At 41.8% G+C, this 72,089-nt stretch overlaps 1 protein-coding gene across 1 annotated transcript; it reads right to left on the bottom strand.

Annotated features, from left to right (window-relative positions):
* Nucleotides 1-12,350: 12,350 nt before the first annotated feature.
* LOC308117965 (tenascin-like) lies at nucleotides 12,351-66,951 on the bottom strand. Its single transcript, XM_080477098.1, has 30 exons — nucleotides 66,635-66,951; nucleotides 50,985-51,164; nucleotides 42,024-42,575; nucleotides 38,364-39,677; nucleotides 36,390-36,653; nucleotides 36,198-36,313; nucleotides 34,839-34,992; nucleotides 32,874-33,143; nucleotides 32,312-32,497; nucleotides 32,145-32,234; nucleotides 30,149-30,412; nucleotides 28,891-29,289; nucleotides 26,836-27,285; nucleotides 25,662-25,937; nucleotides 23,229-23,501; nucleotides 22,789-23,064; nucleotides 22,434-22,706; nucleotides 20,212-20,538; nucleotides 18,679-18,951; nucleotides 18,326-18,448; nucleotides 17,085-17,228; nucleotides 16,868-16,987; nucleotides 16,605-16,748; nucleotides 15,734-15,864; nucleotides 14,997-15,129; nucleotides 14,564-14,715; nucleotides 14,364-14,460; nucleotides 14,114-14,275; nucleotides 13,257-13,420; nucleotides 12,351-13,053 (listed from the first exon to the last, which is right to left on the bottom strand). Exons 3-30 carry the CDS (start codon nucleotides 42,502-42,504, stop codon nucleotides 12,943-12,945), a joined length of 7,167 nt encoding a protein of 2,388 aa, XP_080333224.1. The 5' UTR covers nucleotides 42,505-42,575; nucleotides 50,985-51,164; nucleotides 66,635-66,951; the 3' UTR covers nucleotides 12,351-12,942.
* Nucleotides 66,952-72,089: the final 5,138 nt, after the last annotated feature.

The following is a 72,089-nucleotide window of genomic DNA, read 5'->3' as shown; positions in this document are numbered from 1 at the left end:
GTTGTTGTTTTTTTATAAATACTAAAAACAGCTTAAACAGTAAAATGTCACCAGCATTTGTTTCTGTCACTTGTGATGTGACGTGAAACAGCACCAATCCTTTTTAACATGACTATAAAAAAAAACAAAAATCATCCCATATAAGACTGATGAGGAAATATTTTATGAATAAAACATTAAAGAGATCATTTACAGCTTTACATTTAACAGAACATCATTTAAGAAATAATGCCAACATAGTCAACAGGATAATGAAAAAGAGAAAAAAATGAAGTTTTAGACCTTTATTTATACAGTAATCTTGAAAACTTACTGTTTACAGAAGCCTATTATTTAATATTTTACAAATCATCCATAAAGAAGTTAAACTCAACAAATCCAAGCAGTTTTCCTAATTTTCATCCTGGATCAACCATTAACTTTAAGCAAAAGCACGTTGGAAAACATCACTGAACATTGCAATAGATTTACATGAAATAATAAGATGTGTTGTTCTCAAACTACATACATATATACATACATTATAGTTATTACTGTTTGTATGCAGTATTTTCGAAAATGACCAATCCTGACAGCTCAATTTGTTTATCAGCTACAGTATCAGATTATTCTGTCAAAACTAAAAAAAAATTTAAAAAAATCATTTAGAACTCTGTCCCTTACAAATATGTCAATAACTCAGAGGACCTTTGTGATTATAAGTATACATATCAGTAGAATATATGTAGGAAGAGGGGTCCAGAACTGAATACTAACTCATTTTATTTCTGTTAAGAAATTCATGAATGTGTGTATTTTAATGGATACTCTTGATAATGAAGATTGTGGAAAGTTAAAAGTGTTCATTTGTTGAAATACTAACAACAACAACAACAAAAAAATCCTTTATAGGCCTTAAATGTCCTGTTTTCTCTGGGAAAACCCTGAAATGTACAAATGATTATTACAAAAAACTAAAACAGATTTTTTTTCATTGCTTATTTCCTGCTTCTGAGAAAAGGGTTCTTCAGAAGCACATCAGTCCAATTTCTTCTAATGTCTCGACCAGTCTATTCTTTTTGACGTTCACGGAATTTCGTTAAACTCCAGACCGAGTGGAATGTAAATCTATAACACTGTCTCCAGACTACACTTACAGATAATGCTCTGGGCGATTACCTAATTGCTAATAAATGTGCAATGTGGGTCTCTTAATAATTAACAAGGCAGAGTTCAGGCGGCTGCGATGACATCAGCTGTGATTAGTAAAAAGTGTGCGATCGAAGGCGAAGTGCTGCCGCCCCGGAGCGGGCCACGCCATAAATTATGTTTCCATTACGGCTTCATTCATTCATTTTATGGCAACCCTGTCAGGCCAAAGTACAAAAAAACAGCAAGAGCAACAGAAAGTGTGCTGCAAGGAAACAAAGAGCTCAGACTCGACTTTGCAGTGAGGTATTAACAAATCTTCAAACACATTTTCTTTTTTTTTTTTTACTCAATCTCTTGTGTTCAGAGCTGTACACGAGACTCTCGGGATAAACTTCTTTGCTCATTTGTCAAAAGATTGTTCAGCCTTCATTATATACCATGAGTTCTAAGATCACCAGACATTATGTTTAACGAACCATGAAGAGTTGGTGAGTATGAGCGCTTCATCTAATAACAAGAACCACAAATATCAACCCAACAGCAGCAAGAAAAGAAAAAGGGAAAACAGGTTATAGATAAAGACATGAAACTCTAAAGATAAATCCTGTGATCCAAAAGGCCAATTACCTCCCGAACTGTGTTATTTAGTTCAGACCTTCCAACATACTTCGGAATGTAAACTCAACTCAAGATATTTAGCAAGATTTAAAATCACATTCTTTGACACGACAGTTAATTTGACTTGTTTTAAAAGTTATTTACTTGTTTTTAGTCCTTTATCTATATAGCATTTCTAACAAATCTCTTCAGTTTCTCCTCCTTCTGCAGAGATATTAAAGAGGAGAGGTTCAGAAACACAATAATAGGGGGTGACATGTTTTAACAGGTTTTGACTTGTTGCTGGAGAAAAAGTTTGAGGTTCACAAAAAGAATTCCTCTTCATATATATATATATATATATATATATATATATATATACATATCTCACAAATGTGAATATATCTATCATCTGGAAAACAATTCATTTTTCACAGAAGCTCTTTTTTATTAATCCAACAGCTGCTGACAGGAATTAAGTTGAAGCCACATGGGGAAAACTAAGTCAGATTTTTAATGAAGTTATTATGACACATCCTATGGGAAATATAAATGTTGACATGTAATTATGTGCAAATACTGCTGGTACATTAGATGTTGGAGTATTTGCTGTATAAATGAAAATTTCACATGCTAATGATGTAAAAAAAAAAAAAAGAAAAGCCAAATGGTTACCAAAGCACCAATGAGATTCATCCTGTGGAATTGAAATGAAAATATAATACCTCAATACCTGTAGTGCTCATTGGTCTGTGTTATTGTACAGTTGTTGGATTCAATCCATTTTTGTCACATGAGAAACACATCTTTTTAACCAAAATACACCGTTTGTCCACCAAATCACCAAATCTCAGCGCATAACGGGAAGCTTTGTTTGTGTGTCGAGGACGTTTTGTTTTAGGAGTTTGGTAAAGCTGGAATGACGTTCACAGAAGTGGACTTCCAGCTTCGATAACTACAAAACATTTGGGCCTGGACTGTGATAGAAACGTCTTGAGGAACCCGGTGATCATCCTTTATCAGTGAATCAGGCCACATCTGCCCAGTTGTTCCTGGAGAAACAGATCCGAGCAGCGTTTACGTCCAAACAGCCGCAGAGGGGCCTGCACCTCACACAACAATACCAAATACTACTTAAACACAAGAGTATTTCCCAATGTCTCAAACTTAAATGGAAATAAAAGTGGATTCAACTTGAGAGTCGGGGTATGCCTGTTTCCTACAAAGAAAAGCAAAATCTCATTAACTCAGAAAAACAGTTGAAGACCCCCCCCCAAAGGAGAAAGACCCCGGGCGGTGCGCAGAGCCCCCGGGCCGAGCAGAGCCCCCGGGCCGAGCAGAGCCCCCGGGCCGAGCAGAGCCCCCGGGCCGAGCAGAGCCCCCGGGCCGAGCAGACTCAAGTTGAACACCAGCACGCCCCCATATCAGATAAATAATAGCTCACGGTCCAGGAGCCGGTGCACAGCGAAGCTTTGCGATGGAGAAAATGCAGCGATAAATAAAACCTGTCACCGCACGACATCGAGCGACGAAAAAAGCCGAGCACTTATCAGAAGTGGGCACCTCGCTGTCACGACAGCTGATCAGATCTATGTTTAGCTATCACAACACAGATGGGGATTTGCAAACATTTCAAATGTCAAAGGCCATGGAGGAGCTGACCTCCGGGTTTAAATGCCCATGGATTCATTGTGATGCTAATCCCGTTTTATCCAGGCGGGCCCTAAAATAAACCCAGCGCGCTGAAGAATGAGCCGTAATCCCCATCACCGAGCCTGTGCACTCCTGTCCTGAGCCGGCGAGGTTATGTCACCAAGCCGCCGAGTTAAAACCATCATCAGGGAGAACACGAGCAGGTAGCGCAGCTAACCGCGACGAGATTTACCGAGCTGATTCGAAACATTTATCAGAATGTATAGAAACAAAAACTAAAAGAAATGGCGGAAGGTGAAACTAATAATCGGCACATACGAGCGGAGAATGGCAAAGCAGAGGATTGACCTGGTTCAGTCCAGCGTCACAACACAAACTGACTTCAGTGGGATAGTCACATTGGTCGTGAGCTACAGAACAAGAAACCCTACATAGTATCTTTTCAGTAGGCAAGGCGAGGCGAGGCAAGGCAAGGCGAGGCGAGGCGAGGCGAGGCGAGGCGAGGCGAGGCGAGGCAAGGCAAGGCAAGGCAAGGCAAGGCAAGGCAAAGCAAGGCGAGGCGAGGCGAGGCGAGGCGAGGCAAACGTACAGCGCATTTCATACACAAAGGCAACCCAATGTGCTTTACATGATGGAAAACAGCTTAAAAATCAATAAGAACATTAAAATCAACAGCAAAAACATTTAAAATCATCAACAAACACATTATTACACCAACAACAGCGTGACCATAAATCTCCCTCTCAATCACACGCAGTAGAGAATAAAACTGCTTTTAACTTCGAAGTACATGTAGTGAATTCTATACGTCTTCTATTCCATCCATCTCATAGATCTCGCCATCGCCTCCTAATTGGCTTAAAAATCAGTTATGAGTGACATGTATGAACGTATAACACATAACAACACAATGTCGCTGCAGTTAAGCGTCACAAACTGGAACAGTTTGATTATGACTTGTTGCCATCATGTGGTCAATCGGCTGTTTGGTTTGGCTCTGGCCTCCGAATCATTTGGTGAGTCTCGGTAAACAAACATCGTAATTCCACTCAAATAAATATAAATAAACACCGGCGTCTTCATTGTCATCGCTTCAACTCGAACCTGCCACAAACACAAACTCTGTTCCCTCTTTTATCGGTTTATGGTGCTCTGGTCAGAATTATTCTCATTAATGTAAACGTGCAGCGCAGAATCGGCTGGAAACTCATCGGTCGGGTGTTTGCTTCTCCGGGCGGTGTGTCGTCCACTTGGGCTGTGATTGAAACTTTTGCGAATTGATCTAAATGTGATTTATTTATTTTTTCTGAATAAATAAACTGCTTCCAAACAAACCAAGTTTTATTTGGTGTGTATACGGAACATAAGTGGAGTACTGGAAATGATGGAGTCGAGCGGATCAACCGCAGCCTCCGCGGACTCAAATTTCTATGGAAAGATATACCGACCAGCCATAACATTATGACCACCCACCTAATGTTAAATCTTCAGTTTTGCCGTCAACACAGCCCACCGCCTGAGACATCTCGCCCAAGAGACGTCTGGAGGTGTGATGGATCAAGTAGTCAGAGACAGATTCTTTATGTTTAGGTAGTTGTGAGGTAGGGTCTTCATGAATCACGGTGTTACGCTCCACGAGGTTATAGAAGCAAGCTTCTGTTTGGAGGTTTGCGGGTTCAATTCCCACTACCGCTCTCTATGCAAAGTGCTGCAGAGATGGGAACATGGAATCTATTTTGCTGGACATTTGTTATATACAGTATGTGACATTTGTTATATAAGTCCGGGATACGTGGTGTCATGGCGGTTATCTGACCTCTCTGTGTGGAGTTTGCATGTTCTCCCTGTATAAACATAGGTATTTATAGGTCAACACATCAAACTGCCTGTTGTGTTCTTAAAACTATTCCTGAGCCATTTCTGGCTCAGCAGGGTGCATCATCCTTATAGGGAAGGCCACTGTCAGCAGGGAGGAGTGTTAAAAGCCTTATATAATCTTCAACAATGCTTAGATATGTGGTACGTGTCAAACATATAATCCACTTTGACGGCAGGACTCAACATTTCTCAGAAAGATATTACCAAAAGGATCACGCCGCTTCCTCGGGCTTGCCTGTTGAGTCACTGTCATACGCCGGCCGTTCACGCAACGTCAAAGGAACGTCGTATTTCATACGACCAGCCCGACGGTTTAAATTGATCCAGTTCTGATGGTTCCTGCAGCGGACGCCCTCCTCAGGGTCTGCAGCTATACGAGCCCCATCTGCCATCAAAGTGTGATTCACTGTGTAACCTGACACTTTCCCCGTCAGAAGGCGCATTGACTTCTGTCACTTTGAACCACACTACATACTTTCTACACATGCATCGCTGGGATTTGGTCCCGGTTCACAGATCCTGACCACCGCAGAAGAGCAGCAGAGATGTTTCATGTTTCAGGCCTCAAAGACACTGAAGCCATTCCAGTTGCTCATTCTTTTCCCACTTCTAATAATTCACCTTTTCAGGATGAAAAAGTTAAATTTATGCCAAATATATTGACTGACTGTCAGTAGTCACAGTGTTTTGGCTGATTAATGTTCATGCAGTGAAAATATTTGGCTTGACCAATAACATATCAACAAATGGAACATTTTATGCCTTTGAAGTTGAGGTCTATGTGATTTTGCCATAAATTACTCACTCTTCTTCCCGACTTGGTGTTGGACTTAATTAACATAAATGGATGAAACGGATGTTTTTATCCAGGACGAACTCAAACTGTTCCGTGAAGCATGTAAGTGCAATGCGAGCACATTTATTTATTTATTTGTTTTTGTTTTCATTCGGTGCCAATATATGCAATCCAGAAAAGTACATCGTGTCTTTTGGCAAACACGCTTTCAAATCAGGATTAGGACCATTTCAATTTGCTGCACATACATGTCCGCATTCTACCGATTCTATACATTCATGCAATTTGTTAGAATTTGTTATAAGGAGCTTTCAAACCCAAATGCTCTCATAAGCCCAGATGGCAACTTGACGAGGGTAAGAAGTTGGGGTTGTGATCTCTGCAGTATGCAGGACTGGAATGAAGCAGCTTGGACCCGTCATATGTGAGGTTCAACATGCTAAACATGGCTCCAATCCTCTTAGGCTCAGGTCCAACTTGACGCAGATCTGCAGCGACCTAATGAAATGTGTTTTTGCCTTTAATGCTCTCAATGTAAAGCGAAGGAGAGATGACCGCGCAAGGATTACAAGACGCCTTCATTTGGGCCAGGTCGGAGGAAAGGCGGCGGCGCGCGGAACAAAAGAGATTGAAAACGAGCGCAAGAGCAAAACCTCCTTTGAAATGATTCATTTTAATGTACCCGGCGGCCTTTGTTGTCTTGGCGTTTAATCGGAGGTCAGACAGCTGGCATGGAGGCTTTCCTGAAACGGACAATAGCGTCAAATCTATAAATTTGATCAAATCCTCGGTGATTAACTAAATGAGCTCTGTTGTTAATCTATGAAACAGAGATCCATTAGAGGAGATCACTCACCATGCTGATAGGTCATAACCCCCCCCGAGCGTGGTCATATGTGCGGACGTATCGAGAGGGGGGCTGACACATTACACGCTTTCTCTGATGACACCAGCCCACAAACATCAGGTGAGGATCAAAATGATTCATTATTATGGGATGGCTCTCCATACAGCACATAATGTATGTGCCTATATTATTAACTAACAACAGATAATCTCCTCCCAAGACAAAGCAATGTAGGTGAAAACACAATATTTATGACGGCAATTGCTGGATGTTATCCGTACCATAGGTATGGAGTAACGGGGGCTCCTTCACCCCCTCGTTCAGGTTTTACCATTAAAATAGTCATTTCTGCCCCCTCCCATCAAACAATTTCATTTGACCATCAAATCCTTACAAACCTGTATGTATTATGCAATTAACACAAAAATTTACATTTTAGTTGCAAATATGAAATCAAGGATATTTTTGGTTGTTATAGTGAAGGCAACAAATAATAACAAAAATAATAACAAAACGAAGGGATGTAAAAGCACCATTTGAAATGAATGAACCACAAGCTTGACCTTACTGAGTTTGCATGTTCTCCCTTTGCAGTGATGCCTAAAACAAGCGTTTGAGCTTCACTGTGGACTTTAAACTATCCGTAGGTGGTGATTGTATGATCTCTTTATGTTTGTCCGGGTGACCTTTCCAATGTGACCCTGGATTGTATTGAAGTTGTATAAAAGATAGATGAATGGTATACAGGTTTATGGGAGACATAAAGACATAAAAAAAATATATAAAATACTATGTTATGGGCTGGTGAATAAAAAGAAGCTCTCTTAGAATTGAAGGCCACGCATGAATTTTTATTTCTAAGATGACAAAACAGAAATAGTGTGCATGAGTTTGTCCATGTCGAATTAAACATGTTTTATATAATCTACACGGTGAGATACTTTAGGAGTTAAACATCCATTCCAGCCGGTGAGGTGAGCGTAGAAAATGAGAGAACGTAAAAATAAGCTGCAATCTTCCAACAACTGTAACTGCTATTCCTGAATTATACACAGTGGAGCGCACCTTTTTTTTTTAACTTACATCCAGGTGTGACTTCTCGTCCAGAAAATATGGTAGTCGTCTCAATTTGACAAAAATAGTCACTATTCTCCAGCCCATCACAAATTTCTCGCTATGAACTCTCTTTCTGTTGCTCCATTTAAGTTTTCCGCTGCATGTTTGATAGTTTTTATTTTAAACTCTATTTAGATTTCTTGTTTATCATTTTCCGTGTAATGAAAATAATGAACGTTGTTTGTACGATAGTCGTATTATGATGTTATGTAGCAACATCTGGTGATCCTGGAAGTTATTTACCGGTGAATAAGTCACTTCTAAAAATAAGTCACATGATCAGATTAAACAGCTAAAAAAAGGAGACTTATAGTCCAGATAATACAGCATTTGGGTTTGTTGTTTTCTTTTGTAAATTTAGAATTTTTTTATTTGAAGCACTAGATTCTATATACATAAAGTCACAACATGAATTTATGGCAATGAAAAAATTTGGGAACTCATTTAGGAACTTTTCGTGAGCCGAATCATGAGAACCAGCTCTCTTAAAGAAACAGACTTCCATCATTAGGAGGTCATAGACCCTTGATTTGGTTGGTTCAGTGGGGCTGGTATGAACATGTGAGACTACAAAATAAGATTAGAAAATAAAAACTAAAACGTAGGTTCAACAGTTATGTTTGTAATGTTACCACAGTCTGTCAAGGAATCGTTTTATATAGTTTCAGAACCAGATTAAAGACAAATGTAATGAGCTTCATTAAATAATTGGGTTAATTATTTATCCCCAACATCATCATCAAGATAAAACTAACACTTACACGAGTTTCCACTGCACTCTAAAATGAGAAAATAATCAAAAAAGATCCGAGTGAAATAGCTTTTTTGACTAATATCCACAGGCTCCAGAGTGAAATCTAAAGTTAAAGTATGTTTTCTTTACGCGGCCATCATCATCATCTCGCCGCGCGCGCATGAGGAAGGTCACCCAGCGAACAGAATGATCGCACGGAGCATGAAATTACCCATATTTCAATTACATATGTCCAACGGGGGAGTGGAAAGTAGTGTGGAGCGCAGTGACAGGGCCGTGGCAGATGATTTAGATGCATGTTCGCGCAGCGCCAGGGACTCTGTGCCGAGAGCCGGAGCCAATTCAAATATAGCACAGACTCTCGGGAAAAAGTTTCCTTGAAAAACATGATTAATGGCGGCCCGGCGTGTTTCACCGAGGCTGCATGGCGTGACTAATGCAAACAGGTTCTTCTTAGGCAACACAGTAACCTTTGCTCAACCGGAGCTTTTCAGCCATTTTCACTGCTGCTTGACCTCGGGAGGGGGGTGGGGGGGGGGGTGTGTGTGGGGGGGGGTCCTCGTCGTTCCGTTCAGCCACGATTCAAGACAAACATTTCACATTTCAGGTAAAACATCACCACATTAAACAGAGCATAGTAATAATAATGTCTTAATCTCATTTCGCCGAACTGGAAGCAGACTTGTCTTTAGGTCATTGCCTCGGCAGGGGAAAGAGAGTCGGCTGTGCAAATTTGAGGCAGCTCTTTGAGCAAACAGTGATATAACACTGTACAAATAGTGGGAGTATCACAATGTGTAGCAACTCCATGATAGTTCTCAGAACTGTTGGCTAATTTTGGGTCACATGTCTTGGAGGCGGATCCTGCTGGAGGGCACCGCTACAAGGGGGATGTATACATTACGCTGTGTAGGACATAGGTGAAGCTTATCGCCACACCAGTTCGACGTCTTTAATGCCCTCATGAGTTAGACTGAATCTGCACTTTGAAGCTGGTGTTAATGACTGTTTAACAAACTCATCCGTTTTGTCTTTTCTCTGCACTGATTGGACCACAGAACTGGGAAAGTCTGAACTTTTAGTGAAAATTTACTCACGAACTGCTTGTAAAGACTCAAAAACCAACTGGTCAGATTCGGCGAGAATCACCAGTTTTGTCGTTCTGATGAGCGAAATGCGGCAAAAAAAAAGTTCACGAGGGCTCAAAGATGAACTGATTGACGCCGCCTGTGAATCGTAGAACCTTTAAGTTGTGAATGAGACAAGTTACGACGTCATTAAGAAATTTATTTCCACATGGTGCAACTCCTCACATCGACTCAATGATGAACTGGTTATATCCGAGGTCACTTCAACGTCCACTTTGTTTGGTTTTTAAAGAGGTGTGTGATGAGCACCATTAAGGAATTTCTCCACTGCTGAAAAAGAAAAAGCTGAACTCGATTATTTGATGATGCAAAGTCATGGTGGTTTCTGTTTTGGTTAATGTCACGGCTCGTGAGCAATATTGAGCAATAACGCTCATGTTGACCGCAAAAGGAACCTCTTTATGGCGGTGGAAAGCTGCTGTTGGGTTGAAGTGTTTTGTGGAAGTTTTATGTCAGGCATGCTGTCAGGGGATTTCATATCTGGAGTTATTGCAAACATAGACCGATTACAATTGATCAAAAGATCACGGTAAACACCGGCGATGTTTCGGGAACAGTCGTTTTAGCTGGTGTTACTCAAGGTTGGACTGATTCGTCAGGCTCCATGTCCAATGTACGATTTGTCAAGTAACTTTATAGTCTTAAGCAGACGGGCACTAACTGGATCTGTTGTACATCTGCTACTTTTTCTTCAGTGTAACTGTCAAATCTCAGTGATGTAATATTATTGTGCAACAGTTCTGATTGACTCCGAGATAAACTGATTAGACTATTGTCAATTCTCAAAATAGCTTAGACTTTGTCCCAAAGTGGTCAATGTGTTATCTGTCGATCATTTATTTGGCTCAATTACTTAAATTCAAGGATTCATTGACTAGATTACATAGATTTATTGAATGTAAATGAATTCATTAGTAGGAAAGTAGTAAAATTTGCATTTACGCTGATCTGTGAATGTTCTATAATTGTCGAAACCTGCAGCCACGTTGTTCAAAGCAAGCTGTAGCACACTGAAGAGGCTGTTTCCGGCTTAATCAATCAGTGTATTCATAAATGAAACCAAACGCATGACTAAAGAAGATTTGAAAACTAAATATTTAAATGTCCATGGATGTGTTTTCACCATCCCGTCCAACATCTTGTCTTATCTGGACCGAGATCAGAGATCAGGTTAAATGTCGTTGATGTTTTGACAAACTCAAGAGGAGAGTTCCTAAACAGTGACTGTTGTGATCACAGGGAAGACTCCACTCGATCGCGGTTACTCTTTCCGGAGCCACGTTACAAGGACACTCGACTCTCGGAGTCCTTATTTAGCAACGTCTCAAAGTGAAATTAGATCTCGGCGATGCGCCTTGATGCAAATCCAGGTCAGGAGTTATTTCTAAATCTTTGAAGTTAATATGGAAAACTCCCCGCTCCGTGCCAGCCGGGCAAGGCAGCGGGTGTCTCGTCACTCCTCATTGTCGTTTCCAAACGTCGTCGCAAAGCCGCCACTGCCGAGGGCCTGTCTGAACACACGCACCTGTACGAGCAGCGCCAATACCCAAGGAGACACCAGTGGCCTGGAACTACACCAAACACGCACTTTTTTTCTCCTGGAAGTTTGAGGCATGAGTTCAAAATGTGTCCAAAAGCATGCTTTTTTTAAAAAAAAAAAAAAGCAGTATCATTGGGGTCACTGGAGTCTGACCACTGCATCATATGATGAAAGTAGGTCATATCGATTCGTCACATTTGACCAAATCATGTGTCTTTAAAATTGGTCACTCTGCACACTTGTTCCAGGGTGATCGAGTTCCTCTTAGTTAATGGATTTGATGACATGTGTTTCAAAAAAAGTAATATAGATTCCCCCCCCCCCTCCAAAGATTGAAGAGGACTCCGGTTGCAAAAGTGAAAAGATAACATTCATTTTAAACTCAACTTTGGAGCAAAGTCGAGAGCTGCACCTAGAATGGGTCGAGAGGGAGTGAATATTTATAGATACAAACACAAGCAGTGGATCTGCTGTCACAACAAAGCTGAGAAAATCTATGTGGAAATTTCTTGATCGCAAACATTGGACGAGTTTAAATACTACAACTTACCAGCAGTTTTAAACTCATACCATCAAAAATCATTCGAAGACAATAACTCTTTACAATAATTCCTTCAGAAATTAATAAATTAATAAGGGTTGGACCAGAATAAGTGAAAATATGAGTTTTTGTTCCGTTTCTAAGAAAAACATTGAATTTATATGTGAACTCAAGACGTGTTACCTTCATAGTTACCCTGTGTAAACAACACTTTGGACACACACCATCAGCTGATGGTAGAATCCTCCTCCAGCTGCAGTAACGAAACACTGCGGAGAGTAAATAGCGCCATCTGGTGGAAAGAAGGGGCAAATGCTTCGACAGTGCAATAAAGAGAGGGGACACCAACACTGTTTATCAAACTAACATTTTTATTTGTATGGAAGGTTACAGAGCATCGTTTACTCTCTCAAAATAAACAAACCGGATTTTAAATATGAGCAGAAGGTCCAACAGTAAATTTGATGAAAACTTTTCTTGTATTTCTACTGTTTGAGTAGATTAAAAGACGGAGTGACTGAGTAAACGATGAGTTCAGGGGACGAGCCGCCTTTTGACTATGTGCCTTTGACATGTTATTGATTTCAGTGGCTCCTTTTACAATATTTTTTTTACACATGGAAACAGATGTTTGGTCCCAATAACACTCATATGTCAAAGAAATTAACAGCTACTTTCTTTGGAAGGGCAGAAATAATAAATCACACACACAAAAAACACAAAAGTGTCAAATTGGGACATTTACAAAACAAGGAATAATAATAATAAAAAAAAAGATTCTTATTGATTCTTTGGTGTAATGGTACCTGGTAGATTTCTCAAAGTCAATATCTGAATCAGATTCACTGTGTGTTTTTTGAAGTTTTGAAGATGAGGGAAAGATGAAGGTGCAAGAGGAGGAGGATGAGGATGAGGAGGAGGATGAGGAATAATTCATGAGTCTACGATCGCTTTTTTCGACTCTCAAAGTTTCTGAAGTTGGCCGGTCTGAGCTTCATCTCTGCAAACTGGATCGAGTGTTCATGGCCTTTCCAGTGGAACCAGTTGATCCCCTGTTGAAAATAAATAAGAATAAAGTGAAAAAAGTCACACGCAAGGGCCTAAATCTGAGGAGATGCGTAAAACAGATGAATGAATGAGTGCAATTTGTAGTGATAAGTACAAAAGAAGAAATCACTTGAGCAGCCTTCATGTAAACTGGTGGTATTGTGACTCGGCGGCTCCGTGGTGAAACGTGTCTCCGTGGCTAACGTACCTTACTGTGGCTGGTGTCTCCGTATTTCCCCATGAGGTTGACACGGTGACAGTTTTTGTACCAGAAGGCGCCTTTGTAGGACAGAGCGCAGTTTGTGACGGCGATGTCGTTGTCGTTGTCGTAGGTGGAGAACGGCCGGCCCTGATGGTACGTCATGGAGTCCCCTGGTGGCGGCGAGGCGGAACAGCGAGGTTCAGATTCAGGAAAATATAAAAGAATTGTTTCAAAATAAATTATATATTTGCTTTTGGGTCATCTTCATTGGACACTGTACCCTGATGTTAATGAGGAGCTTGCACGCCTATTTATCTTCATAATCAATGCATCTTTTCTTGTTCGTTTTCAATTGAGGTTTAAGTGGTTTTTAACAGTTTTATTTCTACAACAGTTTTACACACGTTTTCATTCTTGTCCTGTATTTAGTGATTTTCTTTCTTTTGCAACAACTTGTTTTGTCCTATTATTCATAAACTTATTCAATTGTGAAGCTTTTTAAATTGAACCATCATATATGAACAGTGTACTGTAAGTAACATTAGCATTAGCATTAGCTGGCAGCCACAGTAGCTGTGTTTGCTTGTTGCTGCTTCAGATCATAGAGCATCTTCCTCCCACTGAACGTGATGAGCGAGCTCATCCAATGTGTCAAGAGCTCTACAATAATCCAGCTTTGTGCACATCATGAAGAGCGTCTCGACTAAAAAAAATACTCGGAACTGTAATCAAGTACTGACATTTTGTAAACTTGCACCACATTTTATTTTGAAGACCAAATCTATCAAGGGTGCACGAGTGTCAGAAACGAATAAAAACTGGACCAATATGAGAACGTGGCCTCAGTCGTACACGTCGCCCACCTGCTGTTCCGCTATACGCTCCTATGTAGAGTTTATAGCGCGTTCTCGGCTCCGCAATCGTGAACTTGTCATACTGAGCGTAGGCCGACTCGCCGCTGTCCCTCAAGTCCACCCGCAGCTCGTAGTGACCCAGAGACGTGATCTTGTGGAGGTTGGAGAGACCTGCGGAGGAGGATTAATGTGTGTTGTGAGGCACGCAGGGTGAAAGGAACGAGAGTGAAAAGAGTCCAGAAAGACGAGGCCGTCTCACCGAGCCAGAACTCATCGTTCATGTTCCCAAAGCCAGCGGTGTAATTCTTCCAGTTCCTGAAGAACTCCAGCTTTCCATTCTGTCGTCTGAGGAAGACCTGGAGACAGGAGACCGGTTATGAGGGACGCGGGAGACTCGCATTGATCACAGCAGGCTTGATCGCCGCTGAACTTGAGCTGCCTCCATGTTGGATTCCTCACCAGCCATCCTCCTCCGTCTGTGGTCATGTCACAGTAAACCTGAATGGGTTGCCCCTCCTCTCCTCCAATGTAGACAGTGTAGAGGCCAGAGTTCGTCTCCCCGTTCAGTAGAATCTGAGCGCAGTCCCTGGGGCGTCTGTACAGCTGCCCGACTGAAAAGCACATATTAAAAAGACATCAGCTCGGAGTGCCTCACATTCATCCACGTTTCATGAAAAATGCATGAAAAGGTGTACAGTGTCGTCTGGGAGGAGAAAAGTCTGGAAAAGAAAAGGTCTGAATGAGGGGAAAAAGCTCAGGCGAGGTGGAAAACAGGCACAGGTGACCTGGCTGGGAGATCAGGCTGAAAGGAAGACGTGATATCTTTCTAGCGTCAGGGAGATTCGGTCGCACGCACAAGGTGAGGAGGAGGTTTGTGTGTTTTTCTGCTCACTGGTCGTGAAGACGGTGGTTACGTGGCGGCTCTTCTGAGCGCCGGCGTTGGCCTGCAGCCTCACGCTGTACTCGGTGGAGCCGCTGAGCTGCGACATGCCGTAGGAGGACGCCGTCGGGCTCAGCACCACTTCCTGCAGCCACAGAAACAGGACACGGGAAGTTTACAGGTTTCAGTCTGTCTCTCTGTGGGTTCTCAGTGCGCCGGTTGCTTCCCATAATTCACTCGGTGCCGACATTTTGTGCGATTGCGTTTCACTGTCTAAGACGGATAAAGCATTAAGTATTGAAGAAGACACAATCCGCATATGTACACACATGCACGTCGAGAGCCATCCTTGACAATAAAAACTGAGCTTGCATGATTTAAAGATGACATAGAGTCGAACCCGAAACAACCAAAAACGAGACACCCGAGGACCTATTGAAGCTTGAAGGGAATACAAGCTAAAAGCCACCTGAAATAACTCGGGTCTGCACCTCTCAGAGAGTTTCATGTAAGGAGAAGAACCTTAAAATCAAAACTAAAACCAGTGAAAGAAAGACAGGTGAGTGAGGTTGGAATATTTCAGGATATGGCTCAGCAGTGCAATTCAAATTCAAAAATCTAATATGAAATTTGCAGTTTGTATCAAAGCGGAGTTTGAATGACTGTTTGGTTTTTCTAAAATGTGGTCCTGGGATAAAACGTTTGGGAGCCATTGAATCACCGCCTGATGTCCTGAGTCCGACACGTACCCTGATGCTGCCCTCAGCAGAGGAGAAGGTGAGTGTGTAGCCGGTGACGGCAGCGTGAGGCGGCCTCCACGTCAAAGTAGCGCCGTCGGTTTGGATGTTTATGGCCGTCAGGTCTCGAGGAGGATCCACACCTGATGGCATCACGACATACAGCAGCGAGGGAAATGTATGAGTGCACGCAGGCTACTTTGGATTTGGCCCATTGTTTAGTGCAGGGGTGTCGGGTGTAGAGGAAGTGGACTAAAACTGCCTGTAAATTACAAATTAAAAAACAAAACTATGCAAGAAGGATGAAGGCTGCAGGAATCTTGTGACAAGATGTGATATATATTATAGTGACAAACAAGATGAACAGTTTTTAAGTGTGAGACATGAGATAAAAGCAGCATTAAAAAAATGTTCCCCACTGCGGGATAAATAAAGTTTCTCACAATAATCCTGACACAATGCTATTGGAGTTCTGCTTCCCAAAGTTTCAATATCGTGTCGTAATCCTGACATCTTCCTTGTGGTTTTGTCTCAAGCAAATCAGTTAAGTTTTGGTAAAAAACTTGCACTATTTTTAATTGTCTGTCAGGATCATTAGAGAGTTAAATTTGAAGCTCGACTGTTTGAGCTCTTTACTGTCACATATATGCTGAATCTTGAAATGAAGCAATGCATCTGGAACACTTCAGGTTTTCGGACTAAAAATTACATTTGACTGATTTCTAAAAAATGTATATATTATTAAAATAAATGGCAGTTTTAAGCATATTTTCCTGAATGACACCATGGAGTCACTAAACGATATTAACGGGACAGCACGAAGGTGAACTCGGGCTTTACGAGGTGACTCATAAGATGACTCCGACCCTTTATCTTCACCCACCCGTGGTGAACTCGGTCACAGCCGAGTCGCTCCGCAGGGCTTCGTTCACAGCTTGAACTCCCACCGTGTAATAGGTTCCTGGAAGGAGGGAGTTCATCTCAAACTCCACTATGTTCCCAGAAACATGCTCCACCACCGGAGACACTGCGGGGAAGAAATCCATTCATCGGTCAAAAGAAAGAAAGAAAAAAAAAAAAAAGATTTGTCATGGATTTTTGTTCCATTATAATGAATATTGATTGAATGCGAGAGGACACACACACCGGTGTCGGCGCTGTAGGTGATGACGTAGCCATCGACGGTGCCTGCAGACGGCTGCCACAGCAGCAGGGCTGAAGTGTCGGTGACGTTGACCGCGGTCAGACCCTGCGGCCGGTCCAAAGCTGGAGGACACGCACACACAGAATAATCCAATCTCTTCAAATTGGCTCTTCAACCTTACAAATGGCGAGCGCATGCTAAAGAGGAGAGTGATCAGACCTGTGGTGACGGTGTCGGTGCTGGGGTCACTCTCCTCCAGACCCTTCACGGCGTTCACGGTCACTTGGTAGGTCTTTCCAGGGTTCATGTTGGGCAGAAGAGCCTCGAACACGCTGCCGTCCACAGTCATCGACATGGGGCTTCCTGAGGAGGAGAAATGCCCAACAATGTTAATGCGCTCACACAGCACTCGTAGATACTACACACCCTTTAAATCCTATTTATATACAGTATATGTTAGGATTTTGTAACTCATATTGAGTTTTGTGAGGCAGATATTGTCTAAAAGTATATTCAAAGTCCTAAAAAGATTCCCTAAAGCAAACCAGAGGTTGACAAGAAAACATTTCTGACTCTGTTATGGTTTGGAGATTAAAAAGTAAACTTATATTACAGATCAATAATACCAGAAAATTATACTTCTGATGCACCGTTTTTCCTAAAGGAGTCGAGATATCTGCGTGTAAATGTATAAAAGTTAAAGTAGTTCATTAAACTCGAATGCTATGTTTCTTAGAAACAATCTAATTGTAGAAAATTATCTTTTTGAAATGTAGATTGTAACATCAGCACGAAGAAACAATTTTTTTTTAAAGCTTTTTTAGTTTTAAAGCAAACAGATTAACAGAAAAGTAGAAATCTCATTATAGTTTTATAATCAAATTCTATTTTTTCCACAAGGTTCACATTGACACTGTATTATTGTCTCAAAACAAGATCAGACGTTTTACCAACATGGGATTTAAAACAGGACAAGAAAAAAGGGCTCGGTTGCTCCTCCTGTCTATATGTGCACGTGTCCTTGAGCAAGGCACTGAACATCAAAATGCTCCCAATGACAATAGTGTGTCAACGTGAATAACATTGTAAAAGTGCTTTGGGGCTGCAGGAGCAGTTATAAAAAGCAAAAATGTGACATTTCAGATGTTTTTAAAACAAGTATATTGTTCACCCTCTTAGAAAAGGTTAAATTTGTTAAAAGAATCTTACTTGTTGAGCTTTTTTGCTTTTTAATTAGACATAAATATGCTGTAAAATTCAAAGCTTTTGTGGCGTAAAACTAAATGAAAACTGCCAAACTAGTGAGGATCAAGTGGAAAAAATAAATAGTTTTACTTTAGTGACTCACATTTATGTAATAACTAAATATAAACACACTGTTCTAAACTACAGATTCAGTATTCTATTGTGATGCGGTCTGCTGCAAGAGGAGGGTGAAGGTCGTCTGAATGATGAAGTACCTCCTTCAAAGGGCACGTAAGTGATGCGGTAACCGTCGACTGGCGCTCGAGGCATGGACCAGTGAACTACGGCTGACGACTCCGTCACTTCGGAGAAGTGAAGTCCTCTGGGATTGCTCAGGCCTGGCGGAGTGCAAAAGGACAAACATTGACGAGAAAATTAAACAACACCGTGGGCAAGAACAAGAAGAGTTCAGGGAATTCAAATTAAATTCAGTAATTTCCCAGCAGGCAGCCTTTAACTGGAGACAGACATGGAGTGAAGCAGAAGGACGAAGACGACTGGTACCTTGGCGATTCTGAAACTGCACATGATCCAAGGTCGTTTTTTTTTTCTTTTTCTTTTCATATACCTGTCTGAGCAATCCCTGTAATTGGCTGCGAGCGCTGGTCCAGTGTGACACCGTAAAGCTCGATTTCGTACTCGGTGCCGCCCACAAGTCCGGTTATGACCTTGGTCCGCTCGTCGCCGCGCACGTTGAGCTCCTGCGGGTGCCTTAGCCTCTTGCTGTCTCTGACTTTGATGACAAATCGGTCGAACAGGTCTTCGTCGGCCGTCCAGGACAGGCGGAAACTGTCCGCCGTGACGTCCGAGACAAAGAGATGCTCCACTTCCGGCTCGGCCTCTGGTTAGACAGGGAAACATGGCGGGGTAGAGTTTGGTGGTTACCTCGGAAATACTCAGCAGCTTCTGAGAGGCGGGCGGAGGAGTCGGTTTGAGAGAAGATCAGCGACCAGGAAAAGAGGTTTTATCCAAGTGGTAGAGCGGGATACAGTCCAGCCACCTCAGGCATCCGTTAGTGTGGGTGCATCAGAAGAAGAGTGCTGCAGGTTCTTTTAAAAGACAAGACGCTTTCTGTAGACGTCAGATCTGACTGAAGGGTTTCAACAGACGAGGTCCCCATGCGTCCTTTCGGCCAGTGCATTCAAGAAATAACCAAACAAAAATTAGAAATGGACTCAACAAGACATTTCATGCTCAAAATGTCTGTTTGATATTCAGTGTTTTCCAACATGTGGAACTCTAACTTCACTCAGTGACCCATTTCCGTTCGACTGGAGTTTTGATCCCGTTCGATAAAATCAGCATGGAAAGTCATCAAAAGACCAATCAGAGAAATGAAGTGAAGGAAAACACGTTTTAAAATATGAACGCTTGCTCATATTTTGAAGCTAAGAGGAAACAGACGGGGGTGGGGGAAGCGGTTCTGCGCGTCTGGTCCTCCCAATGACTCGGCTGCATACCGAGAAAATACTCTAGATGGAGAGAGAGTGAGATCATTCTGGAAAAGAAGAGCTGTTATAAATCAAAGGTAGGGTTAGGTAAGGGTACGGCGCTGAAGCCTCACCATCAAAACATGGCTTTCAAATAATGTGGATATACTAAATGAGTAATTACATTCACATTCTCCTTGAAGACCCCATTCAAACAATACGTTAAGATCGTTTCCGTGATAAAATATTTCAAATTAGAACGACCCCATGAATATGCATAGCAATAATGGGGCGGGGCTAAGAATGGAAACATTTCTATTGGATGCCGAGCGAGGACAACGCCCTCGATTACAGAAGGAATCATCAAACATTAACATTGTTTTACGGACAGAAAAATAGTTTTTAATGTGAAAAGTACACTAGAAATAGGTTTTTTGACTTGAATTGTTTGAAGCAGATGAAGTGATAAGTAGACACAAGATCAGAACTTGAGTTTAATTTTCAATTTTTATGGGATCTTTAAGGTTATTTAGAAATAGAAATAAGGAGGGGGGGGAGCAGCCTTGTTGTGATGGTGAAGCTTCAGAATAAATGTGCTGGAAGAGAAACAGGAAGTGGGACTGTTTGGTTTTAGTAAGAGGTGGGGCCTTGCAGTGCTCTGTGAGTGGTACCTGTCACAGCCACTGTAGTCAGAGGCCGAGAGAGGAGCCCTGACTCTGACACCCCGGTCAGCCTGACCTCATAGCCTATGCCGGTGATGAGGCCCCAGATGTCCCAGTGGCTCTGGTTTCCCGGCACGGTGAACTCCTGAGGCTCCAGCAGCCAGCCGGAGTCTGTCACCACTATGTGAAAGCGCCTGAAGCCGCCATTAGAGGGGGCCGACTCATCCTGCTGCGGCGGCGGCGGCGGCTGCTGCTGCTGCTTCACCTCCCACGACACACGGAAGCCGTAGGGGGTTATGTTGGAAATGGTCAAGTTTTCCACTTTGGGCAAAGGAGCTGGCAGGGTTCGATCGGAGGGGGAACGAGAATCCATTAGGGGGAATAATGTGTGCAATGATTGCAAAAGCAGAGGGTTTAATGGAGCTGACAACTGAGTAGATTATAAATATACTCAAATCAAAGACATTATGAGCAAATCTTGCATGCATCTTATAGTGCTTCACTTTGCATTCTCGACTTCTTGGTTCTTTACATTTCGCCTCATCAATTTTTGATCCTGTTACACATTTTATCCTATAGTATTATATTGTGCAACGCAGCATTTGAATCAAATAAACATTTCTTTCACTTTTATTGCATTTTATTTCATCTCTGAATAACCTGTAACACGCTTTGCTCAACGAGTTGTTTTTCAATGTGCTTCATTAAATAAACTTTGATTTGACGCTTCCTCGCCAAAACATTTCTCAAGCGACATGTTGAGTTTAGTTGGCGCCAAAAGAGTCCCAGAACAAGAAAATTATGCCTGGAAAATTAGATTCATTTAATCAGACCTGAGGAGCTTCAAACAATAATGTAAAGCGCTCTGTGTTCCATTTTACTTTTTGAAAAGTGCTCTATAATTAATGATTGATAGAACAAAGAATTCCATATTACTGTATGTTAACGTCATTTTTCACCGGCTTGAGCTCAAAGCAACATTATGGATAATAAAGAAAATATAAATAACCTTAGAGAATGTTGGAGAATAATTCAAAATTGTGTCACAGATTTATTTACTCAACTTTACAAGCTACACAAAAGCCAGATTATGGCCTCAAAAGCAATACTACTTAGTACCAGTAGGTGGTGTAGTGAGTCCTAGCTGTACACAGCCTTGCTGGGGATTCTAAACAACAATTATATCACTATTTAGAGCTTATACGAGTCAACACGAGTTAACAAAGGTTTCTACTCTCTAAAGCCACTTTGCAAGGAAAAGGAATCAAGGTTGATGGTGAACTTGCTGCACATCATCCAGTCTGTCTGATTGGCGCCTAATACACAATATTATACTAATCCTGTAGGTGAGAGCCGTACCAACATCACCCACGTGCTCTAAAAAAACTTATAAATCCATCCTCAGCCAGTAGTTTGCTGTTCAGTGATAGCTGGATACCTTTTTTATGTGATCTATTGAGCCACAAAACTGTAAACTATAGGTAAAATATAGGAAACAAACATCTCATACTGACTTTGCTTGGTCCATTCAAAATATATAATTGGTGCAGATAATGAGAGCACAAGTTGTACTAAAACACATTACGATGTATAATATAATACGCCTTTGTTGGAACTGCTTTCTCCCAAGAATGTCGATGCTGATGCTACTACAAAAAGTAATAGATTGCATCATATTAGTGTCAGTTAAATTGTGTGACATGTTCTAATTTTCCAGTCTCACAACACTAGACATGATGCAATGAAGTGGTCAACGGTGTCTTTTCAAACTTCATCAAGTCTTTAAAACACACTTAAATTTTCAGCAGAACAGAGAGACGAGCACTATGGCGACTCAACACTGTCAACCAAGGCCCAAAGTGGTATTATGCTCAAATATTGTAGTTTTTAATGCTCACGTATTTCTGTTGCCAAAAACCCCCATCGTATATTCTACCTGCAATTTATTGCACCTTTGCTATTCAGTATTGTGTCAGACTTTGAGGCAAAGTTTTATTACTATTTATGAAACATAAAGCCGTTTTGTGCATGAGAAAAAAAGATGTATTAAGATGCATGTCAAGTTTGCTCCTAATGCATCGATTTAACCAACAGGTAAAATGTCTTTGCTCTATCAAACTGACAATTTATAAGACACAAGTGCAAAAGGTAATTTAGTCCCCCCCACCCAAAAAAAAGCTTTGTATGCAAAACCTTTAGTTACTACAAGATGCGAGTAAAATACATAGTACCTGTAAAAGCATGGGCTATCACAGAGGGGGTGTGGCGCCCGTGAGAAATGCCATACAGCTCAATGCCGTAGCCCGTGGCGTCCATCAGGTTAGAGATGGTAAAGTTACGGGCTTCCCCGGGGAGCCTGAACTCCAGCGTGTCAGACTGCTGCTCGGGGTCACTGACCCGGATAACAAAGCCATCAAAGTGGCCCGACACAGTGCTCCAGGACAAGCTGAGGTTATGTGGACTCGCAGACGAGGCGGCTACGGGTCCCAACAGTGGGACGTCCTCTGAGTGAGAGAAGAACACGGCTTTTCAGTCACGTCGTGCGGCGGATACATGCAGTGTCACGGAACGCATGTAATGGGATACCTGTTGCGGCTACGGCGAGCAGCGGCTGTGAGTTGCGGCGGCCGCCAGCGCTGGCGTACAGCTTTATGTTGTAGCCGGTGCTCGCTTTGAGCCCGGCCATTACCGTGGAGCGCGCGTCTCCCGGCAGAGTGCGCCCCATCGCCTGCGAGGGCAAAGCCGACTCTCTGACCTCGACTATGAACTGATCAAATGCCTTCTCTCGTGCCCGCCACGACAGAGAGAATCTGTCTGAGGTAACGTTAGAAACTACGAGCTTGGACAAATCAGGCTCTTCAGCTACAGGGGAGAGAAAAATAAAAAAAAGCATGAAATCTGTGTTTTTATTTAGAAAAAAAATAAAGTGCAATGTATGCATGCAAGGCCCAAATGGACAAATTTGTAAAGCTCATAATGATCAACCCTGTTCTCTATAAGATTTAACGCAGAAAAGATCAGAGTACCTGTTGATGCAACAATACTGACAGCGTTCGTTCGGGATCCCTTGAACGTCCCGTAGAGGTAGGCTACATAATCAGTGCCGGGCCGCAGCCCCGAGACGTCGTGGGACTTTACACCGTGGGATATGTTATACTCCACTGGCTCCATCAGCCAATCAGAATCAATTATCTCCAGGATAAAACCATCAAATGCTCCACGAGTGCCGTTCCAGTGGATCGAAAAGCTCTCTGAAGTTATGTTTGAGATATATAGTTTGCCAACCACTGGCTGATTCACTAAAGAAAGAAACCAGGATTAGATTCTTTTATCAAAGCCGTTAAAAAACAAACACAAAGGAGATTACATGGATGTGTTGCACTACAGGGGCACTCACCGCCACCACCAGCAATCCCTGGTAGTCTGAGTAGCTCAATAAAAGATTAAATACATGCAAATAAAAAGCAAATGGAAAAAGTCCTCCACCACACCTTAGATATAGCAACAGTACGAATTACTGGAACCCCCCGATTAAAAAATTTAATAAAATGTTTACAGGTGTTCGAAAAGAAAAACATAAAGTTATTTTATACCATATAATCACTTAAAAATCTACCATGGACTAAAATTATTAGCACATGATTTGTTCAAGGATCTATAAGGTTGGAGAAGTTATTACCTCAGTGGCGTTCAGCGCCCCCCCCCCAAACGTTTTCAGGTCAATTTAAGAAAGACTTTTTTTAATAGCCTCCTTTAATTTGTGCTTAAAAATCAGAAAGCTTCTGATCAAACTGTTTTCATATACTGGCTAAGACATTTCTCTTTAAAATTGTTGAGCAATCGTTAGATTTAGAGGCAGAGAAGAAGCCACGCAGCATGATGATACCTCCACCATGCTTCACTGTAGGGAGGCTGGACTTTGGCTTTATGAGATTAAACAGGTGGCCTACAAACAAATGAATAAACTGAACTTAGAGGTTTTAATTAATTATATATATATATACATATATATAAAACAAATATGCGTGTTGTGAAAATTGGTTAATTCCAGCTGAGCGTGAAGCTCAAACCCCTGGAAGGTGCACTATGTTGCACAATAAAGCATGAGTGCCACGACAGCCACGACTAAAGTCATAATTTCTCAATTCTGCACGTCAAGCAATTTTGAACTAATCTAATCTAATAATTCAATCAAAGGTTATAAATAATTGTCTCTAATATTTTATGTCAGTATTATACTTCACTCTATAAAAATATCTTTTGCTTTTATTAAATATTCTGATTATAATCGTTGAGTTCTTTGGCATTTATTTTTATTTATTTATTCTCAGACATTCCGGGGTACCAGTAATTCTGCACAGCACTTTAGCTTAAACCAGTTGCACCTGGAGATTATCTTAACAAGAACAATGAGCAACGTGTAATGCGAAGGAGTGAAAATCAAAAAGCTTTTATTGTAAATGGCTGAAAACCTTAATCTAGACTGTAAGTTTAAAGGAATTAAGTGGTGATTAAAATGTGTAAATATGATTGAGGAGAAAGGCTGACTGCAGAATTGCTCATGCGGTCGGTGTTTTGGTTTTGATCAGAGGATAAAATCTGCATAATGCTGCAAATGTAAGCAGACAGCTGAAGAGATGCAGCGTTAATGAGAAATGCAGTTAAGTTGCATGCAAACGTGCAGCAGGCCGGAAACAAGGAGGAATTAGGAGTTAACCTCAGATTGCTGATGTACATATTTCTTTTACCTTGATTAAAGTCAAGAAGATTTAATCATTTGCCACCTAGCAGTTCAAAAGGAGACGAGGACATTTACTTCAGAGTCGACGAAGCGTTCTTCATGTCACTCACACAGACCGACAGACCTCAGACCAGATGAACACTGCGAGCGCTCGCACATCCACGGGCAAATGATCTTTCAAGGTTAATCAATGACACACTGAATGAGGGCTGATGGGGTGAAATGAGACGGTCACACTGTTGCCGTGTGACGAAAGGGGTCTATGGGGGGGGTTATTGGTTTGCTTTTGCAATCGTTGCAGCACGTCAGCGTCAGACCGGACCACGATGCAGGGATGCTCCAGGGAGACGGGGGAGGGGGCTTCATGCACTTTGAAAGTTGGGGGTGAACATATGTGGGGGCGGGGGTTTGCTCGGCTCAGAGATGCGACTGGAGTGCGCATCACGCCGCCCGCTCTCAGCGAGACAGACACAGTGGCTGGACGGCGAGGAGACGCTGGTTAAGGATGAAGCAGTTCAGTGACGGACGAGAGGCGCCAGAAGAGAAATGAGGTTACAGTGATGGTTGTTGTTGCTCCATGCAAGCGAGATGAAGACCGCAGAAGAGTGCGACAGATCTAATTTCTCGAGCGTACAGATGCCGAGTGAAATATTTTCTACGAGAGGAAAGGAGGAAAGTTCAGAGGATAAAATACTGCAACGCTGCGAGCTGCAGGTACCTGTGGTGGCTTCACCGTACACGGGCTCCAGGAAGGAGCCCTCATACATCCCATACAGGCCAACCATGTAGCTGGTGTTGGGGTTGAGCCCGGAGATGCCCAGGCTCAGAGCGTCTCCGGACAGAGTGAGGTTTTGGCTCTCTGCGAAATTCTCCAGGTTTGTTACCTCAATGACAAAGGTCTCAAACTCCCCGCCCGAGGGGCTCCAGGACGCAGTGAAGCTGTCCCATGTAATATCCGAGATGGTGAGGTTCACCACCCTCAGCTTCAGCTCCTCTGGGAGACAGACAGATCAGACGGGGGTCAACCATTCCATTCATCTCAACACACATTGGTCATGAATAGGACTGAGAGTTGGGGCCAAGGTGGGAACAAAGATTGGAGATAAAGTAAAAACATATAATTGCAATATAAAATACAATAATCTAGAGAAAAAGTTAGGCTATTTTGACTTTTTTTTTCTGATGGATGGAAAATAGTCAAAAACTTTTTTTTTTCTAAATTAAATAATAAAATGAACAGATGTCTGTAGTTCTTTTCCAAAAAAATCTATGATTTAAAATCTAAATACTGTAGTGTAGCTATTGGACACTTAGCCAGAAATATGACTCAAAATAAAATCTTAAATATTCACTCAAAATATATAAATATTCAATATCCGTTGTATATTTTCTAACATTTTGTTATTTATTGAGTTTAAGCTTGCAGTACTTTGATTTTAATGTGTATTTCTAGATACATTTTGCATGTAAAATTGTAAATTAAAACCTTTAATCATGTAAATAAAATACATATATACAATTTTTAATCCTATACTACTTTTTGTATACATTGACATATCTCATACCTGTATTGATATTGGCTTAAGCCTAATTTGTTTTATATGGAATATTCGTACATTTAGCAGACATGAGTTTCTGCAAAGAGTTTTTTACAAAGATTAAAATCATCTTGAATTTTAAATTCAATTAAATAAATTTTAGCTTTTCCTTCCTGTAGTAATATAAATCAACAATTTTGTAATTGTGTTTGGGCTGTGGTCGTTTGCTGTAGTAAAGAAGAAATATGAAGCGTATCTGTTAAAAAAAACCAAAAAAAAACAAAACAGCAGCTTCTGAGCCATCCTGTTTGTTTGTGGCGAATGCCTACAATGAGAAATATTTGCTCCATGTACCTGTGGTGGCAAAAACTCTGAGAGGTAAAGATCGCTTCCCTTCCAACAGGCCTTGCAATGTAATATTATAAAGTGTGGAGGGGGACAGCCCCTCGATTTCAGCCGTCCTGGTATTTCCTGGCAATGTGCTCACGTGAGGCCGAGCCGCTGCTGACGAAGCACTGAGCTCCACCAAAAAGCTATCGAACGCCTCATCAGGCGCCGACCACGCCAGCCGGACACTCGTGGCAGTTACATTGACTGTGAGATTCCCCGGCAGCTCCACGCCTGAGCCTCCGAGCTCAATCCCAGAGCTCATTACACCACGGCCGGAGGTGGAGGGGGCTTCAGCGTTCACGGGCCCGAGGGGCTCCGAGCTTTGAGGCGCTCCGGTGTCCGGGGGAGACTCTGTGGTCGATGGCGCATCTTTGATGCTCAGAGCGAGCACATTCGGGGAGGTAGGCTGCGGCGCTACAGTGAATAAAAGCAGTTAAATGAGTGAATTCCTCACTGGATCTACTGATGACTGTAACAGATCCTGCAATGAAAAAACTGCGTTAGAAGAAGAAGAAGAAGAAGAAGAAGAAAAAAAAGTCACAACAGTTCAGATCTTCTCTTCTCCTCTGCAGATTAACTATCCCGCGTTCCAGCAGGACAGTTCGGTTATGAAGCATGAACATCTGATGCGTTAATGGCACGCGGGTGGGTGCCATTAACCTGTTGAAGGCGCCGAGTAGCCCACCGCAGTGAAAGTACACGGTCGCCTTCAAACCGATGACGAAGCCATGCACAGCCGCTCGGCTTCCCGCTGCTCAAGAGAAACGCTGCGGCGGCGCGTTCACGGCATGCGAGTGACGTTCAGTGTAATTTCCTCCGACAGAATCGTCTTAATTCTGTAAATGGGATGAAGGGGGATGAACGATGGGGGTGGAATTAGTGTGACAAGGCTTTCAGAGGACAAAATGGGTTGCATTTTAAAACCTCGAATGCAGGGAGAAATTGGGGCAGGCAGCTCCTGGGGCAGCGTACCTGCAGGATTTACCGTTTTCAAGCTTGGAGAATATCCGGCTTGTCACTGACTTACTCCAGTAGCATTTAAGTGTGACGTTTTTTTTTTTTGTGTCATTTGAATTTGCTGGTTTAATAATCTACCTTTTCAAAGATTGAACTCCAATCTATAGAGTGCATTTTACAGGGTGCATGAATTGGTGCTGACAGAATGAGCTGGATTAGACACACATGCGGTCTGTTTTGAAGAGGTTTCCCCTAAGCTCACTGGGAACTGAGCCGGAAAGATCCAGGATTAATTTAAAGTAAGTGAAACTGAGCAGGAAAACATGAGGGTCGCTATATATTCACAGAAAAATATGCAGAAACAAGCACAACTACTGAATCGGAAAAATGAAAGAATATTTTATACATATAGAAAAATGTGCACAAAAACGCAGGATTAATATACGCTCCATTAATATTATATATTATATTATATTCATTTTAAATGGAATGTAGTTACTTGGAAATTTTATATACATCCTGAAAATTCAGGATTACAGTGTACTCACTACAAATAGACGATGAAGACCTGATTAATGTCTGATTATTGAAGGATGTGCAGAAACATTTAATATTATAGTAAAATAAAATGTGTTGGATGAACAAAAGTCTATGGATATTTAATAAAAGCAGGAAAAAAAGCAGGAAACTGGAGTTGGAATAATAATCCATCTTAACTTATAACACAACGATTAGGTAGTTTTCATATAGGGCTGCCTGCTTTTTGTCTTTGCCACTGAAGTACCGGCTCGTTCTTTGTCATTTCTTCTTGCATTTGAGCGTTTGGATGCAACAAGCTGCCGCAGTACTGAGGCCTCATTAAATGATGAGATGAAAACGATGAAAACAAAGTCCCTTCCTGGGTTCATCTTTTACCGGGATCATGCCAGAAGTTATGAAGGCGATGGAGGCGACAAAAACTATTGCAGAGAAATCTGGCATGCAAAATCATGTTAACGTGACCCAGAGATGCTTTGACTGATGGGAGAAGCTGTCAAGCAGCAGCAGGAGGTAAACTTGTACCTGTAACTGCAACAGCTTCAAGTAGCGCAGATCGCTGGCTACCCGTTACTCCGAAGAGTTTTATTTCATACTCTGTTGATGCATTCAGGCCCTGGATTCGAGAGCCGCGAGCATCTCCGGGAAGTTGGATCTCTCTCACATCCCACGGCTGCCGAGCGTCGTTATATTCGACTGCAAACTTATCAAAGAGGCCGTGAGCCTCGAGTTTCCACGAGAGGTCGAATCCTTCAGGCGAGAGGCCCGAGACGGTCAGCGCCCCGAGCTCGTCCTCGGGCTCCATCCCAGAAAACGTGGACTCAGACGGGTCTAAGTACACAAAGCTAATGACATTGTCCTCCGAGCCTGCGGGGGGCGCTAACTCGCGGTCGTCCGAGTCGGCTAAATAAAAAGTAAAAGAGGCTACAAGAAAAACAAAAGAGGAACAAATGAAGAAAACAACAGTTTTGACGTTATTCAGTGTGTGATAGTTTGATGTGCGGTTTAATAAACTGCAAGTAAATGTGAAAAGAAGAAGAGCAGCTGGTGTGTCTCTTCAGTCAGGTCACCTGGAAAAAGAAGAATGTTAAACACATGATCCCACGTTCCTGTAGATGGATGGAAAACACAGTAAGACCTAATTATTTACGGGAAATACATTATTGCTGTGAATGTAAATAACTTTGGTTGCCACTCTGCTTTACAACCGAGGTGTTCCTACAGAGTAAACACAAACAAAAAACAAAAGATACATAAATCAAATTCATCAATTTATTTTTTAACCTAAACTGATTTCCATTATTCAGAAAAGCTAATCAGAATAAGTGTATGTGATATAAATTATACTATATCAATACAAAATTTAATAATATTGGAATTAAGCCTGATTTTATATGTAAAACAATTTGATTGAGCTCTAAAATATCAATGCATATGTGCTCATATAAAATATGTTAAATGGTGATTCTCTCCTCGTGAAAGAGTTTTCACAGTTTATTGTATGATAAATTTGAACGTTTATTCAGACTATGATGATAATTAATGCTATAATGATATCCAAAGTTTGAATAATAGGATGTTGAAATTTGATAATTCCTTTTTTTTGGGAGGTTTAGTGAAGGTGAGAAAATAAAACATTCCAAAATAAATTTTAGCATCATAGTTGATGTCATTTTCTCCTGTGTGAAACATGTTTTAAACCATATACCAGCACACATTTTGGTTCTCGCCGTCTCATCAGTGTGTTATTCGATGTCATGTGATGAAACCGTTTCCCACCCACCTGTGGACGCAGACAGGGAGACGGGCCTGCTCCTCTTGTGTCCCCGCTCTGCCGTGAGAGTCAGGGTGTATCTCATCCCGGGCGTCAGGCTGTGCAGCATGTGGCTGGTGGCCGTGGCCGGGACCGCCACCTCCTCCACCACACCGTCTCTGGAGACGTAATCCAGCTGGTAGCCGCCGACTTTGGCCTGCGGTTTCTGCCACCTCACGGTGAGAGACGTCTCCGTGGACTCCACCTGTTCAAACTCTGTGGGAGGATCGATGTCTGTCCAAAGAGACGAGGAGAAGAGGGCAAGGGGACCAATTACAAGGTGCAGTAAGGTGTTTAAAAAAAACAAACAAACAAAAAAAACTTGATGTAGAAAAGCTTTTTTGAAGTGACACAGTGCAGTGTAGAAAAAAGGGAAAATAGCTTCTTCAGTTGATTAAACCCAAAACAAAATTCTTATTGGTTAGAAGTGTGTGTTTGACTAGGAATATAACAAATTTCAAACATTAAAAAACTCTAGGCTGTACTTAGAACTTGCACGAATTCACAGCAAAAGCAGATTCTTATCTTTCGTCCATTTTAGAACATTTTAATAACATTGCAATGTTAATGTGTTTTTTTTATGTTTGTTTTCCATGAAAGATAGTCAATTAAAATCTAATTATTTCCAAGTAAATGTTTTTCCTTTTATCATATACTACTAAAGCAAATTTTCTTTTAGAGGTAAATTAATTTGTAATCAGACAAAAACATTTGTGAGTTTATTGTTTGTTCTACTTGTCAGAATCTGGAGTAACAACATCGTCTCCTTAACTCCAAAAACTATCCAAGTTAAGATTTCAACATGGCCGTGTGCAGCGGGAGATTTCATCATAAACCGTGTTTCAATATTTTCACAGCATTTGGAAGATTATTTTAGCATCATGTCAGTGAATCGTACGTGCAGCTCTGAGGTTACAATGTGCTTGTGAAAGATATAAGATGTAATGTTTTTATAATTTATTGTTTAAAAGACATAATATCAGAATATAACACTTATCAATGTGAATTATATTTTTAAAAAGATAATCTTGGAGGTTATTTGTTGAAAAAATGAGAGATTAAAAAGAACTTCTCAGGATGAATTAAAGCGGTCGTTATAATGCTGCTGCGTTGTACAGAGTGACTGAGATACTGACGAATAATTCCTCAAATCCAAACGTCATCAGACAAGCCTCCATTACTGTGTTTAGGAGGATCAAAGTGGTTGTACATGGAGAGTTCAACATTTTATCAGTGAACAAACTAAAAACTTTGAGAACCACAGCTCTAAATGCATGAACGTTGGCAGTTCTTCTGTACTAGAAATCACTGAATATCATCTCATTTCCTCTCATCACGTCAGCAGATGAGAGGAAACGTGAAATGTGAAATATGGCATTCATATACGTAGATCAAAGGTAAAAACAAAAGAGAAAAAAGCTATATGTTGCTATTAAACCTATTAAACACTAGGTTTAGATCGGATTTATCCGGTAAGAACTCAACGGCTTTTAAAACGTATTAAAAAGTGGAAACAGCAGCAGGATTTCCTCCATTAGGCTCATCAATTAGAATCTGCTGCTTCAGCATTTCTGTGGCTATCGCATCCTGCGTTTGGTCCGTTTGGAGTTTAATTCAAACGTGAACACAACACAGATGAGACGGACTGCAGCAGAGCGTGCACAGTGCAACGCTAACAATTCCACAAATGGAGTGAAAGAAGTGAAGTAAAACAGGATGTTGTATCTACCGAGGGTCCAGGCCCTGAAATTAATGAACTTCACTGATAGACTCCTGTCCCATTCGGCTCTGGAGGATGGACGTAACACTTACGAACACTTATCGACGGCAGTTGTTACACTCTGAGGAACCATAAACTATTTCACCCCATTAGTTTCATTTCATCACCCAACGTGTATCAACACGGCTCCTCTATCTGTGTATTTATGAAGCAGAGTGAGCGTTGAGTGTTTGTACAGCTGCTCACCGGTCGCTGCGTTGCTCGTAGCAGGGAAGCTCTCTCTCTCGTTCTTCACTGCCGTCACTCCGATCCCGTACTCCGTCCCCGGCCTCAGCCCTGCCAACGCAGACCGTGATGTGACCATAACGGTTTGAGTGTGTGGCGATGAATGCGCTCCTCTTTGGACCCCTTACCTGTGATGGTAGCCTGCGTGGCGAGTCCCGGCCCTCGTGGGAACACTTCCTCGCCGTGGACGGCTCCGGAGATGGGGCTGAATTTCACCCGGTAGCTGTCGACGTCGGCCTGGCTGTTGGTCCACTCCAGAGTGATGCTGCTGTCCGTCTGAGACACGGGCTGCAGGTCTGCAGGGGCGTCCAGGGCTGGAGGAAACACAGGAAAGCAGCACGAGGCCAAACGCAGGCGATTCAATATTCACAGCACAGCATGTTCAGCTGTAGAAGAAATTATCACAATGTTTGTTTGTTTGTTTGTTTGTTTACGCGACCTCCAGGGAAGCTTTTTCTGCACTTTATCGGCTCTGTGATTGTCGCTAAAAGTAACGGCTCATAATTACACGCTTTTAATTCTGAAAAGCTCCAGTAGTTTCCTCAAATTGCTGGGTCTTCTAGCTCCATCAAACAAACATCACTAAACTGAGGCGAAAATTGTTCACGCAGTAGAAATCAGCATAAGTGCGCATGTTGAATCCCGAGATGGAAGCTTTACCCTTCAGCAACCAACAAGCTGCAACGCTACCTGTGGTGAATGAGGTGGTGACGGGGTCGCTGCTGATGTCGTCGCCTCTGGAGACGAGCGACACGGTGTACTCGGTGTCCGGCTTCAGGCCGCTGATACTGTACTGCTTGTCCGGCGGGGACACGTCCACTCTGGTTTCCTCAGCCGGGTCGGAGGTCGGCGCGTAAATCATAGTGACTCTGTTCATGGGGACCACCGGCTGAGACCAGCTGATCAGAGCCGAGGAGTCCGTCACGTCCTTCGCCTCCACCTGTCGTGGGCCGTCTATCTCTGCAAGAGGGAATTAAAATCATTGAAACAATGCTCACATGTTTGAGGAGCTACTTTGGAGAGTTCGTTGTCAAAGTTTACTTTTGCTATGTCAATGGCAGATGGTCCACGTCTATAATCTGGAGCATAGTTGAAAGGTGTTTATTCTTTTTCTTAAATATTCACAGCCGAGTATTTTGAACTCGTCACCAAAATCAAACAGAGTCCTATAATTCACCACCTAACAAATGCAGGACATACACATCCGTCTCCAAACGGAGAAAGATTACACATAAAGCCGATGTAACTCCAGCATAACAATCAATGTCACACAGAAATAGTGCATTTGTTATCCAGGGGGCAGTGGTCAGTCTAGATGTGAGTGCAGCAGGCCTCCAAAGTTGAGATGAGACGTGAAAAAAACCAACTGCTTTAATCAGGGTATGTTTTTTTTTAAGGCCTGGAGCCAATTCTAGTTTTCACAGGGTGAAAGGGAGATTAAAACCTTGGACAGGACAGGAGTCGAGTATTGACATTTAAGTGAAGCCTAATGAGCGAACAAAAGCATGAACCTCTAACTTAAAAGCAATAGGGACTTCATTAGGACTTCATTAGATTGTAGAAACCCCTTAATATGTTTTCATTTAGCATCTGGAAATCAAATTTTGACAACCTCAGAGGACGCAACGCCTCGGGGGCTTTTGTGATGTCTGGTACCCTTCCAAAAAGGTTCCTGGACCCCAGGTTAGGAGCCACTGGATTCACCTCGCAAGCAACTCATTGGGAAGAAGCCAGAGTATTCAGAGAAAATGTCCAGGCCAATGAGAACAAGTAAAGTCAACCCAGGATCGTAGGTTTTGTGAGGCGACTACTTTGACCCAACAAACAGGAGATGAAACTCATTTGGACCATACAGCATAGACTGTTTAAAAGAAAAAGACTAAACTGAGGGAATAGATAGAGTCAATGACACAAAGTCCGCGTGACCTCTCTTGGGATGGAAAAATGACTAGAATTTACACAAACACAACCTCTCAAGACACATTTTCACTGATCAGGTCCGCCAGCCAAACCTCCCGCGTCGGAAGAGAAGTATTTCCTTTATGTTCTGGACCTGCGCTGAAAGAAACCCGGGAGGCTTAACGAACGGTTTATCCATCATTCGCCGGTGGGAGCCGTGTCGGGTTCCTGCCTATGCTAATAAATGACATCAGGAATGAAGCGGTGCGACTCCCGCCGGGAGCGAATTGACACGAATCTGGAAACCGAAACGACTTTTCCATGTGCGGCGAAAGCCGTTCGGCCCTGGCGGGCCATCGGGGCTGCACGAGCAGCTGGAAGCGTTTCCACGTAATGTATGGAGTGACGCTGCCATAAACGTCTCAACGTGAAGAGAGAAAGAACTAAAGCCAAGATTTAGTGAAAGTGAAAAAAAAAGGACTTGTACGACACGGTCGCGCTCGGCTGAGGTCCAATTTGCGTGAGTTATTACGCTTTAAATAAAATTGGTGAAAGGGAGCCATGGCGACACAGCGGGGATTTCCTGCTGTAACTGTAAGGAATTTCACTTTGTCACATCGATGTATTTCCGTATCGTGAAGTAAAGTTATTGTAGCCAACCGAAATACTAATAGGTGCCATAAAGAAGATGAACTTTTACAAAAGCCAAATGGACGTTTTCAACCATCGACCTTCACCTCTGTGCTTTAAACTCACTGGTAGTGACTGTTTGGGTCGTCTGGGGTCCTCTGGTGTTGTTCTTCATGATGTTGATGGATACTTCATACTCCTGTCCTGGTCCGAGTCCCGACTGCGTGAACTGGTTCTGAGAGGACGGAAGGATGCTCACGATTTTTCCATTTTCTTCTTTCTGTATAAACACGTGGCGTAAAGACAAAAGTTAAAATACGCTCTTATAGGAAATCACACAAAAAGCAGAATACAGTTGAGCTTTGGCTCTCAGAGAGAAGAATTAAAAGTTTTGAAAAAAAAAGGTCAGTGTCACATTCATTGATTTTGAACAGCTTGCAGAATATATACAATGTTATACCACTCCCATGACTTTTTAATACTTCAAAACTTAAATGAACCCCAATCACACATACAAAGTATAACTCAAACAGTTAGTTTCTGTAACTGGATAATGGGGTGAATAAATTATGGCGGCCCAGAAGGGACTCACCAACGCAAAAACCCTTTTACATGTGCCTTTGCTTCCCAGTTGCTTCAGTCGCATTAATCTTGCAGGTTTTGCATTGTTGTGGCTTTTGCATGCAAAAACTAAGAATTTATGTTTTGGCTTTTTAATTTGTATATAGAAGTGTTGGCTCTTGCAAAAATGTGCACTTTATAAAAAAATAAAATAAAAATCATAATTTTGTGGGTTTTGCACAGTGATGACCATCTTTAGTTGATGTCACAATTGAACAAAAGTTTCAAAGTGAAGAGTCGGGATGAAGAAAATACAATTTAACACACAACACCCATCCTATTTCAGTGTTTGGTCGTGTCAACTCAAACAACAGAAACTAACAGGAAACACTGATTAGGTCTTCTCCTAAATGTCAAATGTCAATATATCAGAGGAAATGACTGAGGCGACAGTACCGCCAGTTTCTGATGCTTATAAAACAAGAAGAGCTTCTGATTTCCTTCACAGTTGACAGCTTTACACCACAAGATAACGAAAAAAAACTTTACACGCTTCTGCCCTGGCAAGAAGCAGAAAGGCAGCAGCAGGAACTTAAAGGTCAGGGAAGCTAAACACTTCTAAAAGTTGGCACAAACTTCGCAGCAACCTCAGACTTGAAAAAGACCTGTGAATTATCCAGAGCCACAGTCATTTGGTTTCAAAGCGCCACTGCCCCGGCGGGGGAGCGGCAGATTCAGCTGCAGCTCTTTGACATCCAGACTGAGGTTTTCCACATGTCACAGCAAATTTAATGGTTAGCACTTAAATAAATCCATGTTTTTGCTGAGACTCCCAATAAGCCTGCGATGGCTTATAACCTCTCACTTTTTCCCTGATGTTTAATAGAATCCAGAGGACGTCATCAGAGAGCCGGGCGGACTGACCGTGTTGCGGAAATAGATCTCCCAGCCGTCAAAAGGGATGTCCAGCTGGTCCCACGTCACCTCCACCGACGTCTCTCTCACCGACTTGAACCTTAAACCCTCGGGCTGCGGTAGATCTGCGGCCGAAACGACACGCAACGTGTTACTCTTTCCTGAAGAAACTCGGAGGGAACCAACACGGGAACAACGTACATGTCGCCACCCTGGCGCTGACGGGGATGCTCCTCTTGTTGCTCAGGACAGCGTAAACATTGATCAGGTACTCGAAGCCCGGTTCCAGCTCCTTGACGGTGGCGGCGGTTTTGTCTCCGGTCACCGTGAACTCCTGCAGGAGTCCGCCGGGCACGGTGGGCACGTACGTGACGAGGTACTCCGTGACGAGCATCTCATTGTCCCAGGACAAGTCCACGGTGTCGGTGGTGACCTCGCCCACAGTCAGGTCCTTCGGAGGAGACACTGGGGAGAAAAAACCAAAGAAACACAGAATCGAAACTGCTGAAGCTCTGGTCTCGCTCGGTTTCTCGTGTCCTCAGTGACTCAATATTCACCACAGGGCAGCTAATGCAAACTGCAGAGCGCCACATCTGGCTGTGGAGGGAAGAGGTGCCAAGTTCAGACAAACCAAAACCTTCCCTCATAGTCCTCAGAAACGGCCGAGTGCTGAGTGAATTCTTTTATAGAAAATTAAAGTCACGGCATGGAAACCTTCTGAAAACGTGAACTGACAAACTTATCAATAATCGTAATAATTGTCCATTTTATTGTCCATTTTCTACTCTTAGCATTACTTTTCTTCCCCAAATCATTCAATATTTTATCACTAAGTGCCTTGGCTCAAAAAACGCCTGATCAGTTTGCACCTTATTTCTGTTACTTCTGCCAGGACATTATTTTTAAAGTACATTTCCAAGTTTCAAATGTAAATAATCTGTGTTTTTACAGCAAACTATATGATTGACTGAATGAACTGTTGAGTACGACAGCAAGTCCATTTCATGGTGTTGTAGTTTTTGTATTTCCATTCTTGTATTCCCCGTTCACAATACCAGATTTGAAAATATTCACTGGTTTATAGCAAAATCGTATCCATCAAGAGGAGAGGGAAGATGTTTATTCATAGATAAACTGCCAAAACCTGGTGGGTGTTTAACTACTGGGAGAAATTGGCGGAGTGTTGAGTACACGATCACATTTTATGAGCTTTTTTTTTTGTGTGTTTGTGTGTTTTCCTGTGGTCTAACCCTGCTTTTACAATTGTCTGTGGAAACACTGCTGAAAGGCCAAAGTAACTTTCCTGTTGAAATACGATTATATATCAGACGTCAGAATAAGAACTGAATCACAATCAGAATCTGAGTTAGAAATAAATTCTTAAATGGTTGATTTGAAATAGAAAACAAACTATGACAATTATTTTAAGTAGAGAAATGTTTTAATGTTTTCAAAGCAGCCAGTAATTTATTTCCTGTTCAGAGACTATTAAATGTTCTGTTAGTATTCAGGATCTGGCAGGTGAACTCCTCATTCCCTCTTGTTTATATTAAGGATGATCTCCATTTTCGGTTACCTCTCAAACATGCCAGGACTCAGTCACGTCTTGTCTCTAAAAAGGTCAATTGTCTTTAAGAGTCTGTTTGTCGCATGAATATTCTTTGTTAGTCTGCCTACCACTTCATTTCTTTGGGTCTGTGCCTTGAGGTATGCCAACATCAGGCCCACTGTATTTTCTTTAGGTCATTTTTTTTTCACTTTTTTTCAATAGAAGTGAAATCTGTCTTTACTCGAAGAGGATTGCACTCTTTGCCAGGAGATTTATACTATTCATGTTGTGAGTTAACGATTGGCGCAGGGCATCATCGAATCCCGAAGTGACCCGAACGCATGACTAAGACCAAGATGATCAGGAATAAGCGGGAACTGTCTTTGTCTTTGTTACGCTTCCAGTTCGGCATGTTTGTCATCAGGGAGGGTTAAAGCTGTACAGATGTATTTGTTATTGTTTTGAAGTACAGTCAGTGGTATAATTTTGATGATGGGCTGTGTTGTCACAGAAATATCAGAAGTGTGAGCCAAAGTCTGTTTGCATTCCGTTTATGAACATCTGTTTTCACACAAAGACGAATCTCAGTTTTTAGGAGCCACAAACAGACAGGAGAGCGTTCCTACCTTCTGAGCAGTCCTCTCCGATGTATCCTTCGTCACAGACGCACAGACCGTTTACGCAGCGGCCTTTATCGTGGCAGTTATTGATACAACTGAGTACCGAGCAGCTTTCGCCTTCGTATCCACTCTCGCAGGCGCACCTTCCGTTGATGCAGCGCCCCCTGCTGTTGCAGTTGTCCGGGCAGACGAGCACAGAGCAGTCGTCTCCCGAGTAGCCTTCATGGCAGACGCACTTTCCATCGCGGCAGTAACCCTGGGCCAGGCAGTCGTTGGGACACGCTTTCTGGCCGCAGTCCTCGCCGCTGAAGCCTTCATCGCAGACACACTGCCCGTCGACGCATCGGCCGCGATTTTGGCAGTTGTTGGGGCAGCTCAGTTCACCGCAGTCCTGCGCAGTGAAGCCCGTGTGACAGACGCAGCGTCCTTCTACGCACTCCCCGCGGCCGTAGCAGTTGGAAGGGCAGGTGCGGATGCTGCAGTCCTCGCCCTCAAAGCCTTCCTCGCACACGCACTGGCCGTTAACGCAGCGCCCCCTGCTGAGGCAGTTGCCGGGACAGGAGAGCTCGGAGCAATCATCTCCCTGGAAGCCGACGTCACACGAACACTGTCCGTTGATGCACTGACCTCTGCTGTTGCAGTTGTTCACGCACGCCAGCTGGCTGCAGTCTTCACCTTGATACCCCGCGTCACAGATACACATCCCGTTGAAGCACGTGCCTCTGTCATTGCAGTCGTTCAGGCAGGTGAGCTTGGAGCAGTCCACTCCGCTGTAACCGGCAGTGCAGACGCATCGGCCGTCCACGCAGAAACCATTACCGCCGCAGTTGTTGAGACAAATGAGCTCGCCGCAGTCCTCCCCGGAGAATCCGTCCTCGCAGTGGCAGGTCCCGTTCACGCAGCGCCCGCGGTCGTAGCAGTCTTTGGGGCAGATGAGCTCGCCGCAGTCAAAGCCGGTCCAGGGTTCTTCACAGATACAATATCCATCGTCACAGCGGCCATGACCTCCGCAGTTGTTGGGGCAGTTGCTTTTAGAACAACCTTCGCCAAAGAAACCATCTGTGCAAACGCAAACGCCGCCCACGCAGCTGCCGTGTGAGCCGCAGTCGACCAGACAGACCTCGACTGAGCAGTCTTCCCCGGCGAAGCCTTTCGGGCATTCACACTTTCCGTCCACACATCGGCCTCTTTTCTGGCAGTTTCCCGGGCACTCGGCATCAGTGCAGTTGGCTCCCTTCCATCCAGGCTCACAGATGCAGGAACAGGTTTCAGTGCTGTAGTTTCCGTGGCCATTACAGTATGGCTTGGTTCCCAACTTGCCTTTCAAAAGAGAAAAGAATTGGTTTAGAAACGGAAAGCAGAGCCCTGCAGGGACAATGGGCTTTTCAGCATCACTGTGGTTTCCTGAACTAAAAGGTTCGTGGGGTTTTCCGAAAGGTCCTTGATTATGTAAGATATTCTCTACCTGCATGGACTGGTGGCAATTTTCGGTTTGGAATTTGATGGAATACTTATTGGAGACAATGACATCAGGAGAGAGACAGAGAGAGAGAGAGAGTATTTTTTTGGTTATTTGCTGATTGTGATTCTGAAGAGGAAGATTTCTCAGTCACGGAGTCCAGCTTTACGTGATGCACCTGAACGCATCACTCACGGCAGTCAGCTGCTGGAGTTCCAGACAATGGAAAGCAGCACAAGACGAGGTCACCAAGAGCAGAAATATCACTTTTAGGGCAAGTTTTGGAGAAGCAGAGGCTCAAAACAGCATGTATCTACATTCGGAAGTACAATTTGGCGGCATGAAGCCTGTTAACCCATAAAAATACATAAACAAGCCGTGTCATTTTATAAGCTGCAGGGCTTAAAGCGTGTGAAAAAAGTAGCAGCTTATAGTCCGGAAAATTACGGTAGTTTGTTTGTGAGTTGGGAGAAGGAATCTTGCATCTCCACCACAGCAATGTCTTCAAGTGAAAAATTTCTATGTGAGTATATATTAATCCTGTTTTGTACTTGAACACCAGCACAGACAACTTTGTCCAATATTTCCATTTCAGTTTATCATCTTTCAACAGTCTGCTGGCAAGCTTCTTAATTGAACACTAGTCATTGTGTCAACCTAAAAGCAGCTTCCAGAAGTTAAATGAATGACTAAACTGTAGAAAGAAGAATTAAAAAAAACATGGACAAAAAACAGCAGCCTAAAAGTGAAGCAAATGTGTTTTAACAGCCTCCTTGTTGGAACAAACATGAGCCAAACCCCCCCAAAAAGTGGAAATACTCCTCAAATCAATTTGTCTCCACCCTGTTAGGTAGGCTTCATGACACAGACAGTTATAGCAGGTGTGTCTTCAACTGGATGATTTAACTTGTATTTGTCGCTTGAATAAAAAGCTGTGAAATGTGACATTCATTTATTGTCAAATTGATGTTTTGAAGATGTTTCCCCACTCATCCACAACACTTTATTAGTTCTGACTAAAGCCGCACCGTAAGAGATTTATTTTTGCCTCTAAACAGGGAGGAGGTTCAGTTTGGGCTGTTTTTAAATCGTGGGTCACTAGTAGGGCAGTTCAGTTTACTTCATGACATAAATTGGGTCTTAGGGAATTTGGAAAGCTAACATGCGGTTGGGTGTCTGGGTGCGACCATGACCTCATAACTCTGTTTTGTTGGGATTGCTGCAAAAGCTGGTTGCAAATGTTGCCACTTGTCCAATATGGCTGCACAGTAGTTGTTTTAAAGCGCCATAAGTGGGTGGAAGCAGACACATATGCTTTATCAATTGGACGCGATATTACACGAATATTATCACAGTTTTTCACCTTGAGCGTTGGGGAGCTGTGTTCAAAACCCCGATGTGGCGTTAAAACGAACGAAGTCCAGAGAGCAAGTTGCAATGACGAGCTGTGGTCACTCACGAAGGAGAGCAACACGAACAGCACAAATCACAACTGGGATATCAACAGATTAAATGTGAATTATAGCATAAAATTAAATGAGAATGAAAATCTGTTAAGCTTCAGATAACCACAAACCTTTTTTTTCTGTTTTTCAACTATAACCACTAACATTGGAGACTAATGAAAGAAGAAACACAAGATTATATGTTTCATTCCTACTCCATTTAGTTTTTGAACACTTAGTTTATTTAAATTATTATAATTGTCTCAGTTTTTTTCCTACAGTAAGTTTGTCCTTTAAGAAAATACACCTTTTGGCCCACTGTGGTGTTTTAAAGTACTTTATCAATAAATTTGCTTGCTTGCAAAATCCCTCTCATCTCTGAAGGAAATTACAGATACAAACAGATAATTTCCTTTCAGGACCATTACTCAGTGTTTCTAAAGGGTTATTTCATCAGCGGTGCAACATTTCTCTTTATTGACGTTAATGCATTTGCATGTCTCGGTTTGCTGAGTCAAATAAAGCCCCGTTCAAAGCTAATTGATGCTTTGTTGGCCTCAGATGCGCAGAGAAAATGACACCCGCACATTAAATTCCACAGAACAGATAAATGAACCAGATGTAGGTTTATAAAGCTTCTGAGGTTACAAAGTTTTCTGAGTGAAGCACTTTTCAAAGAAGACTTGGATAATTGAAGGATTATTTTACTGTCCTGGCTGTCAAAGTACAAAACATTTAGAAATGAACCCAAGTCGTGCTTACCTGCGACCTGAGCACTGCAGCAGGTCCCGCCAGTCTTGCACTGATCCCTCAAGGTTGAAACTTCTCCTTCGAGCATCTCCAGCCGGCTCATGAGGTCCTTCAGGCCGGGCAGGTCGTCGGCACAGCCGCACGCCTTCCGGGGGATGTTGATGCGGTGGGTGAAGACAATCTGGTTGTCCTTGTCGAGCGTGTGCTCGGTGACGTGGTGGCTGATGGAGGACGCCGGGGCGTCTTTGAGGGGGAGCTCCGTGCTCTGTGGGGCGTCCAGGTTGACCGAGCACAGGGAGCTGGCGGGGACGTTGATGTTGTAAACGTGGTTGAAGACCATCGGGTGGTCCGCGGTGGGGAGGGAGATATTGTGTCCACTGGGGGGCGTCAGGGTTTGTCGCCGCTGCCGCAGGAGTTTCTTCACGAGCCCGGCGTCTGATGAGCCGAGCAGAACAAGGAGGAGAAGGCAGCCCGGAAGGCTTTGTGCACCCATTGTGTATTTAGTGAAATAAATATTAACTTCAACCTCTTGTTGAAGGTCGAGCCCGGCGAATGAAGAAAGTTCTGGAAAGACAAACAGAAGATTTGTGTGATGATGTGAAACAATACTGGGCTTTTAAACTGCCACCTGTTACATTACTGTAAACTGCAATTTCTTGTAAAATTAAACATTTCTTTTCATTAATGTGTGTGTGTCATTATGTGTTCATAATGTGAAAAAAAACACCCAAAAAACAGTCTGGCATTATGCAAAGAAATACTAACAATAATGTACTAGTGGTCATGCAGATTGAGGGAGTTAATTGACTGGAATGATTGGAATGAAACACTTCTGTCAAGATAAAATGACATATTAAGAAAAAATTATTACTGAAGTTGAAAAAATCAAGTATCAGGATGATGAAGAAACCAATAAAATGGCTCATAAGTAGTTTTGTTCATGAAAATCCAAGAGGAAGAGGAAAGTTTTGTGTTTTTGTTTGATTGAGTCACATATCGCCACACTCAGACATTTTGTTTCAGCATAGAAGCTAAAATATGTTTCACAAAAGGTTTCGGTTCTGGATTTTGGGACTGCTCTAAGACGGCCTTGATTCAGTGTGAGCAGAAAAGTTTTCCAAAAACACTGGCTGAATCTCACCTGTAGTAGATTCATAGGGTTCGGGTTAGAGCAAATATATGAAAATCAGGTTTTTAAAAACACAGTATATCTAATTATTCTCGAACATACTTGATTGACATTCTCCTAAACTCAATCACTCTCGCATATTTCAAAGCCCCTAATAGAAAAATAAATACATTTCCACAATTTTTGTTCCGTTTGTGAGATAATAGTTCAGTTCCACATCACAGCCTCTCATTTTTCTGCCTGTGAAAATATATCAAATGACACTAATTCTGCATAGACTAGAAATGTTTGGTTGAATTTGTAAGCTCCGCCCCCTAAAATGATGGAGAACGATTGAGTTTCGCATCTGTGCAGACAGGAGCGGCTCAAATCGAAGTTTGTGTGTCACATCCAAACAGTGCGATCGGATCCGGAAAATGTCAAACCTGAGACACACCAGCTTTTATTTTAATGAGTGGAATCAAATATCAATTTGAGCTGCATTCATATGGTCACCTTCTGTCAATCTGATCAAATTCTTTGCGCGTGATAGACCAGATCATCCCGTTCACATGAACACCAAATAAAGATCAATTGACTCAGTCAATGGATCAATCCCATCATGCTTTGCACTGTTACGTCGGCCATTTGTTGCCAAGCACAGGTGGACAGCTGTACCAAGACGTCCGCCAGTATTCAGAATGAACTCGTTGGGACTTGTCGCCTCCAGACTGTGTGCTTCCTGCTTAAGCAAGTCATGATTGTAAACCTCACACCTGTCGAGTTTTTCCAACTATTTCAAGGCCTTTTAAAATGTTTCTGCGGTGCAGCATCGTCTCCTGCGTCGACCAGCTGTGGTTCTGCATGCGTTAAACGTCGCATGTTCATGTTGTGTAGCAATAAAAGCTCCAACAGGGGAAAACAATGTGTGGCTTGCATGGACTCGGACTGTATCATAAACGAGGTCACACTACCGCCAATGGTGGAATCCAAATGTAATTTCAGCCAGATAGAAATGTTTACATGATGGGATTTTAATCAGATTGGTGTTTAATCAGATTGGCTGTGGTCCATTTACCTGCAGCTTTTGTTTCGTGACGTCTTTAATGCAGCCTGTCTGTCACATTAGCTTATATGTCTGTTCAGGGAAAAGGAAAAAAAGGACTTTGTTGCAAAGAAGTGCAGATACCGATGCCTATTATTCACAAACAAATGCAGAGAAGGAAGTTGAAAGACTAAAAAATGTACTTGTAGGTTGTGAAAAGCTTTGCTTTCTAATCTTGACTTGTCTATTGAGCAAAAAACATTTAACTGCACAAAATCTTTTTCTTCTAGAAAATGGCATTCTGCCTAGTTTGATGATCAATCATTTCATATTTTTGTATGAATATGCCTCACATTTGCTCGGTTCAGCTTTTTAAAATGAGCTTTTCTTTGTAGCATACCATTTAAACCTGAATGTTTTTTTTTGTTCTTTCTTGCTTTTATCAGAAGATGGAAATTTTCCACTGCTCTTTTCACTCTTTTCTGCGGTGCGTGCTCAATAAGGAAAACAGTTGCCAGTCTTTCATTGAATCTGTCACAAAAATATTCATTAGCCATGGTCCAAAGACACAAAAGATCCGTAATTATAGCCCATTTCCGTTACTCTCCTGTGAACACACCGCTAAAATAGTGGGGGGGAAAATAAAAATACAGCTGCCTTGGCACACCAGCTCTATTCAGCGTCCGTGACTGCATGTGAAATAACTCAGCTGTTTGGAGCCTCCAGGATCCATACAGTACAATAAACGGGGTAAAACAGTGTGAAACGGCATAATGCATCCCATGCACGGCACTCCCCCTCGCCCACAGATCTCTCAGATGACTTCATCGGTTGGACTCCATGCACACTATAATTTGCAGGAGTCAAATGACAAGCCTCTTCCTCGGCGTGGGAAAGCCTCCCTGGATTATGGAGTGATGACTTTCCAACGGATCTGACTAAGCCAGGCACGGCGAAAATCAATAGAAAGTCCTTCTGTCTGGTCTCGGTACAAGAGACGGCTTGCCTCCCCGACTTAAAAGTTATGATAGCACAGCAAATTCATAGCAACGTCTGCTCCTTCTGAATTTCAGAATGTATCTGTAGAGTAAGTTTTGTCTAACCTTTCATGCCCACACACTGCAGGTATGCACACTCTCCGGTCCACACACACACTCATCTGCTGCCACATCTGGGATGCAGCAGACAAACAAGTTACGTCTCGGCCAGCTCTGGTTTCTGGACGGGCAGAACAAACATGACTTCCAGGAGGGAAATGAGCATGTTTTAAAATATTTAGAAAAATAAAGAGAGAATGTATCTTGTCATAACAACTTCTGGAAACTACTTATAGAAAATGATGGTACTTTAAAACTTTACAAAAACGTTCTTCTGTGCGTTTGTTGTATCGCTACACACCCATGACTGGACTCCGTCTCTGTCAATGCGAATCCTGTATTTATGAGTAGGATCTAGTTTATCCTCATAACAAGGAAACCACATGCACATGAATCAAAACTCTGACCCAAACACAGTTGGAGTTCATTTCAGTGCCTCAAAACACAAACAACACCACGGGAGAGCGAATCGTTTTCCGGAGAAAAATCAAAACCTGGGTCTTCAAGCCCCCCCAAAACACCGAACTGAATTCTGCTCCGTATGAACATATGTTCTTCTAAATTGCTGTATGTGATGTAGTTTTGATAAGCTTCTATTTCCACAATGGATTTTTAGTAGGTTTCCTCACACGGGACAAAGACATGCATGTCTGGGTCACATGGCTTGAACTGATATCGGTAAATTAGAAGTAAAAACTTAGAGGCGGTCAAAATCCAATTTGCAGTTTAGGGGAACTATAATAAAGGACTGTGCAGTTTCCAAGGTGTCCTCTAGATTGTCGACAAAGATTTTAATTCTGTGTTAAATCTCGGCAAAACGATCTCCAAAGGTGGGCGGCTCCACGACCTTTCTCAAAGAGAAACTGTAGTTTCACGATATGAAAAACTCATTCTGTGTGCAGAACAAGTCAGCATCACTTCAAGAGTTCCATCCAATTTATAAATACCAACTGGTTGGTTTGTTTTTAAGTAAAAAAATGAATAAAGCAGATTTAAAAAATCAGCAAAAGCAAACATACAGTTCAGGCCATTGTCACATTTTCAGTGTTCAGCAAATCTCTTGAACACATTCCTACTTCCTCACGGCAAATTATGAAGCCAAATATTCTCTTTAAAGGACAAATGAAACAAACCAGGTCTTTCAGGTGTGTTGGCAGCAAGGAACAGGATTAATAAGCCAGCGGAGCCCAAATGTCAAATACGAATGTATTTCTTTGAAAATATGAAGACTAAGCCAGCCTGAGCTGAAGTTTCCTGAGAGGGGGTAGATATTTATATCTGGAGACGACTAATAAATCAGAAAAGGGTAAACGGACTTTCTAACATCCGAGTCGGGGGAGATGACTGCGCACTAATTTCACTTGTTATTTTTGTAGATGACAGGCAGCACAGTGTCCTCCCTAAATCTGCGGTGAATACTTTCCACTTGTGTCACCGCAGGCCGTTACCTCTGTACCTCCTGCTCCACCCCTGCAGTTTTAACCCTCTCCCTGATCCCCCTTCTTTCTCGGCTGTCCTCGTTTCCCTGACCGTTGAACCTGGCCTCCCCTTTCATCACGCGACCTTCGGGCGAATGTTTTTCCTTCATCCCTCAACCGTTGAGGCTCAGGTATAAAACCCAGCTTGGGTTTCACAAGACTTCGCACATCTGGTGAGTGGCAGGACGAAGGCGGGTTATGACTGAAGCTGTAAATCTGAAAACTGGGTCACTGCGATGCGTTTCTCAACTCCTTCTAGAGAAGTTTATGAGACACAATGCTGATAATTTGCGGCCTTGAAGGTGGGAGACAAAGCCCTTAAACGCCTCGGCAGGACGCTCCCTGCATGTCTGGGTGGAAATGGACATGATGGTTTCAACACACGGCTCAGTTCTGCATCACATCTAGAAAAAAAACAAAACACTTTTTGATCTTTAATGGCCACTAAGGTCAATCTAGGTCAATTTTGAAATTAGAAGTTAGGTTTTGCATTATGTGTTGAATTTCCAAATTCATCCACTCCCTTGCAAACTTGTACAATGAACTGTGTTAGTCTTTACATTGAATGCACTTTAACCCAGGTTCCCCACATTCAGCTGTGACCGTTTCATTTTATTTATCAAGGATGTGACATTGATATCATCTCTCTGCCTGATGCGGACGTTCAGACGTTTGCCACTGAAGGTTGTGACAGTTATACAGATTTGATCTTCTCTTTGTGCGTTTTAGCTCAACAGAGTTGCAGCAGAGTTCAGAATCTCCAGTCGATGAGAGGAGAAAACAACTTTGCATAATGAGAAACGGCATCTATTGAACGTGATTCCTGTGAAAGAGCGAGCCTTGTAGACAAATAACTGAAAGCAAACCAAAAAGCATTGATGACAAGTCTTAAATGACAGAAATGTGTGTGGACTCATTGTTCAGATCTCCAGAGTTACAATTTCACTACACTCCTGTTTACTGGCGGAGGAGTGCCTCATTAATCCTCCAGTTTCACGCTCCTCCAGAGAGGTGCCTGACTGAAGCATCATTTGCATTAGTATGTGTCCACAATACTCAAATCAACTTCTTTTTTCAAGAAGAATCAAGTGACAAATCAATTACAAGCAAATCACTGCATGCTGTTGGCCTTCCTTAGTTATAACGTTTGAAGTTTCTGGGTCAGACACACGGTAACGGCGGGCCGAGTTCATCGAAGTTCTGAACTTCTTTTCACTCGAGTATCAATGTCGAATCCATGTTTCTATTTTCACCAGACGCTTTTCCCCGCAACAATCTGTATTTCTACTTAGATAAGCATTGCAGCAGGAGTACACCCATTGTTCGCATGAGGTAACTTTCAGCATGTGTTAACATTTTTACAAAATCCCGCAGACAGCCTGTTTAATGCAGAGGTGACTACAGGTTTCTTTTTCCTCCGATAAAGTCTCCACATTAGTGCCGACTAGGAAAAGCCAAGAGTACGGCCCTGAGAGAAGGCTGCAGGGTTGACCAAGGACATCTCGTCTGACAGCGGGACATGGGAAGAGAATTTGGAGAAAAAAATTGAAATAAATATAACCTGTTTACTAAGCTAGAATCCAGTCGCTGTAGCTTCAGTACTCTTCCCTCATGCTGGCAGCGAGAAGGGAACTTTTCCGCGTGGAAATGAGAAACTGGGAATGTTGGCCCTGGACTGACGGCATCTGTTTTGCCGAGTCAAAGGTAGAAAAAAAAACCTGAGGAACTCGTCCTGCATCTGCATAATAGCTCTGCTTTAAGTATAAGTGAGAGTGCTACTGCACGCAGGCTTGATGCAAAGTTTGTTGCCTCTTATTATGTCTGATTGGCACAAACCGTCCACATGCATGAAAACCAACCGTCTGGAAATAAAGTCGTAATGGCAAACTTCTTATAGCGCCGCGTCGGGATTCCAGTAAACACCTGCATCTGCCTGTCTGCGCATATCCGATCATTTATCTTTTATTTTCCACAGACAGTAAAGAGCAAACCCCGATTCTGGAAACATCTGGCCCAGATGGAAATCATCGCGAGAACGTTAATTGGAGCGGTTTCTGTAGCTGATGCAGTGACTGAAAATGCAGCACCTCATTAGCAGGTTACACATTCCCCGCCGGCTGCAGGTCAGATACCCTCGTGTGGGGCTTTAAGAACACCAACACGGAGAACACCAACGGGGCAATTTTCAGAAATTGATCGGTCTGTGTAATGCGTCTACCTGTATGCAATCGTATACATCTTTCTTTCTAATGCACATTAGTAAACTAAATATATTTAGATTCTGCACCTATTAATATGTAATGTAATTTTTATAATTTTTTTGGCACTTGAATCCGACCACTGTGCCTTTTCCCCTAAATATGTTTAATAAAAACTGAATAGTTACAGGTTCTATGTGTTATTTTCCCTTTTTTCCCACCACTGAATTCTATATAATAAAGTTCTGCACAAAATAAGCAACCCAAATATGTCACATTTGGTTATTGTTTCAGGTGTTACAAAGAGATGAATGTGACAATTTAATCCTTGTTTCCTCTGGCAAGTAAGCAAACTGTGTGTTTTCTGCTTCTCATCATGAGAGGGAAGCTAAATATGTCACCACCTCGTATTTTTCTATTCCAGACTGCAGTGCGATAAATTGCTGGTATGTCTCATGCATATGACTAAGCTGAATTATTGCTTGTTTAAAATATAAGAAGTAATCTGCATCTATCAAGCATCTTTTGAGGCATTTATTTTCCATTACAAACTATTCCATGTAATAATGTCTTGCATTTTCTCAGGCATGTGAGTGAAGTCAATGCAGTCAGAATCACCAAGCAATCTTGACATGTCACTTTTCATTATTATTAATCAACCAATCTTTTATTTATTTATTATTAACTATCTGGCACACAGGCATGTAACTGCTGTCAAGGATATAAGATACTTCTGCACTGATGCAGATCAACAAACTGCCATCTGTGCTCATAAAAAAACACACCTGATTCTAGAAAGTCTGAGCAGATTTACAATGTTAAAAGGTCCAACGCGCTTGTCACAGTCACAGAGCTGACACACAGTCTGCAGTTATATAACACTCATATCTCCATAGTGGAATTTTCTGTACTGTAATGTCACAGCACAACTTGTTAAACACTAAATCCCCACACTCTTGTTCGACACCTTTTGACTGAGACTCAGAGAGAGGAATTCAACACGTTATCCATAAAAACAAAAACCCCTAAAAAGGTGTGTGATTATGAGTTACGATCGACCTCTGGTTGTCTGGGTCAAGGTCAGGCAGAGGGAAACAGTGCAAGACAAGCCTCGAGGGGGGAGCTCCAGCTACTAAACCAGCTGTCCCTGCTGAACGAGGTTTGCTGCCTGAAACACCTTTTTCTTACTCTCCTGCGCAGACACATGGCAGGAGGACAGCCAGCAAATAGCAGAGAGCCTGTAAACCATCATCACCCGTCTGAATGCCTCCAACATGAGGTGCATTTATAAATAAAGCTGTGTGTGTTTGTGCAGTTTAGAAAGCTGCACGTCAAATGAAGTGAACAATTAAAGTCTTTGTCAGCTGAAATACTCATTTCAATGAACTGGTGAGTCAAATCAACCATGGAAGAAAAAGGAAGAAAAAAAAAAGATAAAACAAACATTAAAACCACAGTGGACCAGACTTCGATTTAAATTAAGTTGAGCTAATGAGGTGAATAGATTTTTATTTTCCCTTCTTTTCTCCTGCTGCCAACTTTTTTCTTATTTTTTCTCTGATGGAAAAATGATGCACAATGAACTGCATCCCTCCAAGGTAGTGTGATGAATCATCAGGCTTTCCATCCCGAGCCATTCTCATGCATGTCTTGGCCACGTGCACGCACAAACACATACACACAAAGACACAAAGGGCTTTTTTTTTTCCAAATCCATATTTTCCTGAGAATTTTGACAAACACTTTAAAGGCATCTCTGTTGGCTTAAAGTGCGCCGGCTTCTCGCCCGACAACTCCTCCACATGTTCACCCTCTCAGCAGTCAAGTCATCACCTCTGATTCCTGCACTGGCTGCTGCGCAAGCGAGGACGAACTTGCAGTATTCACCAAGAATGCATACACAATAAAAGTCAAATCACTGCCTTCTGGTGCTTCGGTAGCCTGCATTTCTGCAAAAACTGCAACTTGCAAACATTTGTGCATTGAAAGTAAAACAAAGACAAAAATACATCATATCAACTTAGAGAAATGCATAAACATGTCTTACCTATCTGTGTGGAGTTTTTTTGTTTAGGTTTTTTTCTCCCCTGCAAGTTGTCACAGATCCAGCAATGTCACAGCTCCGTCTTCCAGCAGCCCCTCCAGCAGGGTGGCAGTCCTCCTCCAGCCGTCTCCTTATCTTATCCTCTCACCATTCACAGCCCAGGATGGGAGTTCAGCTCCCTCACTGCCACAGAGTGAATCACAAGCAGAGAGAGAGAAGGAGAGAGAGAGAGAGAGAGGGAGAGAGAGTGGGAGTAAAATGTCTTATAAAGTGTGAGGAGTGTTTAAGTCAGACCCCCAGTGCTTTAAAAAAAAAAATAAAAAAGCCCTTAAATAGCCGTCAGTCTCACTCCCTCCTTCTCTTTCAAAGCTGCGTCCTCCCTCCTAATGGATGCAGAGCTCGGGCTGCAGCCTCTAAATGAGATGCCACTGTTACTGGGAGTCATGACAGAGCTGAGCGGTGCTTGTGGTCGTGCCGGAAAATTAGAGGGGAAAGCCGGGCAATGAGAGGAAAAGTGAGTTCAGACTGGCGACGGCACACAGACAGACATTTGCTTTCGACTAGATTAACTGTGGTAATGATTTACGATTTTCTCGTCATGATCGAGGCTGCAGATTTCACTTCTGGGCACATTGTGTCAAAGTGTCATGTCATATTCATGGAAATTATCCTTCCATCACCCAACTTGTATATATATATATATATTTTATTTTTTTAAGCTGTACACTAAACCCTCTGAGAAGGACTTGGTGTAAATCGCTCTGCAGTCGTGTCCAAGAAGCTCCTAATGCTACAAATCTGGGGCATAATTTCCCATTAAGTTAATAAAAGTGACAAATAAAAAAAGTTAAACTGGTCTCCAGTTCCTGCAGGAAACGTTTCTGTGGTCTGACTGTTATTTTCCCCGTGCGGACACGGTTACATCTTCACACTCTTAACAGATGGAACGAGCAGGAAACAGATGCATTATTCATTTTAAACTGGGCGGACACGTTGGATTTCAATAAAAGAGAAGCTGCTGCGAATAAATCTGTGACATCAGTTGAGGTCGACTCGAAGACGCAGCCGAAAGACCAACTGAGCGACGGCGCGAGGCTCAGCTGGGAGAATCGGGCAGTGTGCCGCCACCAGACAGCCTCTGCTGTTTAATCTGTATGTGATTAGATGGGGATAAGACAAGTTATCGGCTTAAGTCTTTTAAGTGAGTCCAGGCTGCCTGGTAAGCTGCTGTTTGTAGTTTGTGAGCACAAACTTTTGTGACGTCCTGCTGGGAAACACGCTTCAAAGTTACCACAACGAGAGGTTACTGTACGCTTCAGACTGTGTGAGGTTTTCATTACATTCTTCTTCTAAACCCATCTCTGTACTCACTACAGCGTCAAAAGACTGCAAAGGTCCCGTTGAACAAAACACACCAATAATATACAGTTTAATATCACACAGGAAAAAGCAAAGAGGGGAAATCCTTCATGGGGAGAAATTTTGTAGTAGATAATATTTTGCCGTTCAGTTTTGAAATTGCAGAATTTAATTTCCAATCTACGTTTATAACTATAATCACAAATACAGTACATGATAACTGCTGCATTTAAAATATATAATCGCAGTAATTTGATGTTGAGTATATTCCAGAAGAAAATAACTGCAGTTTTATGTTAAAATGGATTTAAAGTTCTTTAAAAACCAAATCATGCTTATTATTCTTCATTTCTTTAAATTAATCCTTCTGAATCCTGCACACTGGATCTTTATTGAGTAAAACATAAATCCTAATTCAATTGTGCTGCAACAGGGCTAAGTAGATTTGTCACATTTCATTAAATACAAAACATAAAAACAACAACAGTGTTTGTTGTCTTTGTGGTCCTGTGTGTTTGGACTGATCCATTGTGATGCAGATGGAGGGGTGAAGGATAATATTTAAAGATACAAACATATTGGTTTGTCTACAGAATGACCAAAAGTAAGGGTTTCTTGAAGTTGCAAATCCAGAATAAAATTGGAACAAACACCTTTTTACTAACAGTTTTCTCACGTTATATTATGGAGGCAGCCACTCTTGTCTATTTTCAAAGAAGGGGCCCCTCAATCCCCCCGCAATTTCCACCAGTGGTTCAATCCTACAGTTATTAGTAAGGATGAGAACACCAACCTGCAAAAACAACTCGAATAACTTCAAAGTTAATTTGTGATTTACCAAATCTTATGAAAAACAATCAAAAATGAATGGCATAAATATAAAATCCAAGCCATCTTTATTCAAAAAGTGTTTTACACCAACTACAGTGAGCCAATGTGTTACACACAATATATCAACCTTAAGCTCAAAAGACAAAATAATTAAGAATATTAAAAGATGAAGCGTGTTTGAAATAGTTGAAAACTTTTGTTGTTGCCATCTTTAACATATTCACACATTGACAGTCAGAGCACGGTAAGTTACAAAGGTATAATCTAAAGTGGGTGCGTTTCACTTTAACGGTTTAAAATCCTATAATTATTTAATTACAGTTTGTTAGCATTTCCTTCAAAGCCAATAATGTTTCTAGATTTTCTGTTTGCAACTTCCAAAAGTAATAAGAAAACAATTTCTAATAATTTTATAGGTTAGTTCACAGAAATACAAAACAACACAATGCGTTATAATCCCATTGGAGAGAACCTGCACCAAGCACGTTGGGCTTCAGGATCTCATAATGTAAAGCAGGAACTGTGTGCATGTCTGTGATGGGATTGAAGTGTGTGCACTCGCAGGCTGAGGACACACTCATAAAACTCTGTCACCATCCATCAAATCAAATGTTCGCCCAGCTCGAGTTGACCCCGGGGATCCCGTCTGCAGGCGGCCCAGGGAGAATGAGAAAATGCCAGTGGAACGAAGCAAATAGGTCAAACTGTGGTCTCCCCTTTTAATTTAGGACTCAACATGTGTTTCACATGGACTTCCCACTGCACACACAGGCCATGTGGCCCAGCATCGCACCGCTGTTGATCTGCAATGCAGCTGCTACCGAACCTACAGTATAAACAAATGACAGTTCTGATTACAGCTGAACAATCTGAGCAATATCTGCATCGGAAGGAGCAAAATCCTTATAAGTGACAGCGATTCAACAAGATTGAGAGTCTAAGCACATCAGTAACACCAGCCACACTTTGTCCAAGGGCTCATGTTGAATTGCTCCCAAAAGGTTTGTGGTTGATTGATGATTTTACAAGTAAACATACTGTGTATCATCCTGCAGTGAATATCTGAAGCACATTTCACGGAAGTCCATTTAAAAGCTGGAGGCTGAAAAACCACAAACGTCAACCCCCTAAAGAAAAGGTCATGGGGTCATGACAGGAAGTTAACCCACCCACCAAGGACCAACAATATCTCACCAAAAGTTCAAGTCAATACATCCAAAACTTCATGTATCATTAATGGTAAAACAAATATATTCCCTTAATGGAGTCAAAAGTCATTTAAGCAGTAGTTGAGATGTTGTGACGAATGAACCATCTGACAAGAGAAGTGACTCCACATCAATCTGGCTAAAGATCTACTCAACACATGACCTCTACAAGTCAGAGAATATGTGCTCAGTTAAATTCCAGTGGAAAGAAGTATAATATCAGGTGAACATGGGATGTGAGACAATGTTAAGTCCTGTGATCATGATACAATTTGGAATAAAAGAAAAGTAGACAATGTTAATGTCTCTGTGGTTTCAGATTTGACCTTCCAAAAACTCTCTCTCTTCCACCTAATTTACACCAGTTTGGTCTTTTCCCCCTCATCTCATGGCAATCTGCCGTTTCCAGCATCAGAGATTAAGAAGCTGATCGGCTTATTGACTTTATTAGTTTTGTTAATTTTTCCGTCATATTCCTGCTTCTGACTTCTGTCCTGTCACAACCAGGCAGAATACATAAAGGCTGCCAATCAGTTAATCTCAAAATAGTCAATTCATTGCAATTAATCACACTTTAAATCACGTTTTCATGCAAAGTGTATATTCTTTTGTTGGTCAGTCACACATACATCTTCTATACCGTTTTCTGTGCTGGAGCCAATCCCAGCGTAATACAGACGAGCTCAGGACACACCTTGGACAAGTCGCCAGTCCATCACAGAGCAAAAACAGAGACAGGCAACCAGGCAACCAGGCAACCAGGCAACCAGGCAACCAGGCAACCCCACACACTCAAGTTGAGTTTTGAATGTTTCCCTTTTGATGCAAACAAAACCACCTAAATGTGCAAAATCTTCTATTTAAATGTTCACCAATGATAATCCCAATGGAAGCCAGAACACATCCCAGCCACTGACGAATCAAGAATCTTTAACTTTATAGATTTTTTTTAAACTTACATTCATCAGTTCAGGGACAATCCATTTGACGAAGAGATTATTCAGGATCCTTTTTGGCTGCAGTGATATTTTGCGAAGCTGCCCAAGACTAAACATCCACTGGTAGTTTATACAGCGGCACTCCTTCCTTTAAATCATAGCTGGATCGTCCTGTTCATGCTGCTGTTTTGACATGCTATTCGGGACAATTCTCTGTCGTCCCAACAGACTGAAACTGGCACCAAAGAAAAAGTGAAAAGTGTCTCCAGCTTGAACCTCAGAGGACTTCAATAGAGGAGCTCAGTGAATCACAGTCCGCCTCAGTTTGAAAAAGGTCATTGACTGAGTCATGTGAATATGGACGATCATAAATAATGACAGAATAAAACGATGCACACCCTTGTTTTTACACTACAGGTAATGACAGTATAAAAGGTGGAGCAGACAGTTTCAATATGATTGTATTTCCCAAGAGAAGAAATGTCAAAAAGGAAATTAGTTTTTAATGAAAACATAGATGATGCAATGGTATTTACTTGGTAACTTACACATGGAAATGTCGAGCAATTATTAAAACTATCTGGAAGATGAGAAGTCTCCTTAAAGAAACAATCAAAAATGCCTTTCGAGCACACCACAAGAACCTGAAATTAGGTTTACTGAAAAAACACTTTGTTTTGTCAACACAATTTCAGGTAAAGATGTATTAGGAATTGATTATAATCATGAAACAAGTGGCATTGCTGGAGTTGGTGAAGTTCCACTGGCTGTTTACTTGTAAAGCCTAATTTCAACTCAACACGCAGACACACATAAAGCCTTTCTTTTGTCTCTGCTTGAAGCTGATGGACCAAACACTGCAGTACCACTTTAAGCCTTGAGGGCCCTGATGTTCAACGACCTCACTGGCCGCCAGCCTTTGTGCCTCATTAGAACTACCTCCTTCTGTTGTAGTAACCGAACTTCTTCCTCTCTCTAAAAACATGCTCATTTACTATTTTACTAAACTCTTGGAGTCGCTTGTAATGAAGCAACTCTAAGCTTTAGTCTGCATCCACGGCATCTGGGATACATTAGGAGCTTTAGACAGACAGTAATTTACAGGCGCGGTCTGGATGTTGCCATTTTCCCCACCCATTGTCATTCCTGGACAAATCTGTCTCTTTTCAGAAGTGGATCTTCTTCCACCAACCGAGTGCAGTAACTTCAGCAGAACTTGAAGAGTAAATCCGTCAGACACACACACAGTGCTGACAGCTCAGCTGATGTTTTCACAGCTAAAACCACAATAATACAGCTACGTACACATCATTACAGTCACTTTCCCAGATAAGTTTATTTTTGAAAAGGTTGTGACACTGTTTAAAACTCCTGTTCAAACTGTATTTAAATATTATCTCTGAGAAACTTGGTTCTACTGGATCTTTTTTTTAACCCCTCATCTGTATTTTGTCAAATACTTTGATATGGTGCTCTAGATTTTATTCACAGTATACTGGTGTCCTCCTGATTCGGGTCCTAAGTGGACTATTTTTTTGATATCAACAAAAATATACATACATACAGTTATAATAAATCCGTTTTCATCTAATGTTCTGTAAATCCAATTATACCTTCAGGAAGAATGAACACTCTTTATATGGACTGCATAATTCAGTTACTCCCATGGTCCAATCCATAATACTTGTTTATCAAAAGTACAAAATTGTGGCTAAAGTTTTCCAGAAAAGGTCTCATCAGATCAGGGATTTACGACCAACAAGCTGTCAGTGAGTCGTAAACACACACACATACAGGGACTCTCCTTCTTAGATGACCTTTCATTAGTTTTAATGACCCACTATAACTCTTGGAAGCTCGTGACACTCGCAGGAGACACTCGTAAGAATCTACATCTGCTATCGATTTGTTTCATCGCAGCTGGTCCACTGCAGTAAATACCACAAAATAAACAATTCGAAAACACCGGAGTGTATATATGAGGTGAAATAATGACGAGCTGCTGGTACGAGCTGATGACTGAGGTGAGGAATAGATCAAATACTATCAGACGGCCAAATAGTGGTAACGAGGGGAGAAATTTAATGTTTGATATTTTCTTAACAGTGGTTTCAGTGGCAATTAAAGGCAATGCTTGATAGAGAGTCTTACATACTCCTACGCGGCATTAAGTCCTCACAATCCACCACAGAGTCGCAGCTAAAGGCCAACAGCAGACATTAAGCAGACCAGAGACATCACAGCTTGCACAAACATGAACTAATATGGCTCTGAAGGAATCACAGATGTCTCTCAGGTCGCCTCCCGAGGCTCGGCAGCACATCTGCCGAGAGCCTCTGATCGCAGCCACAACGCAGAGCGGCTTGGACCGTGCGGAGATCGCTTCCCTTTGTTGTCCCAGCGCAGTTAACTCTAATGAGCTCGAGCTCTTTACAGATTAGAGGATCTGCACGTCCAGGCATTAGTGTAAGGATTAGAGTGACACTAGTGACTGATCGTTACTGAATGGGGTCTTTGTTAGCGGTGGCGTTCGGCTCTGCTGGCTGAGTGCTTAATAAACGACAGGGCCCATTATCCTTAACGGGATCAGCGATAGTCAATCATCCTCACAGTCGGTGTTAGAATCTGCAACAGGAAGCAGTGCAACTGTTTCCCTCCCACAAAGAAAGCCCTGATGTCACCAACTTTAAAATAGAGCATTATGTAAAATGTTATCATTAATGAAGGAACATGCCACACTAACAAGGGTTGAATATTAAAGAGGGTTAGGCAGTGTCTTCTTTTTCACATGATCAACTTGTGGGTGGCACAGTCCAAAAACATGCAATTGGGGAATGTAGTCACCAATTAGCCGAAGTTCTATGCCTTTTGATTGTTGAAAGAAGCAAGAATACCCATAAAAACACAGGGAGACATGAAAACTATACAGAAAAGCTCCAGGCCAGAGGTAACGGTACCAACCACTGCATCAACATGCCGTCTATTTAGCCCACATAATGGTATAATGTTCATGCTTCATCCTCTTATTCTGGCCAGTTAATTTTTCTGAGTAAATGTTCTTTATCAGGTCCGGAGAGAAATTGTCAATTAAAGCAGACAAAGACAGAAAAGACCTGCTGCCATTTCATTCGGAGTGTCTTTTGTCACGACTGAACGCTCCAGTGGTTTTCAGTCCTCTGAAGTAAAGAGGGTGATAAAGGGTTACTAATCGTCTTCTGAAAAGCTACAATGCTTGAATTTTAAAATAAACTCATTACTTTTAACTGCATTTGTCATAATTGCCCCAGCATAAATAACCTTACAGGTTCAGGTGAAAATACCGATCCTGGTTCCCCTTAAACAGCCTAAAAATGTATAGTTGAGATTGATTGGCGACTTTAAAACTTGTGAATGCGACTGTGTCTCTGTGTTTGTCCTTTGATGAGCGACCGATCCAGACTGTCGCTTGAATTCCCCCAAATGGCCGCTGGGATCGGCTCCAGCCTTCCTGCAAGTTGGATAAAATATAGAGGATGGCTACAGAAACAGCGCTGGGTTTCATGGCTCATCTTTGATGTCGTTTTCAGACAAGTCACAAGTCTGGATTACTCCAAATGCCAAACACATGGACGACAGTGTTGTATTGAATGACGTTGAAAAGCTCCAACTTGGACATAACAGTAGAAACATGCCGATTCTCCCTCAACAAATCTTCTTGGGATTTCTGACCGCGCCGTCAGCACATGAACAGAAAATGTACCAGGATGAAGCTGCAAATGGCCGAGCTCAGATATCCACGGCCCCTGGTGGCGTTTACATCTCCACATTAATCCTCTCTGGAGTGTCGATGACATAAATGCCAACTGCAATCCTGCTAAGTCCCTGTATTCAGCTTTGCACAACGGAGCATCTGACAATGAAATGACCGTCAGTTTGATCATGTTAAAACTGTTTTTAATGTATTACAGCAGTTCTTTCAAGTCTTTTTTTTTTTAATAACCCCAAATAATCTTGTCTTTATCAACATTTTCACATTATTAAGTTGCCAAGATAAAATGAACAAGGACGGAAAAAATAACTTATGCAGATGTTTCTGCCCTTCAGATTTATTTAGAAACCTTAAAAGAAATCCACACCACATCCCAACCACTGCTTCAAACCATACATGCTGTGTCGAGTCAGGAAAATCACTTTATTCTAATGAGGACAGATGATTTGGCTGAACTCGGAACACAATCACGTCCTATGATTCTCAATTGAAGGTCTAGCCAATAAGTTAAAAATACCCCCATCATTTCGAAACTAAATACGACACAGAACAGTCACGCTAATTAAAACAATTCTGCTCCAACACAAACTTCATTGCCAAAGAAAACTGCACTAAAAAATAATCTGAGACATGACTCGGGCTCAGACAGACTACAGTTGACCTGGATGTAGCTTGCAGTTGGGATATTTTTGAAGTTGTTGTGAACAATTCCTCATAACAAATCTTTTGATTGGAAGTGGGACTAAATTAAAAAAAACATATATATCTAATTGATTCAAGAGAATTAATCACATTTTAATAGTATCTGTATCTGATACAAGAAAAAATTTTGTAGATGACAACCAAATATACATACAGACAAACAGAAAATACAATAATGTCGATTGTGTTTTTTAAGCTTCCAATATTAAAAAATAAAGCAATTTACTGTTTTTCATCCATATTTTATAGGCTTGTTCAATTCAAAAGTTCTTAAACTGAAACTTTTCGGCCATCTCTCTCATGAATGGCATTAACCTGCCGCTGTGCTTTGTAGTAGTTTAAACACAATGCATTGTTATCTAATGTCACTCATCAGTAACTTGCTGATGCATCAATATGATCGGTGTGCCGGGAATTCAAAGGATTGTTTCTCAAACGCATCAAGAAATATAAAAACGCAGCACTTTTTTTTTTTTTCAATCATTAATTTCAATCATGAAGCCTTAGTGAATGTCTTTCTACTTTGACTTGCATCTCCCCCAGTCCAAGTTGCTCCCATGATGGCCGAGCATCTGAAATAAGAGCTGCTGCCATTTGTGCCACTGCGTGTGAATGTGTGCACGGGAATAAGTGGTTGGGACTGATTGTGTGACGCTGAAGTGGTGAAAACGTGCCGTAGAAGTGAAGCCCATTTCTCATTTATCATCACCGAGCTCCACAGAAGTCCTGGAAATGTGCTTCTCATTACAATCAGATGTGTTGTTCCTCCTGTTCTCGGAGCCTCGACTTCCAGTGAACGTGCTCAAGTCCAGAGATATTCGTACCCAACCTCAATATTGCGGCTTAAAAAGTACCAGATTGTGCATGCGCTGTCTCGCAAATGGTCGCGCAGCTGAAAACAGGCAACTTGTGAAGCAGGTAAGAAGTGAGTTATAACTGCGTCCAGCAGGGCCTCATATCTCCTGCAGGCCTGCGTCGATTCAGGCAGCTGAAATCTTCCCACTGTGGGAGATGGACGGTCTTCACAGAGGCCACTCGGTCTGGCCTTGGTTACTCAGCTCTTTTATGCAACGCAGCTGCAGGAGTTTCGCCGCCTCTGCTTTTGGACAGGGGGACATATGGAAACTATGTGGGTAGTACAGTGTGGACGGTTGTCTCCAGTGTTTCGTGTGCTTGAGAAATAGCTTTCATAAAAATCTCGGAGGCGAGCCAACGAGAAATGTTACACGATCAGATTAAAATGAGAAGCAGGCCATTTCAAGTTATAAACTAGTCGGGAATAAAAAACGATTCTACTATATATATTAGTTGTAATTGCATTTTATTAATGAAAGCCTTCTGGTAACACTGAATATCCTGATGGAGAGAAATACTGCAGCACCAATATCCAAAAACTGCTCCGTATGCAGCGTGTCGAAGAATAATGTGCAGACGAGCCGACCAGCCATTGATAACTGTCAGCACAGCCTTTGCTGCTCGAAGGGCATCAAGTTTACAACCCTGGCTTAAAATGAATACGTCATGTAGATACAGTATATTTCAAACAAGCTGTCGAGCCACATTAAGGCGGCACAGCACCCCATTGTTCTCCGCAGTTGACAGGGAAGACAAAAATGTCTGCAATTGATCATTATCTTTTCAAGATCCTTTTATGTTTGACAAAAGGATGTAGCGGATAAAAGCGGTGAGATACTCTCTCAGCTCGCAAAGTAAAATTTTAGATCATCTGCGTGAATCAAACGTGTGTGCAGCATGGAAGAGATTATATGGAAATGATATATCATCACCTCATCCCTCAAGTACACCCAAACATAGTGCAGCAGGGGTGGTTCCAGCTCTTAAAACAAAAACAAAAAAAGCATTTGTGTGTCCATTTGATTGCACTATGGTGGTAGAAAATCATTCTGCCCCAGCGTGAGAAGGATTCATTCATAACGAATGCGGTGTGTGCTCTTCACTCCTGAATTGAATACCATCTGAACCACATGTGGACACACATTTTATTTCTTACATACAGATACGGAGTGGGCCAGAACAACAAAGAAAGACAGTTGAAAGGAGCTTCAATGTTTACAGCGTATTGTTCTCTGCGTGCATACAGTAAGTGGTTTTATTACATAAAAGCAGCACCTACTAGTGGCTCAACATGAGAGCTGCATCACTTTCAAAACATTGGTGTATAAACGTGAAAAATTATGCATTTTCACGTGAGATGTTCTGTACTGTTAATGGATTCTAAATCACACTGTGCAGCTCCAACCTTCCCAACTCTTAATGGCTGCGAATATAAAATCTTGTACTCGGTGGAGGCTCTCATTTTGAAATGTGGGAATGTGGAAAGAGCCGGTGGCGTCAAAACAAATGCTCTCATTCCTGCAAACTACTGGAAAATGTCAGTTTGATGGTTTTCTCTTTACATCAATGATTTTTTTTTCTCAATTCCATTAACTCTCCAGTAAACACCAAGCTGAGACAGCTCCATCATTTCCAGCTCTTCGTCATCACCATTTGAGGGAAATATGAGATGAGATAAAGATTCCTTGAGTGACTGGCTCAGACTGAAAACTCAAAAAAAAAATCCTGAAGCAGCTGCGTTGTGCTCTCAAGTGCTTCAGACAACAGAGACCAGGAGAACTAGCGTCAGCCTGATTAGTTCTGGTTGAACTACTGGATAAACATGTCTGTGTTCAGTCAAACATTACTGTACCAAGTCAATACTGAATAAACTGGTGTTGGAAATGAAATCAAACACAATAAAAGAATGTTGCATGAGTAGGAATATTTTCGGTGTGGACTAAATAGAAACATTATTTTAGATTATTCAATTAGTCTTTGGGGGTAGGGGGGGTCACACAAATCAAAATTTAAGACAATTTATTTGGTTATGGTAATTTGGTTAGGGTGAGCCACAACCCTACTGCTGCAGAAACAGTAATTTGGAGGTTAGCATTTAGCATCCCGATAGATGTATTCAGGCTCAACATCATCCATCAACTCCCTGACACGGTTACATTCTGCTAATTAGGTAAAAGATTTTGTCGGTTCAAAGTCGTGACCAGTGTTGCCACAGTGACCTTGAAGTTAATTTCAGCAGCTGCCGACAACACCCCCGACCGTCTCAACACACGGTTTTGCAAAAAACTCAGAAAAAAGGGGCGGGGCTTCCCGCCAATATATCTTTTTACTCAGGAAAATTACAAAAATTGTGTAAAAAAAAACACCTCTGCAGTTGTGTTCTTGTTGCAATGATATGATTTTGTGATTATGTTTGTTAGTTCCTATTCTTTTGTGTCACCTGAACGCACCGTTTGAGCGAGCTGGTCTGTGATTGGCTGAGAGTGAAGAAGGGGGCAGGTCAGGTGAGCATGCGGAGCACGGAGCATGTGTCCGTTTGGAGGAGAACCCAGTTCTGTTCAATAATAAAGCGGCTTTGCAGACAAGACACTTGTCCTGTTGGACGTTACAACAGTAACACACAGTGACTTGGAGAAGTAACTTTAATTTAATTTAGAGAGCATTACTAATTAACAGGTGGTCAGGTGCTGTTGTGTGGAGGCGGGCTGATGTCTGATGGCACTGGAGCTCATACTAGTAGCCAGGTATACATGGAGAATACCAACTAACTGATATTCCTGGTGAAGAATATACAAATTAATAGACAAAATGTCATGACAGTATCTTACGCTCATTTTTGTTCTACATTAGATACAGATACAAATGGTGGCATCGTCTGCACTCTCCATTTCTTCAGGGAAAAAAAGCCTTGAAGTAAGGTGGAAGGAAACTATTGAGAAACACTAAACTAAACCTCAATGTTACAGTTTATGCATTTCTCTCTGGCAAATCAAGCCTTGCTGCAAGATAAAAAAAGCAGTCCGCCAAAGACTGAACTTGCCACGGACTGTGGTGACCACCAAACACCCAGCTGAGTGAAGCTCATCCAAATATGCAGTCAGATGTTTTGTGGTCTGAAGTTGTGGAAAAGATTTTTTTACCTCAAAAATACAAGCAGTAAAAAAAAAAAAGATTATATTCAAAATATTCTTTAACACAAATTTGCTCACACTTGATTTAAAAAAACTATAAAAAATAACTAAAATCATTTATCCCCTTGACCATAGATCAAATAGAACAGTTTTTTTTTTTTTTTTAATTATGGCATTGAATTTCCAGCTCAGTATTACTAATAAGACAAACTTAACCCCAAACCAATCAAAACAAACTTCTGCTAACATGACAACCACCCCACTGCCCTCAGATGTGGGAACCCGTAGGAGGTGGAACATTTCTATAGAAGTTATTCATTGGAGATGTTCACACAGCACACAAGAAAAAAAAAACCCATGAGACTTGCTTCTCTGGAACGACCGTTAAAACCTCAGATGTTCAGTGTACAGTACCAGACCACAAATGTCAAGTGAACACAAAAACTGGGTATAAAGACAAAGCTTTAAAAACTTTGGACTGTCGCAGACACAAGTGGTAAATTTACCAGATGATAAAGCAAAGCTTTCTTTTAATTTTTTCATTTGTTAAAACTAATTTAGGACCGTTTACCAATATCCATTTTAGTATTTCTGATTGTGTAGATTTGGATTCGTCACGTATGTAACACGGAGCAACGTGACGATACCTCCAGTCTTGAGCCGAAGTCCGATAAGAAGTCAGACAGACGGCCGTCGTCACAATCTGTCTGAAGCTTTAGTCTACATGACGTTGCAGTATTGATATTTCAAGTAGAAAGACCCAGACATCCCTGCCCCCTGCAACCTCCTCCAGCTCATCCTGAGTGGAGGCCAAAGCTGCTCTAAGCCTGACTTCAAGATCCCCATCCTGCCAGACCTGGGCTGACCTTTAACCCTAATCCAGCCGGTTCTCCCCTTTACACCTGCAGTAGTACGTTCAGCTTGGAATCCAAACATTTCAGAGCGACTTCATCTCAATGCCACCAGCTCTACCTCAGATTTAGTCCTGGAAGACCGAGCTCACCCCGTCATAAACAGTTTGGTTTGTCCTCATGTCAGCGTGTTTAGAACTAGAAAATCATTCTTATGTCCATGAGAAAAACTTTGTGACCCAAGGTGAGGGTGGGAACGCACACCAACTCGTAAACTGCTTTGGTTGCGGTGCAACTCGGAAACTGGGTATTTCAATTTCAGTTTAGTTTGTACTGCGGGAGCGCCTGCCAGACGACAGCTGCACCAAGTTATTTTTAATTCCAATGTCATTTCTCATGGGCCCAGCTCTCCGGCACGAGACTATCCTCTTAGCGTCATCTCAGGAATATCAACTGATAAACTCAACCAGTTATAATACACGTGTTCTTGCAAACTCTTCCAACTTTACATTTTTCCAATTGTTATAGTCTATATAGTGTATAAGTCCACTTTAGAACTCTCATCACTCTCAAGACAAATTTTTAGAATCTTTGAAGATGGATTATTCACAAAATGTGAAAATTGATATAGTTTGGGTAAACAGACTTTAACCAAAAACTAATTATCTTGAAAATGAAGAATGTGCAAAAGGGTAAATATATTGTCGAGTTCTTGGGCTCATCTCTGCTTTTTAGTGATGAAACAGTGGAGAAAATAATCAAATACCGTTTAGTGTTGAGAATCACCATTAGCCGTCTAAAACCTCAGTGTGTGCGTTATTACAGCTAAGTACTTTAATTTATTCTGTGCTAACAGATATGTAAACACTGGTTGAAAGCGGTTTATATTACTGTATTCCTAAAAGTCAACACCTCGACGTGTTGTCTGGAGTGGTAATTTTGTCTAAATGTCATCAAGACAAACTGTGGTCTCACTCTTCAAATAGTCCCGATGCCGATCCCCTGAGGACGGTAACAATCAGACCCTCTGATAAGATCTCTGGACGTACTGTCCGCCTCTGTTTTCTCCTCAAACCTGCCATCCATCTTCAGGAGAATGTGGCTGCTGTCTCCGAAAGCCATGGTGAGCAAAACAAACATCCCAGCGACCGAGGAAAAGGGCTCGGCGAGGCGGGATGTCATCGCTCTGAACCAGATGTGTTGGCGGAGCTGCCGGCTGCTATTTTCAGCTTCACCGGAACAACAGACGAAGCTGTGCTTTTTATCGGTGGGACGCGTCCATCTGTAGTCTTTTATTGCCGATAACAAGAATTTTAAAAAAGCGTTTTCCAATCGTACTACTTCCTGAGGACACACGACTGAAGTTCACTGAGATGGAATGAAACAATTAAAGAGAGCACTGCAACCAGTGTGATCCATTCCTTTTTTCTTCAACTTTATTACATAAATGAATCTTTAATTCCTGAACATAATCAGTTATTCTTCCACTGCTTTCATTACTACCATTTGAATTAATCCGTTTCTTCACTCAATCTTTAATTTTACCTCTTTTTTTTTTTTTTTTTTTTTGCTGACTGTTGATTAACTGGTTGAGCCCCGAGGTGATTTCATGAATCAATACGACGGCATATCCGGAACAACAACTACTGTAAGGCTGCAGTAAAAAGCTAATACACAAAGAGGAAGAAATAAAAAATAAAACACCATCAGTTAGTATTTGCTTTTAACAAGGTGAGAAATTTAGTTAAAAGATGAAAACGTTCAGTTTAAAACCAAATCCCCTCAGTTCAATTTTACATGTGGGATAAACTATAATGAGATATTAAAAATTAGAAATGTGAAATAAATACTTAAGATGATATTTGTCAGCAATAAATTGCCACAAATCTAGAAATCTGAAAAGCATATACAAGCAGTGACTTTGTGATGCAGTTATAAAGTGAAAATATCTATGATTTCTGCCTAGATGACAAAACTCTGACCTGATTTATTCTCCATAAACTAAAAGGAGAGAAGAAGTCCCCACTTACAAGTCGTTCCAGCCACATCAGCTCAGATCCATCAGCAGCAGGTGAAATTTAGTCCTCCAGAGAGACGTTTCCATCAGCAACTGGACGGCAAAACAGACCACAGGCCAGGATGATCACACACGATCCTGCAGGACAACATTACATCCAGCAACGCCGTCAACAAAACACAGTGCCGTCTTCTAAAACAAAAAAGTGCATCGATAAATTGTGAATTTAGCAGGACAAATTGTTTGTTGGTGTTCTCAGTGGCCAACAGTAGCTGATATGTGCATGGGGTCATCTGCCTCCCTGCAGGAAGTCTGCACAATAAAGAAGCCAAAATCAATAGTGGTAACGAGCCATCATCGGAGCAAAAGAGGTCAGCGCTTCCAGACAGAGAGAGATTAGAGCTGGCGGATTCGTCCGGGCACGGCGGACCGAGCGCTGCCGTCCTTACTTGGATGCAGGTTTTACGAGTGAAGATTCCTCCGTATAAAAGGACAAACTGTAAAACTGAATGTCTCCACATGGACTATTAAGAGTCCTATTGATCCATTTTTTTTCTTCTTCTTTTCAAACACACTTGAGGATTGAAGTAGTAATAGTTTTCTTAAATCTTGGCTTTAAGTAACGTCATTTTTTGGCAGCGCGATTTTCACATTTTACTTTTGCAACTGCCGAGCTGCTCACTGAGAATTTGTTCGAATTTAGTACAGCAGCTCTGTCTATTTGAATAAACTTCTGTGTACTGAAGGAGTATTAATCCTGAAAACAACACAGGTTGACCGTCCAGTGAAAGAATGATAAATGACATACGGCTTAATTATCACGGGAGTGTATCTCTTTTTAATGTACACTATAGTGCTTTGAATTAATGATAAACTGTTTCTATGACTTGATGTAGTGGTATTTGGTATTACCTCACAGCCAAGGCCAAAGCAATCATATCCGTTGTCCGACCACCGCACAGACATCAGAATCAGCTGCCAACATCAGGCGGCTGTAAGCAGGCCAATGAGCACCGGGTTCCTTAAAACCAACCACCAGCTGGCCGTCTCAATACCAGGAATAGAAAAAGAAAAATGACTAATGTTAAAACCATTTCGTTCTGGGTTATGCCGCCATTTCAAGTCGACAAAAATCTGCACCTGATGCATCCTGGATAAAAAGGGTGAACGTGCCCCAGTGCGACCTGTGAAACCCCACACAAGATGGGCAACAAGAATTCACGTTTTAGTATTTAAAAATGTAACACAAAATATAATAAAGCATTTGAAAAAAAATAAATGTTAATAAAAAGTCATGCATGCAATAAAATGGATTAGTTCCCCTTAATTTAGTATCAAATACGCAACATTCGTCTGTCATTTAAAAATATCCTATATGATTAACGCAAAACCCAACAGCTAGAGAGGTTTTGGGGATTTTACTGTATTTTGTACAAGAAGTTTTCATTAAAATTGTCTACATTTTCACAAAACCAAACAAATAGTATAGAAAATGATGACATTTATCACATATACTGTGCTTCACAACAAAGAAAAACTTCAAAGTTTAGGTTAATCTGACCAGTCATAATGAAATGGGGTTGTATGTGGCCCCTGAACCAAAATGTGTTCAACACCCCTGTTTTAAATGGTTGAACACTTTACTGAAACATGAATCATTAAGTGTTTTGCAAAAAAATAAATAAAAAAAATAAATAGAAAATAGCCCAAGAACAAAATGTTTTGCCTTTTGAACTTTTGAGTTAACGCCGATTCAGCATACCTTAAAAAAGACATAACTCTTGTGTTCTTTCAAAGAACGAGGTGAAATAAACCGACATACACGTGTTGTTTTGTTCAGGTTGTGCGAGCAGGTCGGAGGTAGAGGTGACATGGTGACTTCCCCGGTGTCTTTGATCATCCGTTTCTTAGAAAGGCGGCTCCGAGGGAACTCCTCGGAAATCTCATCACTGACGCTGCAGATTTACACTCGGCAAGGAAAAACCTCGAGGAAATCCTTCATGCTTGTGTGATTTCCAGAACCGCAATGAGAACTTCCCTCTTTCGCAGTAAACGTCGGCGTTGATGAGTAAATCAAGGCTTTTTCCCCTCTTTTCTTCTGGAATCTAAAGATGGTGAACGATACCTCAGAGTCACATCTGTTTGCTTCTTGTTCCTATAAGGGACCAATTTTAAAAGTTATTCCTGTGCATTAGTCATGAGTGTTGCAGCACACGGAACAACAGCTGGGTTTGCTTTCAGATTTCACCAACGCTCCCAGTTTTCTGTCAGTGTTTTGATCCATACTACAAGTTCACACTAGCAGGTTCGTTCAACAATCATGTCACACTTTTGGACAGAATACTGGTGATTTAAAACATGTACAACACACTGACACAGTATTTTGGACAACTTTGACAAGGCCATCTAACAAATTATAATTTTTTTATTCTTCTGGCAAAATTCAAGATGGCAGCTACAGCCTGATGCACACACTGGTTAAGTGGTTAGCACTCACCTCACTGCAACAATACCCCGGTTTGATTCCAAGACCGGTCAGTCAGTGTGGAGTTTGTTTTATGGCTGGATGGATGGTTGAATACTTCTTGAACCCCCCCAACAAGACGACATGGAGAAAAATATCTTTTCAATCCATTTCTAAAGAGCCTTTTCCATTGCCAACTGGATTAAATGGGTCAAATACATGAAGTCCCTGAGGCCACATGTTAGCGAGACTGTATGAATGAACTTTTCACCCTCAATATCCATCTCCAGAGTCAGTTGTGTGTTTATGTACGTGTGCAAATGATCCTATTCTGCCTGCCTGCCTCACCTTACAATTTCCTGTTTTGACCATCTTCAACAGCGTGCGGCGAATTTTGTTTTGGTTGCAAGAGGAACTGAAACTGCACTGAGAAACACGGAAATACTTTCTCAAAAATATTTTTGCACCAATAACTGGTTTATATCCGTTTTGTTTTTGCTCTCCAAAAAGAAAACTACACTTTCTCTAGGGCGCATTTATATATGTCAATCGCTATGGAGTTGTAGCATACGCTGTTCAAAGAAATCATCCGAGACCTGATTAACGTTCACAATCTGAAAATTGTATGTGTATGTTGGCTAATAATCACTATAGACTTCAAAAAGGAGTGAAAAATGTAGTAGATTTGATCCTTTTAGAAGCTCATGGATTATCAGGACAGGCGATTGTCGCTGGAGTTTGCATGAATGTTTCACGTAGTTCCGAAGCTACACAAGCAGCCACCAAATCGGTAAACACTTGGTAATTCTAGTCTGTGTATTTTTACAAAGTGTCAAATGACACTGTATCATGCAGGTTTTAAGTAAACAAAAGTCAAAGTTGTTTGAAGCCGGATGTCATTTTGCTGTGTTTTGTTTTATTAAAAAAAGCTCAACTTATGAATTACAATCTTTTGTTTATTTTCTTAACTATAGTTGAACCTGAGTACTACTCACATCTGTCAAAAAAAGTGTCTTGAAGAGAAATTATCTGTTTTTCCTTGCCGGATTGAAATGCACAGACGATGAGTCGCCAAAAGCTGCTATTCAAGAACCTTCTTCAATTCTATTCATCGTGCTTTTAGCTCAGGATTAGCAGTTTTCCACATCGTTAAGTTTCCTCAGCTCTTCTCTAGTAACTCACACGTTTCTCAGACACACAGAACTTTGTCATTTGTAGTTTAAATTCTGCTGTGAAACTTTTTGAATGATTTTTGCTTGCTTCGTCAGTGAAATATGGTAATAATGGAGATTTTTCACTGGTACTGTAGCCAGAGGCGGAACTGGGTGGCTTTCAGCCCTGGGCCAACTTCCGAAACTTAAGTGATGCACTTGAACGCATCACTCAAAACTGCCAGCTACGAAGCCGCGTTTAAACTTTAACTGCTCAACTAATTTGTTTTCAGAAATACATTCCTCTGAACTGTTTCAGTAATAAAAGAGTAGGTTTTTGTCCGAGCCGCGATGGTGGTCCAGTTTTAACTGGAGGAGCTGACAGCTTTGAGTGATGCGTTCAGGTGCGTCACGTAAAGCCGCCCTCCGACATTTTAACGAGCTGCGGGACTCATAGTAGCGATGTTACTTGCTAAACAGGATTAAAAAATGACTGTCATTAGCGAGCTGGAACACGCATGTGCAGCACACGGCAGTGCCGAAGTTTCGGCAGTACAGCACCGACATACTTCGGCCTGGATGGCGGGCACAGCCGAACCAAAGTTATTCGGCCAGAGAGAGATCGCCGAAGAAAATGACGTCATTTTGTTGGGCAAGACCCCGGAGTGCCAAACTTTCTTCTTGTGCTTATGGAGCATGAATCGGCCTTTAGTTTCTCTCCGTTTCACTCTCCAGACCGTAAATGCCTCAAAAGATTGACTCCGCCCACATTCCTAAACGTTTGCTCTGCTCCGCAGTCATATCGTCTTCCCTGCCGGTGCACGGTGCGCCCCTGTTGAGTTTGCACCCTGGGCAGCTGCCCACTTCGCCCATAGCAAAATCCGCCACTGACTGCAGCATTATTCTTTTATCAGACATTAAAACTTGTCGTCCCAGATGAAATACACCGTTATATTTTGACATGAAAGTCTTTTCTGAATATAAACCCCATGACTCTGGAAATCACGGCGACCTGAGAACCGGATACGTCCCAAAGTGGAAAGTGATCACTGGAGCTCCCGAACCAGAAAACATGTCAACTGCGACAAACACAATACAGCTAAATGATAGTTATTGGTATGCAATCTTTAAGAGCAACATCATATTCAGGTTCCCGTACATGAGAAAAGTGTCCGTCCAGAGAGAAGCGCTGTGTGCGTTGCACAACACGTTGCAAAGCGTGCAAAAAAGTTTCTTACTGCTTTGGTGAGAATCATGAGGTGTTTTCCGCGGTCTCATTCTGGGTTATTTTTAGATCGCAGTTTCTCCACACTGATACCATCTGGTGCAACGTGATGACTTTTCAAACACTGCAAGTGCATTTGTTTTCTGTCAGCTACTTTGATGCTTTTAATGAAGAAACCCACAGAAAATAAAAACTCTAATGTTTTTAAGGATAGAATATAATGTTATCTGGCCATCTTGTCAAGAAGTATAATTACCGCACAAACATATTAAATAGCAGCCCCCCCCCTGTACCATTCACTCTTAACACCAACTTGAATTCCTTGTTGATGCATGAAAACAGCCCCGCATTTAATGTTGCTACCATGTGTTTCCCGGTTCTCCCCTCAGAGAGTAAACTCATGGAAAAGCTTCAACAGTTTGTGTTGGACCTTAGCAGGAAGTTCTCATCATTTTCGCCAAGATCCCAGGGACAAATGGAAACACTGAACGCACCATATGCACTCAAGTCTTATATTTTAGGGATGGTTGATTACAGTTTTACTGACATAACAGCTTGTCGTAGAAGTTTGTTATTTTTACTTGTTTTGATATAATGCAGACAGTAGATTTTCCAGTTTATGCTCTGT

This window comes from Lipophrys pholis (assembly GCF_963383615.2).
Source record: "Lipophrys pholis genome assembly, chromosome: 12".
NCBI classification, from domain to species: Eukaryota; Metazoa; Chordata; class Actinopteri; order Blenniiformes; family Blenniidae; genus Lipophrys; species Lipophrys pholis.
This window is presented reverse-complemented; position numbering and strand designations above follow the sequence as displayed.

Excerpts from the sequence above, each read along its gene's own strand:
- LOC308117965 (XM_080477098.1), bottom strand. The coding sequence starts at position 42,504 with ATGGGTGCACAAAGCCTTCCGGGCTGCCTTCTCCTCCTTGTTCTGCTC. Across the intron at positions 39,678-42,023 it reads CTGCAGTGCTCAGGTCGCAG|GCAAGTTGGGAACCAAGCCA; the intron begins GTAAGCACGACT and ends CTCTTTTGAAAG. Across the intron at positions 14,716-14,996 it reads AACCACCGTCTTCACGACCA|TCGGGCAGCTGTACAGACGC; the intron begins GTGAGCAGAAAA and ends TGTGCTTTTCAG.